This window comes from Panthera tigris, chromosome E1 (genome assembly GCF_018350195.1).
Source record: "Panthera tigris isolate Pti1 chromosome E1, P.tigris_Pti1_mat1.1, whole genome shotgun sequence".
Taxonomy (NCBI): Eukaryota; Metazoa; Chordata; class Mammalia; order Carnivora; family Felidae; genus Panthera; species Panthera tigris.
Window position 1 is genome coordinate 39133722 of NC_056673.1, and position 71768 is coordinate 39205489.

Consider the following 71768-nt stretch of genomic DNA (forward strand, 5'->3'; position numbering starts at 1 on the left):
AGCAGTACACGTAATGTGTATGTGCCATGTTGACTTTAATGACTACTTCAGAAGCTGGTAACTACTCTACCTATGGAAACTATTTCTGGATCAATACGACCCAAGCTCAGTTGCAGTCAACTCCTTAACACAACTCTTGGTATGTGACATTGATTAAAAATAAAAAAGGGTAAGTGAACAAATACATACTCATACATGATAACGTTTTCAAGAAGCTACTCTTTGTGGAAGGCTACAGGAAAGGGGACTTTCAGGAGACTGTTGACAGGGACCGGGAGGTTTAAAGCTATGGCTTTGGTAAGCACCCCAGTGAGCTATAGGAAGGCATTCGTAAGAGTCGGATTGTGCAGCATCAAAGGAGAACTCTCTAAAAGAGGTGGGTGTTTTCTCAATTAATTTAAATTCTGAGGCTTTCAGTAGTCGAGGGCTAGAAATAAGACCCAAAGAAAGGAACCATCTTCACAACGGCTTAAGAAAGGTGACTGTGCCATTCGGCTCATGATGCTAAATGGTCCAAAAGCATTTGGTGGTGTGATATGGACAAGAAAAATATTAATACACAAACCACATAACACCATTAAAACTCAAAAAACATCTTTTTTTCATTTAAAAAAGTATTTAGAACACATAAAACAAGGCAACATTTATTCTTTCTTCTCGTCTTCCGGTGTGGGGTCTGCTGGTGGTTCCTCCACGGTTGCACTGTTGCTCTCTGAGCCAGTGTTACTATCACTGGTCCCTTCCTCAGCCATACTGTCCACCCCCTCTTGCCCGCTCTCCTTGTCCTCAGGAGTAGATGTGCCTTCTTCACCATTCTGTTGGCTCTCCGTCGCTTCTTCAAGGTGTGTCTCCTCTGTAACCACACATCTGTCACTGTTAGTTCCAAGACACAAATTCATTCTTCTAATTATGCTGACAGTCTAGAGCTGTACCATCCAACATGGTAGCCGCTCACCATGAGTAATATTAAGAGCCAGCATGACTGAGGAACTGTTAGCACCCCTGAAACAATTTGGGTTTGCAAATCTACTTTTTAGCTGTAAATTTACAAAAGCTAAATACAGATCAAGTATTTCTGATGAAAATTTAGCTTCTAAATTTAGATGTGCTACAGGTATAAAATACACATCAGATTTTGAAAACTTAGTATGAAAAAGGAATGTAAAAAAGTCATACTTAAAAAAATATTGATTACATGTTAAAATCTTGTTCAAGACATACTGGGTTAAACAAATAAATATATTATTAATATTAATTCATTTGTTCTGCTTTACTTGTAAAAAGTGCCGTTAGAAAATTTACAATTACACAGCGACTTACATTTTATTTCCATTGGACAATGCTGTTCTGGAGTGCTTTGGATTTAATTAGTAAGAAAGCAGGTGTGGAAATGATAAAAGGGAGATATTTTAGGTACTTTGTTAAATGTCATGCTGGGTTGTTTTCTGTACGAAATTAAGAGCACGAAGTTTTTATTCTAATATTCTCAATTTCATCTTTTTCTTTAGCTAGAAGGATAAAATCTAAGTAAAGACTATACAGGCATGCTCTACTCATAGAACAGAGGCAAAGGACAGAGTGTTCTGTCTACTTGCAAAATAAGCAAAGAATCATACTCCATACCCTAATTCTCAAGCTCCTGCTTTAACCACAAAAATGTGCTCATGCTCCAAATTTGTTAAGATAAAAAATATGTTCAAAGCAGAAAAAGAGTCAGATAATGAAACTTAAAAATCTGACTATCTGAAATGCTAATCTGCTGAATTAGATCTTGTGGAAACATCTGGTAAAGAGATCTATATTCCATGAAATGTTTTCCTGATGTCAAATCAGAAACTGTCAGCTGAATACCAAGTATGAAGACTGTCCCTCCCCCTTCTGCAATGATGGTCCAGGGAGCCTTTAGCTGTATTTCCCATGATACTTTGAGCTCAGTCCTGTTTGCACAGGGCACGGGACAGGGTCAAAGTAGTACCTAAGGTGAGGCGATCTCAAAATTTCAAGTAATTGATTTAATCAATATTTTATGTGAGTTTGACATGTTATTTTGTGCTTTGAGAAATGCTTTTAGTAGGCTTGGTAGTAAGAACTTTTCTCAGATGGGGTCAACAAGTCTTCTCCGTAAAGGCTAGACAGTCAAGTATTTCAGGTTTTATGGGCCAGGCAGTCTCTGCAACCACTCAACTACACTGTGGTGGCCCCAAAGCATCCAGACAACATGTAAACACACAGGTAAGGCTATATTCCAAAAAAGTTTATTTATGACAATAGGCAGTGGGAAAGGATTTGGCCTGCAGGTGTCCCTTGCAGGTGTCCCTGATCCTTAAAAGCAACAACCACAAATCACATTTTAGCAATAAAGGCTAAAATACTGACTGCCAACACTACATCAAATCCAATACTAAATGATTTTATATACATTTTCTTATTTATCCTTGGGCACTCCTTCTCAGAGGCTGGCACCAGAGTACTTACACAAAGAACCTGTGATTAAATAATTTGTCCAGTCATATGCTAGCAGGTGGTGAAAGAGTTCAGACCCAGATCTGTCTGACTCCAGGGCCAGGATCCTAACCTTTGTATCATTATACTTTATATTCCCAAGCTAGAAAATGATGCCTCGATCTGGGCAAATACCTGAGACCTCAAATAGCCAGACTAAACACCAATGCCCCACTGCTGTTTTGTGTTGACACCAACATTTTAGCTGAATCTAGGACAGAGATTAAGATTTGCAGAGAAATGTGTAGATCACAAAGAGAATAATCCTGACATTCACTTTGCTGTCAACTGGCAGCTCACCTGTCTCCATTGGGACACTCTCGTCATCCTTCTTGTCCTCGGTCTTACTGGCAGCTTGCTCTTCCTCAGGAACCATGCTGCTCTGACTGCGTTCAGCTTGCTCCGCTGCCTCTTTTTCTCTTTCCTCCTGCCTTTTGCGAGCCTGTTCCTCTGCCTGTGCAATTTCAGCGGCAATTTTTTCCATATCCACTTCCACTTTCAAACCGCACAACTAACAGAAAGAGAGAAAACTCTCTTAGTTAATGTTCTTTTCTTACAATCTCTGAACCAGAGAAATTTTATTTCAAAAGGGGGCTTTCTTGGCTAGGAACTATGTACATGTATACAGGAAGGGAAAAAACATGGTTCTAGGTCTGCTCTGAAACTCTGTGTCTACAGGAAAAGAAAGCAGCCACGTAACCCTAAGGACTGCAGAACGGTTGGGGAGGCGATGCTGAAAGTACTGGGTTATATACAAGGCTTCCATTTTTTATCTCAAGCTACCTAACATTAGGTGTACTTGTTTTAATACAAAGTACACACTGTAAACTACATTTCATGAAAACATTTAATGAATAAATCTCAGTAAAATGAAAACAAACTCATGATTGCAGGAGTTTAAATTAAAACACCAGAGGGTCCAGAGTCTACGGACTTAGCACGTGTGTGTTTTTATATTTTAAACCCACTGCAATTTTGCCAGAAAATGGGAATAATTTCATAAAACAAAGATCTTACTGGTTATAGCACAGTTAATTCTATTTGAAAGTAACATTCAATAAAAACACTATTTTAGAAAAAAGAATGAGAAAAACAATAACAGACACAGTGATAAAAAGTACAGTGAACACATTAAATTGATACCCTTTTAAGTTCATTGTTAAATGAATCTGTGCTTTCCAGGAATTTCCTCTTCTTTTCCTGGTGTCTCTCCTCTATTTGAAGAAGTTCAGCTTCTAGTTTTCGCTGAAAGACACAGGATCCAGCTTTCTTATTACTGAATTACTTTCTCAAAAGCAAATGTCAAACACAGGAAATACATCTCATTTTGTAGCGGTCTATACTTTTTTAAAAAAATGTTTATTTATCTTTGAGTGAGAGAAAAAAACGGAACCAGCAGGGGAGGGGCAGAGAGAGGTGGAGACACAGAAGCTGAAGCAGGCTCCAGGCTCTGAGCCATCAGCACAGAGCCCAACGTGGGGCTCGAACTCACAAACCATGAGATCACATGACCCGAGCTAAAGTCGGACATTTAACTGACTGAGCCACCCAGGCACCCCTGTAGTAGTCTATACTTTTTAACAGTGTGACAAAGATTTTGAATTTTTTATTTAAATCATTTATTACACAATGTGTCTAGCTAAGATCTTAAAAGCAAAAAATGCAGTATAGAGGAATGATTACAATTAACAAGTAGCTGTTAAAGAATATTGTTTCAGGCTTAATTTCTTCAGAAAAAAATATTTAGTTAAGCAGTAAAGGATGATAGGATGTCTTAAAATCCTGAATGGACATACTTTCCATCACAAGCGTCTTTGTTACAGTTTTAACAACTTATTAAATCCCTGGGAAACCTCCGTTTCCTCTAGCTCTTCTCCGAATCAGGAACAGGTTACAACGAACACAGAAATACTTAACAGGCATACCGCTGCATGGTATAGAATCACGCCACTGGGGGTCTGTGACACAGGCCCAACTTATTATAACAAACAGTTTGTGACTTTACCTGATGAACCATTAAGGACTGGACCTGTCGTTTGAGGACCTGCATTCTAGCTGTTGTGACAACTGACCGAACGTCTGGCACCACACTCTCACTAAGGATTTCACTGATGAGGCGGTGGTTTCTCTGGAAACGGGCGGTGGCTGTATGCTTCATTGAAAAGCCATCATCATAATCTGGAATAAACAAGATGTTCTGGAAATGAGGTCACCAGTAACCATAAACAGGAGAGTAACAATGTTAATGCTTTATTACCAAGGAGCCATGGCCCTCACTGGTCTAACAATGGGGCCTAACAAGGGCATTGTGGGAGCACCGGGGCAGTCACGTGATAAAAGTCATACAGAGGACTTAACATGTTCACTGGCCAAGGTATTGGTTTTTCCTCACAAAATCTTTAAGTGATGATATGTGTCTAGAAGGATTTGGTTGAAACACAAATGAGATAGCCATGTGTCTTCTGGCCTGGAAATCCATCAACGGGAAGGCTGCATGTTACAGCAAAAGTGAAATGCTGCTGAATGGTTCACTTTCTTGGTAGTAATTTAAGGCATTTACACCTAATGACAACATCTGAACCGGGCAGTGTCTTTGTCTCTGTTTAATTTCAATAGTAAAATAATGAAAATGCCCACCGCGGAGAAAACATTATCTCTAGCAATACTGTTTCCCAGACCAGCATATACATTTCATTCGATTAAAAAACCATTAAAGCCCTAAAGTAATTTTATAGGAAATGAATGTTTAATACCAAATTTTACTTTTATTAATCCACATACAAATATAGTTGTTGCCAGTCTGTAAAGCTATTACTTTGTTTTCATTCACTCAAGTTCATACATATATAGTATGGATCAGGCTCATATGCTTATCTTTAATAGCTATGAAACAGTATTTCCTTCTTCTCAACCCTTGCTCTATCACCTCCATGATTTTGGACATAACTGATAATAATCTGTACTATTTTTATTTAACATATTTAAATTAACTCACTTAAAAAAAAAAGCTCCCTCTAAAGCAATACACATTAAAATAGAAGTTCCTCTCCAACCCACCTAAACTATCTTAGTGGCCCACCAAAGGTGGAGGGACCATGGTTTAGGAAACTTTGCTAGAGGCCCGAATTGTGTGGCTCTATCACAGTTCAGCACCTCCGTTATCATTTGGTAATCAAGTAGTTCCTAAAATGCCCATCATCATAATACCAGTGCTACAAACTGCTGTGCAAATTACTTTCTGTCTCCTTTCGAGTAATTTCTTTAAGACATATACTTCTAAAATTAAAACTACTGAAAGAAAGAATACTATTTAAAAAGATTGTGACCTTTTCTATTTGTTAAGGAAGTTTTCCATATTCACACTTGAGATTATACATGGTATATTCGTGCTACCTCTAAATTATATATATGTATTTGCTTTTTGATGTTTTCTTTCATTACTTGGAGCCAGTGTTGATCACTTGGAGGGGAAATCAAGTCTTAGCAATCTAGACTTGTCTTTCCTGCCACTTCTAGTTGTCTAATTTGGGTTTTTTGGGGGAAGGAGTAGGCTTATATTTTCTGGTTATTTTCTAATTTCCAGCTATTTACTTGATCTCATGAATATTCTCTGCCATTTAAAAAACCTTTCACTGCTTTGTGTGGAAACTGTGTATGCCTTCTCTGTAACAGAAGCTGGCAGCTGCTGTGCTCACAGGGACCACCCTTCTCTTGGCCTGATGCTCATCCTCACCTCCCAAACCTTCCTCTTTCTACTCAGTTCAGGGGCATAAGTCCAAGGTCTAAAGTTATTCTTATCCTGGCATCTTTATTTTCACCTTACTTTCTTACCAGCAGCTTTAAGTTCCTATCTTAAACTTACAAAACATAATGGGCCAAAGTCTGAGGAACAGAGAAGAGATCTTTTGAAGACTGTTTCTGAATGAATCTCTGCAATCCTGCTCGATGTTCATGCAGCCACCTTTCACCTAACAAAGACTGTTAACTGTTTCTACTTGTGGCTTCTGTGTACTCTTATACTGAACCCTCACCATCTTTTCAATTATTTGTAGACTGGATCTTCTTCTATTTTTTAGTTCACTATGTTTTTCTTGCATTAATCATCCAATCTGAGTAATTTTTGGTCTGTGTTTGCTAGTGTGTCCTAAGCACTGCTGACTCTGTTAAACAGAGTTTAACACTAGGCATTGTTCCTAGTCTGTATTCTACTCTATTATTATTATTTACAGTATTCTATTCTACTCTGTATTTATGTGAATATCTATCAATATCCCAGTCCATTCTTTTAAAAAACCATTGTTTTTCCTCTCCTTCTGGGTATATGTTTATTCATTGTGTTTAGGTGACATTATTGCTTCCTCCCTCAATGTTATTTTTAAAGTTCTTACAAGCTTCCTCTTTGTTACCACTATGGGATCTTAAATTATTTTCTTGATGTTTTTGTTACTTGTAGCTAGAGCTTCTGGCCTTTTCCACGTCACAGCCACACAGGGAGAAAATGTTATTTGTACAGCAGGCTTGATTTGTGGAGGAGAATGCTCATAGCTGCAGGAGGCCAACTCTGAGGCTCCTTGCAGTGTCAGACCCTGCCTGGCTGTGGAGAACCCGGGATTAATCTGTACGCCTGCAACCTAGTCACAGATTGCCCATCAGGAAGCTCTGCTATTTGTATGTGTATACATTTGTACATGTGCATAAAATTTGTATGTGTTCCCTCACGTGTCACCATGAGTTATGTTGGATTTCTGAATTAAATGGCAAACAAATTTATAATACTTCTACCCACTCAGTAACCTTCTCCCTTAAGAGCCTTTAATTCAGCAAGCTTAAGGAACCAATAAGAAAACAGGACATAAGAAGGCATTCAGCTCTTTAAAAGCAGGTAAGGCAAAATTCTGACTCAAAAACCTTTCCTGCATTCTGAGTATAAACATTCTGATAAACAATAAATAGTTTTTGCTATTTTCTGCACTAACAAAGATATCTTTTTCTTGTGGGAAATTCATACACAGATCTTAAAATAATTAATGAAAATACTGAAATGGCACTTAAGTATGCTTTGTTTTCCATTTAGGATAGGAAATAAAAACAAACTTAAAAGATTCCTTGTAATTTTACTTCTCAGAGAATGCATAAACAAAACCCCACTTTTTTTTTTTTTTACCATCTGGATCTTCAGCAGGCTGAATGCTCATGTAAGGTTCTCCTTTCTCCATGCGAGACTGTCTCTGTCGACTTTCTTCCTCTAAAGCAGCTTCTGCACGACTTTTTGCATTTATATAAGCAAGGTATGCGGGGGAATTATGATAGGCCTTCATAGATTCATTGTACTCTATCTGAAATTCAAATGTTTTTCAGTTTTATAATTCACATATTACAGGTTATATGAATACCTTTATCTCATTCGAATATCAAAAGATAAAATGATTTCCTTTTTACAGACAAGGAGTCTGAAGCGTAGAAAAATTAAGGGACTTGACCCAGGCAGACAGACAGTGCAGACTTAGCTGATTAGATCTTTTGTTTCTTTTCTATACAACAAGCAAATGTTTATGCATTTTATATTGTCTCCATCCCGCTGTGGTCCCCATTCTACCTTTTCTGCTTCGTATTCGTTTAAATATTCTTGTTTTTCTTCATCAGTGAGATCTCGCCACATGCCACCAATAATCTTGCCAATCTCCCACAACTTTAGGTCGGGGTTGGAAGCTTTTACTTGGTCCCAGACCTTAAAAAGGAAACATGAAATTTCAGTATTGATGCCTAAAAATATAGACCTTTAACAATACTTTTTGATACAGAAACTTTTTAAAAAAAAAATTTTTTTTTTTTAATGTTTATTTATTTTTGAGACGGAGAGAGACAGAGCATGAACGGGGGAGGGTCAGAGAGAGGGAGACACAGAATCTGAAACAGGCTCCAGGCTCTGAGCTGTCAGCACAGAGCCCGACGCGGGGCTCGAACTCACGGACTGCGAAATCATGACCTGAGCCGAAGTCGGCCGCTTAACCGACTGAGCCACCCAGGCACCCCAATACAGAAACTTTTAAACATGAACAAAAGCAGAGGGAATTGTATTAAACTCCTGTGTTCTGATCAGCCCGCTGCAACAATTATCAATAGCTGGCCAATCTCATTTCATCTATACTCTGCTGGATTAATACACAGCAGACCTCAGACATCTCCGATCACTGTTAACAGTTCAGATGAACTAACCCAGTAACAGTCTCTGTCTCTTTAAAGGTTCACAGAATTTAGAAGGAAAGTGGTTAATCTGCTAACACAACAGACCTTATCTTCAAATACATGTACAGTAATTATGACCCAAAATTTCTAAATAGTGGCAAATATGCTAAATGTTCTTGTCATTAATAAAGACACTGGCTGTGTTTGTCATTTTAAGAGAATATAGGTTTGTCACCAAATGGAACTAAACAGAACAAAATAAAAACATGTGGGAAAATTTAAGAAATGTAAAGAAAATAAAAATTACCATAAGCTTACACTGTTTGGAGACAACTACTGCCTTCTGGGCTTTTTTTCCTTCAAACTAACATATAGCTGTCACTGTTTTAATAAAAAATATGACACAAATAAACAGATGTAGTCCTGTATTCCTTTTTTCACTTCACACTTTTCTCACGTCACTGAATTTCTCCAAAAGACTATATATTGGCTACATAACATTACCTTCTGGATTTAAACCATTTTTATTTAATCATGTTATTCTTGCTGGATTTTAGTTCTGGAATTCTGAAATCAGAACTAAGTTCTTTAAAAACTGCAATTCCTTATCCTTCCCTCTGTGCACAGAAAAACTGGCTAAGCCATTATGAAATGTGATGGAAAGCAAACAAGCAAAGACAGCAGTCCTCACTCCCCCCTGGCTCCTGGGCACCTACCTTTCTGCTGTACCTCATGTAGGGCATCAGCGGCTTATCTGGTGGCTTTGGGGGTTTTGGAATCGTAATACCAGAGGAGGCCTACAAAAGAGTTAAATATATTCATTATTCAATCGCAAGTAGTTCACCAGCAAAATGAAAAGAGAGTCCCTTAACAAATTCTAATGCGCCTTTCTTCTACTCGTCCATGGATACAAGATTCTTATATTTTCTCCACTGAAAATAGCTATCACTGCAAATTCAGAAATGTTCACATCAAAAGAAAATAAAGAAAATGACTTTAGGCACAAAATTTTAAAATATTTTACTTAGCAGTTTATTGCTACTGCTTTGACAACCTGGCTGTAAGAACAAAGTATTACATAATAATCCATACATCAAAAATATAGAGTTACATATCACATGTCCCATGTTAGGACATTACCTAGCACCCTTTTGTTGTGCTTAATTTACCATTACACATACAGTCAACACTTGATTATCTGCCCGAGTCTGGGCTCTTTCAGCACTTACCACACTCACAGTCTGAGGGGGGCTTTGTATCTACTCGGACAGCTTCAGGAATACACTGCACCCCCACATGAATGACACCCCTACAAAAACTACCTCCTAGGTTCAAAAACAGAAAAAAACAACAACCCTTATTTCCTTTATCAGGACTAGACATTTTATTTTTCTTAAGGTTCTGTCTGTATCTAGTGGTTTGTATTGAGGGGATCCAAAAGCGTAAACTAAAGTCATGCCTTTTCTTGTCCTGAGTCGTAATAACAGTGCCGGAGTAAATAAGTTATCAGGAACAGAGAAATGGCAGACACAGGGCCCAATTAAGTTATTTCTGAGGCCTTACCTTATATCGATTTAAAAATTTTGGGGTTGGTGGGAACAAAGAAAAATGAAAACAAGAGGAAAGACAAAATATTTTTTAAAAAGGTAAAGAAAAAGGTGAGCTAGAGAAGAAAAAGTGAGTTAGAGAAAAAAAAAAACCAAAGCAGAAAAAATGAGAGATTGGTTCATTCTATGGGCTAATATCTAGGCAAGAGATACCAAAGAGCTTCTAGTGAGCACCCCAGATAACTCCAATCCAAGAGTGTTTCTTTCTGAACTTATTTTCATTTTAACATATATGACTACATTTGATGTAGGACCCAGAATAAATTAATCATGGCCAAATCATGTATTTCCCCCAGTTTCTAGGAGACAACTGATATTGATTCTCCTTGCCAGGCTTGGGGGAGGGAGAAGAGGTGCTGGCTTCACTCTAATTATCAAAAGACAGAGACTGGCAACTCCTTATAAAGAGACTTAGTGACATTTTGTTCCCTTGCCCTTCAGTTGTTATGATAAAACCCTGGACAAACGCCTCTTTTGAGTTGGGACATCAATTACAACCTTATTTTTTGTCCAAGGCTCAGAGATTAGTGTATCTGTGCCCCAATTCCACTGTTTTCAAACAATGCTTCCTCCTCCAAGGAGGGTCTTCCTCCATCCTTATATATTTTTCAGTAACTCTGCTTCTTCATACATGAAATTGTTAGAAAGCATATCACCTTTGAAGCAGGATTTCCACTCTTCTTTCCACTCCTCCTATACATTTATACAATAATTCATGCTGGTGCCCATGCAGACAGACCCTGTTTTGTTTTGTTTTAGCCAGCAGCGGGCAATGGAGGTGAGCCACAAGGGATAGAAACTGTAAACAGCAGTGATCTGAACAGCCAGTAAGAGAAGATCTGTCTCCAGGTCTGCAGCAGTTTCAACGAGGGGTGAGGGAACTCCTACAAGGCTAAACTTAAATCATGGGTTCAGAGCAAGACACACAAAGGTCTGATTTTTCATTCATAAAGTTATTAGAAAGCATCTCCAACATAAATCTTCAGAATTCCATGAAGTGGGTTACAAATAAAGTTGGAATTATGCCAATAACTGAAGTTGGTAGACCGCCACTCACAGATCTTTTTTTTAAGAGAAAGAATTCTAAAAGGTCTGTTTAAATATATCAAATTAAAACACTTTAAAAACAAGTTCTAGTAATATTTGCTCTGATTACTTTTCAGAGAACCACATTTGATAATATTAATGGATTTGCTTATTTCTCCTCCTTTCTTCCAAAGGAAGGTACCTAAATCGTCTACATACTGAGGCTGTATTTTCATTACAATGATAGTCAATTTATAAATACAAACAAAAGAAAACCCAAAACAAGAATCACAAAGTTAAATTCTAGCAGGTTTTCAGGACACTGAAGATTTATATCACTAAACATCCCTAATTTATTTGCCATCTCAGCAGACTTCTACAATGCCTTAAACATTACTCTTAAAGAAAAAACACACACACACAAAACCAGTTTGCACTTAAGACACTTTAACCTTGTTTTGAGAAGAGTCCATTAGAAACAACCCCTGCTTTCCTGTAGTCTTCTAGCTTGAGGAGTGAAAAGCTGCTGGCCCCTTTACCAAATGGCCCAGTGGTTATGCTTTTGGAGGGTTTTTTCACGTGTTTCTATCAAGAAAGCTACCTCTAACCGCAACTGTCCACCTTTACATTTTCTAACTGGCAATGAGTTGGGGAAAGTAACTGTGTGACTATGCTTGTCACAACTGTGCTCACATGAGAGTAATTCCTGGGAATCACCATAATTTTATGAAATTTATTTTGGCCACTCAAGAGATTTTATTGTTGTTTCTTCCAATTCCCTGCTTTCTCTGGCAGGGTCTCATTTAAGGGTTTCCTTCTAGGATGGAATTTCCATTGCAGTACAGAAATAAGCTGTGTTTAACATCTTGTCTCTACCTGGTTTCACACCTGTACTTAAGAGCATGCTAATCACCTTCGGGAAGAAGGACTGACTAGGAATGGATTCCATCTCACAGCTGTCACTGGTGCTCCAAGAGGTTTCAACACACTGCATATAGTCTCAAAACCATTCAAGTGCATGAGAGTCACCAGGGAAACCAGATGTTCTGTAGAGCCTAAAGGAAGCTACTTGATGGGGTTTCACAGAATCATTCCTTCAAATCACTGACTTAAGACTATTTGCAAACAATAATACCAACTAAGAGCCAAAAAGGGGAGAAAAAAAAAAAGGTAACACATAATTGGGGTCATTTGAAAATAAAACACTTATCATGGTCAAAATCAGATCTATTAAGTCATAACAAAGCTTAAGTTAGATATACAAAAAAGGTGTATGAAACTTCAGGCATAACTAATTTTCTTAGACAGCAATTCAGTGACCTAAAGGAGAGAAGACTAAAAGTTGAAGGGGCTGGGGTTAACACAGGCTGAAACCCTTCAGTTTCTAGGCCCTTCAGGTTAAGTCTAGCAAGCAGTTTGATTACACTTCAATCTGGTGTTGAGAGGACAATGATACCAAGAAAACCACCACAAAGAAGCAAAATACTAAATTTTCTATGCCCAACAACCCTCCTGCACTAATCGACCCGGAAACTAGTGCCCAATGCAAATGCTGGGTTCTAACATCTCCAAGAGGGAATGAGAAACAGATCATTGACTCACAGGCCCTGAGACAGCGAGTGACCTTTCCTTTTCCTACTGAATGATCTCTCTTTATTAACAGAGAATTCCCGCAGATACATCCGAGTTAGGAACAAAATGCTTATACAAACTGAAATACAAATGATTCTAATATTACACTTATCACCATTTCTATGCCATTAACATAGATAATCAAGAGCTGACTGTATAGAGCTATTAAAATGTAATCATTCTCTTGTTCACTCTCCATGAATAATTTTCTGCATTAACATGAATGATCCAAAATTGATTCTGCTCCTTGTTTAAATTAAATGTTCTTTATCATTGGATAACCTTGCCACCCATTATACCTGTGAAACACATTTAGGCCAGGGAAAAACACGTACCGATGCACATAAAAACTGTATGCATTGTGAAATGCATACATACACACACTTGTCAAAATTCTTTCCAGATACCATGAAATATGCATGGCACATAAAACTTGATATGCTTATGAAGTACAAATTATGCAGAAACAATGAAAAATTTAGACAAACAAAACTATCAAGTTAAGCAATATGCTTACCAAGATAGACATACAGTTTGATAGTTACAAGCTTTCTGCTCTAGCTTGACTACAGGGTGAGAGGGCTCTTTTGAAGTCACATTAATTCAATTATTTATGAATACAGCAAACAAAAACCAAGTATTAAAAATTTTACAGCCATTATGGGTTGGAAAAATTCTCACCAATGCCACATTCCAATGTATGTAGGTATTTGGCTTTTGGATTTATTTTTATTTACTTTTGGTAAATCATTTTCACATTTATCTTTCTTTGGTACTTAAGCTTCTTTGACTGTAGTTTAAGATGATTCTAAAATGAAAATGTGAAGTACATTACCCAATTTGGGTGTCTTAAGTTGATCATTTAAATGAAACATCGTCAGTTACAGAAATCATACCCTTGTCCTATGGATTATAAATGCACTTCAAAATGGTCTGGCACATTCAACTTGCATTCTGCAATTCTTTGAAGTGATATGAAAATGTTTTTCTCTTTTTAACTGGAGAGAAATGAATCTCAGAAAGTCAGCTCTTAAATCCAAAAGACAAACAATTATGTGTAGCAGTTCAAACTGGTGGGCCACCGAAAAAAGCTCAGGTCCGTAAGCCCGGCTTTTATTAAGAAACTGAGTCCTTGAGCTTGACGCCAATGACCTTAAATGAAAGATACTCTTTATCTCAAAAAGGGTATTTTAGCTGTAATAAATTCTAGGTTTGTCTACATATAGTATAAGCAGTGCCCAGGGCTTTATCTCTACCAACCACCAAACAGAATGGATTCTTCTTTTCTTCTATATACATATCCAGATCTCACTACTTTTTTTCCCAGTGTACAATCGTACAACGAATGTTTAAAATACTGAAAAAGCCAGGTTAAAAAAATTGTTTTAGATGGCTGTGCTGATGACTCAAAAGGACCTAACTCTGGAGGCATTTCTGGTCAAATCCAGTTGTTTGCCGGATGCTGTAATAGTTGATTCTCCTACCGTGACCCGGCTGTTGGTGCCCGGGTTCCCTCCCAGCCTGTAGTTGTTGTAGGCGAGATGACTGTATGGATTGTATCCCACAAACCCTGGTGTGCTGGGCATTTGCTGATGGAAACAAATGAGACAAAAACACGAATGAGAAATGAGCTCAAACGAGGAAAACACAGAAATGAAAAATGATCTGCATATGGCATGCAAAAGCAACCTGAATTTAAACAAGCAATGATGTGTTGTAATTGTTCTTTTTCTTTCATTGAGAAACCAGTCTGCAAGTGTTTTTTCTTTCTTTCTTTCTTTCTTCCTTCCCTTTTTTCCTCTTTGCGGGGGGGCCAGTGGTGTTTGTTGTGAGTGAGAATGTGTGTGATTTTTCTGAAATAAGCAACACACTGAGGTGTGTCAAACACTCAGGATTACTTTATGGTCAATAACATAACAACTTAGCAATACATGTCTGAGATAGGAAGGCTTGAAGTGTGATAAACTAGAAGTCTGAAAACACTTTACATGCAAAACAAAATGTGATTTATTTGACAGTTATGTAGATGCTGCCAATGTATTTATCTATTAAAAACAAATAAAAACAAGAAATGGATTGTTTTCAAAGACAGTTTTAAATCATTCTATATAATGTGAGAAATGAAAAGATACTCAAATCAGGAAGCCAGAGTTGTCAATAGAAAAGAACATATGTGGGATTCAATGGATGTCACATACATGATTTCAAAACAAAGACTTGTAAGAAATGCATGGATTTAATTCTGGGGTGCTATCTCATCTTTTCAACCCAGTCTTTCTTTTTTAGACTTTCTCTTCCATCTCTTCTTTGATCCATCACCCAGAGGTCAATCATGAACACTTTCTGCATTTAGTTTTAATGCAAACTACTTTTCTAGTCGACAGACTTGAACTCTCCTTTTTCATCTAGTTTCTTGATAGCTCTGACCCTTTCAAAACACAGCTGCTCACTGCAGCAATGGAATTTTTCTTTTTGAATTGTATGTTGATGTAATCACAAACGGGCTCTTAGACAGTAGTGCCCTCATGGTTAAAACAATGACATCCGATGTTCATGAGAATCAAGGTAGAATGCATAAAAAGGATGTAGCAAAGAGAAACCAAAAGTAGGGTATTTAACCTAATGAAACTCAATCAAAACAACTAATTTAATTTTAACATGCAATTAACAATATTAGTCTTCACGTGTAGAATGTAAAATACACTTAACACACCCCAACTAAGCTGAAGCTGTTATAAACACAATTTTCTAAAACATGCCGCTACACATATCCTAAGTGTCCAAAAGAAAGATATTCAAGCAGATATTACATTTGCAACTCTTTAGGAGAACAACTGAGCAATTCTAGTCTGTATAGGTATAAAAGACGCAAATTAAGCATATTTAAGTAGGCAAAACACAGATGAAGTATCAAAGGCACAAAAGAAGTGTATGTTACTTGGAGTGGTACATTTGGGTGGTGGTGGTATTGGTGGTGGTATTGGTGGTGGTGGTGGTGGTGATGGTAAATAGGTAATGGAAAAAAAAGAAAAGGAAGGAGGATAATTCATTTCATATCCATTCTGTTGGATGTCCTAATCCCTAGTCTTCTGTATTTTATGTGTCAATGTGAAATTACAATGGTACAGAAATAGGACTAAAGAAAGGCCAAAAAAAAAAAAAAAAAAAAAATCCCTTTCTACATTTGAGAAGTCATAAGGGGACACTTGGTTTTCGAGCTATTTTTGTTATCTCAAAAAATCAAGTTTTTGTCTTCAAGAGATTATACAGTGTCAGAGGCAATATTTACGTCAAAATGACATCTTCAAAGGTTGCATAAAGAATGAGAATCACAATGTAAGAAAATTAAGTAAGGGAATTAAAAAAAATCAAAACTAAAACATTACAATTATACCAGTTCCAAAATTGAAGTACATGGTTAGCTCTTTGAGGTCAGGAATCTCAACTGTTCAACTCCACCTGTATAACCACTAGCAGAGTGCCAAGGAGATGGTCATAAGAAATGTTCTTTGATTTAAGAAAGAAAACAAACCAAACACAGGACTTTAAGAGTACTGGAAGTAACTTCTGAAATTGTATGTTACATAAATGGAAATGAGAACATGAGATACGGTATCTCTTTTAAGAAGTATCTTAGGAAAAACAAATTGTTGATAAACATAACTAAAGCATACATCTGAGGGTTAGTAAGAAGAGTCATGGAGTGGAGAAAAAAATTACACAAGGACCTAATTAGTAGTCTAGCCTGAAATTTTGGGGCTAAGGGGTAAGGAAGGAGGGCTGACAGCTGTTAAAGAATTGCTTTTGTAGGCTATGGTCAATGTTAACAGTGTTTTGTTTTGTTTTTTAAGACAAAAACAAACAAACAAAAAAACCCAACAAGGAATCCATTTCAGCAAGGCCTGAACAGTTCCTGTTATATCTGTTTTGTGGATTGGATGATTATTTTACATGCTGTCCAAGCTGGGCCAGAACTTGTTGGGTGAAAAACCTAGTTCACAAGTATTTAGAAACTTTGAAACATTCAATAGGCAGGATCTGACCCACGGATAATGAAATCCTTACTTAAACAGCTTGAAAAATAAACATTTACAATGAGTGTTATTATAGAACTGGAAGCTTCACTATTTGATTTAATATGAAAATTATATATAAACAAGGAGAGAAAAATGTAACCACTTGAAGGTTAGGTTTAAAAATAGTAACAAATGGCAGAGTGAGCATTCACTCAATATTAACTTTTAAGAGTCTTGACAGATTAACTAGAAAGAGGTGTTAAACTTATCATTTATTTCCCATTAAAAAAAAGAACTGAGCATAGGAGGTTGGAATTTCAGCAGTATGTTTCTTTAAATGTTGGGGTTGGTTCAAGGTAAGATGCAAGTTATTTTATTTAGTAGGAAGTGCTGTTTTTTGGCTGAATTTTTCATCCTGTTGCTGTGATGACTGAGTGACTGTCACTGGAAGACATCTGGGTTTTTGTATCAAGGCCAGACTTGGCTATTACATTAACAAGAAAATTAAAACTTACTGTTGCAGGAGCTGGGGTGGGAGGTGGGGCATAAGATGGTCTTTCTGTTTGAAAGAAAATAAATAACTTCTTGTAAACAACTGAGATATAATACTATGCAACAAAACTACCAATGGTCCTGTTTTGAAGAAAAAAAATGAGAGTATTTTGGAATTCCCATTTGCTAGGGCATTAGTCTCTTATTAATAGATTGATAAATATAAAAAATGAAACTTACTTGACATTTTGGAAGGTTAAGTTCTCAGTTCCTTAAGAATGAATCTGAGACACTAAAATAAAAAAAGAAAAAAAAAAAAAAAAAAAAAAAAAAAAAGAGAATCAAAACTCAGCAAGCATAAGAGATGTTTCCCTAAAGAATAGGGTAGTTTAAATTGGTACTTCTTAGTAAAATTACACTATCTTCTAATAATCCAATTTTCTGCATATTTAACTAGTTCTTATAGGTCATTTGGCTCATCAGAATTAAACAACTAAAACAAATTACTGGGGATATTAGCATTAATATTAGACATAGACTTCCAAGTTTCTTCTTATGATATTGGGCCACCTCTTGCATGGAAAACATATTGCTAATGCCATGTGAACATTTAATTAAACTGATAAAAATACAATGACAATAAAATGTGATGTATTATCAGGGCCCACCCCAACAAGGCCTACCAGATACTGACAGATCACTGATGAACAGCAGCTTTACCTTCCTCTTAGAATAACAACTTCTATTAAAACAAGGCAGCATTTTATTCCTGGAGGCAACGCAAAAGGTAACTGGCATGATCATGAGCTTTACGCTCTCTAATGGTGGCAAATAACTTTCTCTCTCCTGGGAATAACTTTGAGAGTCTACCTGAGAAACTCTTATTAACCCTTCACAGCCCATTTCAAAATATTATCTCCACAGTGGAACTTTCATGATAAATTACCCGGGAAGAATGAATTGCTTCCTCATCTGTACTCCTATCCAATTTACAGATCTATAATATTGTTCATTACATTGTATCATACCTGTTAATATGGCTAGATTGTGGAATAGAGACCATCTAACTCATTATTGCAGTCCCAGCACCTAGCTCAATTCTTAATGCATTTTGTCCTAATATTACCAGCTCAGAACAAGACCATACACGCGTGAGCTTGTTCCTCACATCAAAATACATCACACACGATGTGTACAAAGAGACAAGCATTCATTTTTAAAAAAGAAGCAAATAACTTCTATGACTACTGGAATACTTTCATGGAACATTACGTGAAAACAAGCATGATGCTTTTGCTTCTATTCTACATTTTAAGGGAATTCCCTGGAGCATAAGGAATAAGAGGACTGTGTGGAAAGAAATTTTTCAATGGCCCAACCTGGGTCTCTCCCTCTTAAGGAAGGGGCAGAATCCATGGACTCCGGTGCAGATAGATTTCCTTCCGCTCACATTAGGGAGTGGGTGGGGTGTGGGTGGAGGGACTGTCAACATCCAGAAGGCCTTGCTGCGGGGATCCCTGACAATAATTGGCAAAGCTCCCTGGTACATCACACTTTATTGTTAATATTTTTAAATTATTGCTCTCGTCTGCTACTATAAATTCTAAGCGTGAGCTTGTACATTTGTCTGCCACTGGATCCATCCCCCGTGCCTGGCATAAAATACTAGCTATTTGTTGAACACTTTATACGGGGCAGGCTTATCACTTATTTCGGTTCATGGTCACAACCACCCTACGAGGTATGTATTGATAACCTACTTTACACCGGAATAATGGGAGTCTCGGCGAGTTTAAGTAACTTGTCTAAAGCCACACAGCCAGGAAGTGCCAGAGCCGGGTTTCAAACCCAGGCCAAACTGTTTCAGAGCTCTCGCTCTCCACTCTAAGCCACAAGTTCCTCGGTCGTTGCCGAAACAAGGGGAAACCACCTTCCTGGGGGGGAGGGACCAAGGGCTTGGCTTGCCCCAGGGCTTCCCCTGAGGTCGTTTCCTTTAGGTTGTTGTAGAGAAGGCACTTCACCAGCAACTCCACTAAAGAAGGGAATGCATGGGTGCCTTGACCAGTTTGGCGGGGCTAGTGGCAGGGGCAAATCTTGCCGCCGAGGAGGGGCCCGAGATAGACCTCCCTCCCGGCTCCGGCTCCGCTAGGCCTCAAGGAGGCCGCAACCGGCCCCCAGCTCCGGCCCCGCGGCCCAGCCTGAACCTCAGCAACCCCCGGGAACTCGAGGTCCAGCCAAGCAGGGACACCGCGACTCGCCACCCTCCCGACCCCATCGGGCCCAGTCGGAAACACTCACCCGCGGGCAGAAAAAGCGCCCGTAGCTCCGGCCTCGTTTTCCTTTGTCCCGCGCACGCCCCGCCCCTCGCGTCCGGAGCGTCCGCACTCGCACTTTCCACACTCTTCTTAATTGCTTTCCAGCCCTCACCCGACTCTTTTGCAAAAGGAAACCTCCAGGTGAGGACGCGGTGGTGTTTGGTCCAGTCAGGGATTTTTTTTCAGGCCACAAACGTTCCTCAAACCCCCCGAATGTGGGCACTCTTCAGGCCTGGCGCCGATTCGTCACGGCGAAGTGGGCGGAGGGGCCCGGCGGCGGCCGAGGCCCGGTCGGCGACCGCGCGGAGCCCGAACGGCGGCAGGTGGCGTGGCGGGAAGCGTGGGCCTCGGCTTCCACGAGCGGGGCCGAAAGACGGCGGGGCTCGCGCCGAGAAGAAAGGCCCAGAACCACTACGGCCGCGCGGGCCTGGCCCCCACCGCGCTCGCGGCGGTGGGGGGAGTAGTGGTTGTTTTTTCCGGGTTCTTCCTTGCTCTTTCTCTCGGAACAAGAGTATATACTTCAGCGAGCCGAGGGGTGGAGGCGAGGACGACTCGGTTCGCGGAGTTTCGGTCCCCACGGGCGCCTCGCAGGGCTTCCTGCTTTAACGGCTGGGCATTAACCCTTGACCAAAAGCAACACGGACCTTTTCAGTTTTTCCAAGCGCGAGTGGAGTCGAATTGCCAGGTTTCCGAGCCGGGGCCCAGAGATGTAAATCCCCTCGCTCGAGGTTGTGCGCCCTTGCGGCGCCGGGATGCCACCCGTCTCTGCCCAGTGCTGCCTTGCCTTATCCCCACTCAGCTTAAACACCTCTGTCCTTCCGGATCCTGCTCAGATTCTCATTGTGGTGCCCTCCTGGAACTTTCCCCCAATAGTCCTTCCTCTGAATTCCCACGGTAGTTGGGTAACTTTATGATACTGTGTACCCACTCTCTTGTATCAGACTGTGTTTTCTATCTCGAGCGTATTGTGGGCCTTGAGAGCAAAGGTTCAGTCATCTTGCGTTGATCATCTTTCTATTTCCAGTGCTTACTTAGGGCTTGGCTCATTGTTAGATGCTCAATAAATGTGCACTGAGGCAGCTTTCTGGTGTAGTCCAGGGCTCTTTCCACCAAACCATGAGTACGTTGGTTTACCGGGTAGTACCCCATTCCTTGGGTATATAAACACCTGACCCATGCTGTGAGCCGCTGTGAAGGGAGAAGAATCTGTAATTACTTGAAAACACTGTTGACATTTGACTGATTGAATTTTTGGGTTGCTCTTAGCCACCATCCTGGGCATGCCAGCAGAGATGAGGACATTTCTAGAAGTCTGCAAAGCCAGGCATAAGTGACATTTTGTCTAATTCTTCCGCTCTCAATATTTTCATAGTCATAAATGGAGATAAGTGAAATTGAAGGGGACGACTAAAAGAGAGGTCATCAAAGGATGACAGGTAGTCTGAGTGGTGTTTGAGATAATGTACAGCTGACTTTGAAGGAGGGAGATTAGGGGGATGGGTTAGAGATGCCCTCCTCCCCCCCCCCCCCAGTAGAAAATCCAGCTGTAACTTTTGATTCCCCCCAAACTTACCTATTAATAGCCTACTTCTGATTGGAAGCCTTACTGATAACATGAATAGTTGATTAACACATATTTTATGCCTTGTATTATACACTATATTCTTTTAAAAAAATTTTAATGTTTATTTTATTTTTATTTTTGAGACAGACACAGAGCATGAGCGGGGGAGGGGCAGAGAGAGGAGACAGAATCCAAAACAGGCTCGGGGCTCTGAGCTGCCAGCACACTACCCGTCCTGGGGCTCGAACTCGTCAACCTGGAGATCATGACCTGAGCCGAAGTTGGACGCTAAACCGATTGAGCCACCGGGTGCCCCAATACATACTATATTCTTAACAGTAATACCTAACTTTGTCTTTTTTTTTTTTTTTTTGGCATTTCTAGGCTATGCAGTTCCTCTGCAAGTTTTTTCAAATAGTTGCAAATCTCCAAAAATTTTACCAATATATTTATTGAAAAAAAGTCCACGTGTAAGTGGACGTGTGCAGTTCAAACCCATGTTGTTCAAGGGTCAATTGTACTTGAAACCACCTTTTTAATATAAAAGCATCTAAGACTTATAAAAGATTAATGTAAGATACATGAAAGCCTCAGCAAGAATCTCAGTACCTTCTTTCTCTGGTTTTGTCCAGCACCTCCAGCCTGGTTTCTTCCCTGCACTTGGGGTTATGGTGGGGGGATTGGGCAAGTGTGGTGCTGGGGCAGGTGTTCCTCTGTGTCATTTCCAGGCAGTCCTGCAGGTGCCGGATGTTACACTGTAGTGGGAAAGAGGTGGCACAAAAATGGCGGAAAAAGAAAAGGGGATCTGAGTGGAGTAGTGACATTGATACACTTTCCCACCTCCTGGTCTTTGCTTAAATGTCATCTTCTCAGTGGGTCTTTTCAGACCTATTTAAAATTGCAACTCATTTCCCAATCTCTATCCATGGTCTGTGCTTTGCTTTGTTTTGTTTTTCTATAGCTCTTATCACCACCTGGCATACTATGTATTTATTTTGTTGCCTTTTTCTTCCCATCAGATTGAAAGCTCTTTCAGCGTGGGGACTTTTCATATCCGGAACAGTGTATGGTACATCCACGTGCTCAATGTTTGTGGAGTGAATAAATAGTTACCTCCTTTTCTCTGCTTGGCTCTTTTTCCATTCCCAAAGATTTGCAAAATTAAGAAAGGAAGAATACAGACAAAATATAATGGCCAAAAAAAATCTATTCCCTAGTCCTGAAGAAATTAAGACTGAAGAGTGAAATATTCACCAAGATTGACTCTACTTACACTGTGTTGTGTCTCTTCCCCCCCCCCCCCCCCCAAGGCAAACTCAGGTATGATCTTGTATGTACTAGGGTGTTTATTGGAACAACAGGACAGGCTTTTGGAATCGTGACTATTCCTGGAAAATATGAGATGCATCATTAATATGACTATTGAAACTATTGTAACTATAAAGGGTGTTGGGAACCCTTACAGAAACCTAGTGGTAAACCCCAGAGATAGTCTTAGGCCCAAGTAGTTTAATTTTCTTTCTGGCAGCAAGATCCAGGAACTTGGTCTGCTTTCCTCTCTGACACGTACCCATACTTTCTCAAACAGGGAAGCCAAAACTAGTAAGTGATTAAGCTGGATTTAAGCCCAGGTCTCTTTGATTTCTTTGCACAGTGCTGTAGGAAGAAGCTGGGGAAGGAGACAGAATGAGGGGTAGGAAGAGAGCCGTGGCTGGGAAGAAAGAAGGAAAAGGAGAAAATGGGAGAACAAGGGAAAATCTACAGTCCTTAGATACTTAGGTAGTCCAAGAATAGGCCCTAATGAGGTCTATCAACCCTTTAAAATTATGTGCAATTTTTTGTACTTTTTTTTTTCCCAGGTAGAGTGTTAGTAGTTCAACGGATTCTCAAAGAGATCTGTGACTCCAGAAAGATTTTGAACCAATCGTTGAACCATGCAGTTTGTAGTATTTTCTAATGAAGCTATTTTAAATGGTTGTTTTCTTTTTCTTTTTTAAAGTTTTCTTTTTCTTTTAAGAGAGACAGAGACTGTGAGTGGGGGGGGGGGGCAGAGAGAGGGAGAGAGTGAGAATCCCAAAGGGCTCTGTGCAAAGCCTGAGCCGAAACCAAGAGTCGGACACTTAGTAGACTGAGCCACCCAGGAACCCCTGGAATTTTTTTTTCTTAAAATAGGGAAAGAGAAGACAGAGTTCTCCCAGGCCAAATAGCTTATAAAAGTCTGGTGATAGGCAAAATGGTGAAATAGGTTAATTTTCTCAGCTGTGTCTGTGAAAGCAGAAGTTATGGGTATTCAGTTTCTATCACTAGAAATAGTTGTGAAATCTTGAAGCCCGGTAGATTCCAGGACAGAGTAATTTCACAGCGTGTTGTAGAATTTGACAAAGTATGGTTTGTTTTTACAAGCTTCTGCATTGCCTACAAGATACCTTGAGGATTTGGGACATGAGCTTTGACACATGGTATGGAAAAGGATGAAAATAGGATGGTCGTGGAGAATCTGAAGGTATGGTCTGGCATCCATAGACCTTGTTTGAGGATCTGGGGAAGATACCAGCAAAGGACTACTGCAGGCCCAATCTGAGCTGCCCCCTGTTTTTGTAGTTTATTAGGACACAACCATGCCCATTTGTTTCCATATTATTTATAGTTGCTTTCAGCTACAAAAGCAGAATGGTGTAGTTCCTACAGGGATCATATGGCCTGGAAAGCCTAAAATATTAGCTACCTGGGCTTTTACTGAGAAAGTTGGCCAACCTTGGCCTAGGGTCTAAGTGTGTAAAGGAAACCAGAAGAGGCTTGTACTGATTTGCACACATACCTTCCTTCAAAATCTGTAGTATGTCCATTAATATTAGCAGTCGGTGTGTCCATGCTGATCATCATTTATAGCCACAGAAGCAGATTCTGCCCTGTGTACAAACTTTCCTTTGGTTTTATGTGTTGATCATTTGAATGATGTGTCTATACATTTAACTAAAGTTTCATTTTGGCCCGTGTCCCATAATACATTTCTTTTTTTCTTTTTTTTTTCTTTTCTTTTTAAAATTTACATCCAAGTTAGTTAGCATATAGTGCAACAATTATTTCAGGGGTAGATTCCTTAATGCCCCTTACCCATTTAGTCCATGCCCCCTCCCACAACCCCTCCAGTAACCCTTTGCTTGTTCTCCATACTTGAGTCTCTTATATTTTGTCCCCCTCTCTGTTTTTATATTATTTTTGCTTCCCTTCCCTTGTGTTCATCTGTTCTGTGTCTTAAAGTCCTCATATGAGTGAAGTCATATATTTGTCTTTCTCTAATTTTGCTTAGCATAATACCCTCTAGTTCCATCCACGTAGTTGCAGATGGCAAGATTCCATTTTTTATTGCCGAGTAATACTCCACTGTATATATATGCACCATATCTTCTTTATCCATTTATCCATCCATGAACATTTGGCCTCTTTCCATATTTTGGCTATTGTTGACAGTGCTGCTATAAACATTGGGGTGCATGTGCCCCTTCAAAACAGCATACCTGTCTCCCTTGGATAAATCCCTAGTAGTGCAATTGCTGGGTCATAGGGCAGTTCTATTTTTAACTTTTTGAGGAACCTCCATACTGTTTTCCAGAGTGGCCGCACCGGTTTGCATTCTCACCAGCAGTGCAAAAGAGATCCTCTTTCTCCACATCCTTGCCAACATCTGTTGTTGCCTGAGTTGTTAATGTTAGGCATTCTGGCAGGTGTGAGGTGGTATCTTATTGTGGTTTTGATTTGTATTTCCCGGATGATGAGTGATGTTGAACGTTTGTTCATGTGTTGGTTGGCCATCTGGATGTATTCTTTGGAGAAGTGTCTATTCATGTCATTTGCCCATTTCTTCACTGGATTATTTGTGTTTTGGGTGTTGAGTTTGATAAGTTCTTTATAGATTTTGGATACTAACCCTTTATCTGATATGTTGTTTGCAAACATCTTCTCCCGTTACATCAGTGGCCTTTTAGTTTTGCTGATTGTTTCCTTTGCTGTTCAGAGCTTTTTATTTTGATGAGGTCCCAATAGTTCATTTTTGCTTTTGTTTCCCTTGCCTCTGGAGACATGTTGAGTAAGAAGTTGCTGCTGCCAAGATCAAAGAGGTTTTTGCCTGCTTTCTCCTCGAGGATTTTTATGGCTTCCTGTCTTACATTTAGATCTTTCATCCATTTTGAGTTTATTTTTGTGTATGGTGTAAGAAATATACCACATGCAGGTTCATTTTTCTGCATGTTGCTCTCCAGTTTTCCCAGCACCACTTGCTGAAGAGACTGTCTTTATTCCATTGGATATTCTTTCCTGCTTTCTCAAAGATTAGTTGGCCATAAGTTTGTGGGTCCATTTCTGGGTTCTCTGTTCTGTTCAATTGATCTGAGCATCTGTTTTGTGTCAGTACCATACTGTCTTGATGATTACAGCTTTGTAATATAGCTTGAAGTCCAGGATTGTGATGCCTCCTGCTTTGGTTTTCTTTTTCAAGATTTCTTTGGCTATTTGGGGTCTTTTCTGGTTCCATATAAATTTTAGGATCATTTGTTCTAGCTCTGTGAAGAATGCTGGTGTTATTTTGATAGGGATTGCATTGAATATGCAGATTGCTTTGGGTAGTATTAACCTTTTAACAATATTTGTTCTTCCTATTCAGGAGCATGGAATCTTTTTCCATTTTTTTGTGTCTTCTTCCATTTCTTTCATAAGCTCTCTATGGTTTTCAGTGTATAGATTTTTCACCTTTTTGGTCAGATTTATTCCTAGGTATTTTATGGTTTTGGTGCAATTGTAAATGGGATCGATTCCTTGATTTCTCTTTCTCTTGCTTCTTTGTTGGTGTATAGGAATGCAACCGATTTCTGTGCATTGATTTTATATCTTGCAACCTTGCTGAATTCATGAATCAGTTCTAGCAGTTTTTTTGTGGAATCTTTTGGGTTTTCCATATAGAGTATCATGTCATCTGCAAAGAGTGAAAGTTTGACCTCCTCCTGGCCAATTTGGATGCCTTTTATTTCTTTGTGTTGTCTGATTGCTGAGGCTAAGACTTCCAATACTGTGTTGAATAACAATGGTGAGAGTGGTCATCCCTGTCCTGTTCCTGACCTTAGGGGGAAAGCTCTCAGTTTTTCCCCATTGAGGATGTTAGTGTTGGGTCTTTCATATATGGCTTTTATGATCTCGAGGTATGATCCTTTTATCCCTACTTTCTGAGGGTTTTTATCAAGAAAGGATGCTGTATTTTGTCAAACGCTTTCTCTGCATCTATTGAGAGGATCATATGGTTCTTGAACTTTCTTTTGTTGATGTGATGAATCACATTGATTGTTTTGTGGATATTGAAACAGACCTGCATCCCGGGAATAAATCTCACTTGGTTGTGGTGGATAATTTTTTTAATGTATTGTTGGATCTGGTTGACTAATATCTTGTTGAGGATTTTTGCATCCATGTTCATCAGGGAAATTGGTCTATAGTTTGCCTTTTTAGTTGCATCTTTGTCTGGTTTTGGAATCAAGGTAATGCTGGCTTCATAGAGTTTGGAAGTTTTCCTTCCATTTCTATTTTTTTGGAACAGCTTCAAGAGAATAGGTGTTAACTCTTCCTTAAATGTTTGGTAGAATTCCCCTAGAAAGCCATTTGGCCCTGGACTCTTGTTTTTTGGGAGATTTTTGATTATTAATTTGATTTCTTTACTGGTTATGGGTCTGTTCAAATTTTCTATTTCTTCCTGTTTCAGTTTTGGTAGTATATATATGTTTCTAGTAATTTGTCAATTTCTTCCAGATTGCCCATTTTATTGGCATATAATTGCTCATAATATTCTCTTATTATTGTTTTTATTTCTGCTGTGTTGGTTGTGATCTCTCCTCTTTCATTCTTGATTTTATTTATTTGGGTTCTTTCCTTTTTCTTTTTGATCAAACTGGCTAGTAAACCACTAGCCAGTCAATTTTGTTAATTCTTTCAAAGAACCAGCTTCTGGTTTCATTGATCTGTTCTGGTTTTTTTTTGTTTTTTGTTTTTTTTTTTGGATTTGATAGCGTTAATTTCTGCTCTAATCTTTATTATTTCCTGTCTTCTGCTGGTTTGTGGTTTTATTTGCTGTTCTTTTTCCAGTTCTGTAAGGTTTCAGGTTAGGTTGTGTATCTGAGACCTTTCTTCCTTCTTTAGGAAGGCCTGGATTGCTATATACTTCCTTCTTACGACCACGTTTGCTGCGTCCCAGTGGTTTTGGGTTGTGGTGTTATCATTTTCATTGGCTTCCATGTACTTTTTAATTTCCTCTTTAACTTCTTGGTTAGCCCATTCATTCTTTGGTCGCCAAGTATTTGTTACGTTTCCAAATTTTTCCTTGTGTTTGATTTTGAGTTTCATAACGTTGTGGTCTGAAAATTTGCATGGTATGATCTCGATCTTTTTGTACTTGCTGATTTGTGTCCCAGTATGTGGTCTATTCTGGAGAACGTTCCATGTGTACTGGAGAAGAATGTATATCCTGCTGCTTTAGGATGAAATGTTCTGAATATATCTGTTAAGTCCATCTGGTCCAGTGTGTCATTCAAAGCCATTGTTTCCTTGTTGGTTTTCTGATTAGATGATCTGTCCATTGCTCTGAGTGGGGTGTTGAAGTCCCCTACTATTATGGTATTATTATCAACGAGTTTCTTTATGTTTGTGATTGATTTATATATTTGGGTGCTCTCACATTTGTAGCATAAATGTTTACAATTGTTAGGTCTTATTGGTGGATAGACCCCTTGATTATCATATAATGCCCTTCTTCATCTTTTGTTACAGTCTTTATTTTAATGTCTAGATAGTCTGATGTAAGTATGGCTACTCTGGCTTTCTTTTGTTGACCAATATCATGGTAGATGGTTCTCCATCCCCTTACTTTCAATCTGAAGGTGTCTTTAGGTCTAAAGTGGGTCTCTTGTGAATAGCATATAGATGGATCTTGTTTTCTTATCCATTCTATTACCTTATGTCTTTTGATTGGAGCATTGAGTCCATTGATGTTTAGAGTGAGTACTGAAAGATATGAATTCATTGCCATTATGATGCTTGTAGAGTTGGAATTTCTGGTGGTGTTCTCTGGTCCTTTCTAGTCTTTGTTGCTTTTGGTATGTATGTATGTATGTATGTATGTATTTCATCTTTTCTCCCCTCAGAGAGTCCCCCTTAAAATTTCTTGCAGGGCTGGTTTAGTGGTCTCAAACTCCTTTAATTTTTGTTTGTCTGGGAAACTTTTATTAGTCTTTCCTATTTTGAATGACCGCCTTGCTGGATAAAGATTTCTTGGCTGCATATTTTTCTGATTCAGCATATTGAATATATCCTGCCACTCTTTTCTGGCCTGCCAAGTTTCTGTGGATAGGTCTGCTGCAAACTTGATCTGTCTTCCCTTGTAGGTTAAGGACTTCTTTTCCCTTGCTGCTTTCATGATTCTTTCCTTGCCTGAGTATTTTGTGAATTTGACTATGATATGACTTGTTAGTGGTTGTTTTTTTTGTTGACTCTAACGTGAGTCCTCTGTGCTTCCTGGATTTTGATGTCTGTATCTTTCCCCAGGTTAGGAAAGTTTTCTGCTATGATTTGCTCACATAACCCTTCTATCCCTATTTCTCTCTCTTCCTCTTCTGGGACCCCTATGATTCTGATGTTGTTCTTTTCAAATGAGTCACTGATTTCTCTATTTCTTAAATCGTGCTCTTTTGCCTTAGTCTCCCTCTTTTTTTCTGCTTCATTATTTTCCATAAGTTTTTCCTCTATATCGCTGATTCTCTGCTCTGCCTCATCTATCCTTGCTGCCGTTGGCATCTATTTGAGATTGCAGCTCAGTTATAGCATTTTTTATCTCATCCTGACTAGCTTTTACTTCTTTTATCTCTGCAGAAAAGGATTCTAATCTATTTTCGACTCCAGCGAGTTTTCTTATTATCGTGATTCTAAATTCTGGTTCAGACCTCTTGCTTGTATCTGTGTTAGTTAAGTCCCTGGCTTTTGTTTCTTCCTGCTCTTTCTTTTGGGGTGAATTCCTTCATTTCTTCATTTTGAAGGGAGAAAAAGAATTAATGAGGTAAAAAATTTAAAAATTAAAAAAAGTTAAAATTAAAAAATTAAACACACACACACACACACAAAATCTAATAAATGATGCTAGATCCTAGGTGTGTTTTGGTCTGGGTGTTGACAAGGGCTTGACAGATTAGAGAAAAAAGGGGAAAGAAAAAAAAAAGGGAATCATTTGAAAATTTGAAAAAATGAATACACTGAAATAAAATGAAATGATGGAAGTAAAATAGGATTTGAAAAAATTTACACAAAAGTAAAAAGTATAGTAGAAAAAAATTAAAAATCTTTTTAATAAAAATTGAAAATAAAAATAAATTGTTTCTGTATTCAAGAAAAAGAAAAGAAACGAAAAAAAGAAAAAAAAAGAAAATTGAATAGATGGACCAGCAAACAGATTGAAATACAATTGAAATTACTTCATTTTCCCCTAGAAGTCAAACTATGAAGTGCTTTATAGTCCATAAACTAAGCAGGCGGAGAACACTCTTCTGTGTTCCTGAAGAGTGAGATTGGCCCCGTTGGGCGGGGCTTAATGTAGTGGCTCTGTTCTCCACTAGATGGCGCTGCTTGGCTTACTGGGGTGGATTGTTGTTACGCATGCAGGTGTGTATGGGCATGCGCGGGAGCAGTGAAAATGGTGTCACCCAGCTACCCAGTCTCTAGTATTGGAACTCTGCTCTCCCTGACCAGCAACCCTGCACCTGTCCTTTGTCTTCGGCTTCTATCCACTCCCCGCTTTTACGCTATCCGTGACCAAGCCCCAGGCAGCACCTCCCTCCTGAGTTTTATCTCCGATGCGGCTGTGTTTCCCGACCCCTTTCTTCTGAGGGACTGCGGCTTTGACCCGTTCTGCCCCTCTGCCGAGGGTCTCACCGAGCAATGGCCGGGTGCCAGCTGCACCCAGGAACATTCACGGGACCGTGCTGCTGCCAATGCTCAGAGATTGCGGCAGGGTGCCAGCCCGCCCCAGAAAAAGTTCACACACGATCGTGTAGCAGCAGCATTTCAGGGATTATGGCAAATCACAAAGTGCATCTGGCACCGGGCTTCACCCCCAGCAACTTTGTTCCAGCACCAGCGAATGTGGTTGTTCTCCCGGGTCCACTGGGTCCTTCCCTTTGGGGGACCCACACAGCCTCTACCAGGTGTCCGCCCAGCAGGGGAACCGCCGCTCCCTGTGTGGCTCGAAGACCCTCCAGACTTCATTCTGCTCCTGGGGATTCGCCTTTCTCACCAGAGCACCACCAGGTATCGAGCTGTGGCGTTTCAGACTCTATAGAGTCTTAATAGAATTTCAACCCTCTCCTTTCTCCTTTCTCCCTTTTTAGTTCAGTCCCTGAGGCTGTTTCCACTTTTCCACTTTCTCTCCAGCTGCTTTTGGGGGGTGCTTTTCCTGTATCCCCCCGTCTCCATCCTCTCTTTACATGAAAAAGCGGCTCCTTGCCCTCCATGGCTTCTCTCTCCCCCAGTTCACCTCTCTGCATCCGTACCTGCTGAGTTCTGGGGTTTAGGTTGTGCAGATTGTTATGTTAATCCTCAAATCAGTTTTCTAGGTGTGCAGGATGGCTTAGCATTGATCTGGCTGTATTTCATGGACGCGAGACACACAAAAAACCTTCCATGCTGTTCTGCCATCTTGGCTCCTCCTCTCCATAATACATTTCCACTTGACACTTTCAAATTAATTTAAGCATTTTTTTTTTTTTTTTTTACTTTAGAGAACACTTTTGTAATTTGAAAACTATCATGGTGGAACAGTTCAAATTAGGTAACTCACTGGGAAAGAATAATTTAGCAGCAGTTGAAGAATTTGGAAAATTTCTTCACCGTTTGTGTTTTGAACTATTACTTAATCACCATCAGCTATAACTGTCCTCACAAATTCCCAATGACAATTTTCATCCAAATGGCATTGTATATTTGAGTAGTGCTTTGTCAAATATTTTCACACGTATATTATTTCAAACAACTCTGTGCTGTAATCAAGGTAGGAATATTGCCAAGCATCACCTTTCCTTTGTTTTCAAGTGTGAACACTGAGGCTTAGGGGACTCAAGTAATTCCTTTCTGGTCACATGGGGAATTAGTGATGGTGCCTGGGCTAGGATCCTATAATCGTTAGTAATTGGAATCATTCTTTACTTTTGTATTTGTATTTTGACATATACAAAAGTCAGAGACTCCAGAATATTAAGTTCTATTCACCGTAAAATGAGGATAAAATCTTGTAGGACTGCTGTAAAATTTGGAGATTATGTACAACTTTGCTGAGTACAGTGCCAAGGGCAGAGTAAACATTTTGCAAATTATAGCTACTGTTACACTTTTCCCAGGATGGTGGGATTATTTTGATTCTCTTAATTAGAATATACCATTTATTCGACTATACCATTCTTAACTTCTCTTTTGCCAAAAAAAGTATAAAAACTGTTCTGTCTCCACCATGCTTGCACATTTCTTCATTCCCCAAGTGAGCTAATAATATCAGAACAATTAAACTTAATACAATGTATCACACTCAAATAAAATGCAACTTTCAAGTTCATGTTTCAGGTTTTTTTTTTATTGTAGTGGTATCATTTACTCTGGTAAATTCATATCCCAATTTAAAATACCCCAAAGCAAATAAAACTTTTTTATAAAGTCAAGTACTGTATTTTAAAATGTACATGTTATACACACAAGAGCTGCATAGTGGAATTACTATAACAAGCAGTTACATTCATGACGCCCAGTACTGTTTTTAACACTGCATATAGATTACGCTGGATACATTGTTTTATTATGCTTACTGTTGCTTAGTATAGTAACTTTAATACAATAGCTTATACGATTGCATTTTTCCAAAGCATTGATAAAGTTTGTAGCATAGCATGTAACTAATATTGAATGAAAACACTTATGTACAGGATGTATTTTATGTCAGACGCTTGCACAAGAATAAGCATTTAACGTGCCGTTGTATCCTTGACAAAACAAAATCATCCCTTCTGCTAAATAGGATAAGACAGGCTAAAAGGAATCTAAAGTAATTGAAAAAGAAAATTTAAAATTTTATATCCCTGTATTATGTTAAAGATTATTTAACACAATTTTCTCCTGGTTAAAATATACATTTTGTTCTGTTTGAAATAATAGAGACAGAGAGAGAGGGAGATTACAGAGGCTATACTAAAAATGCTAAATGAGCTGTAGCCCTTATATGACACTTTAGCTGGGAAAAAGTATGGTGAGTTGTACTCAACATTTTTTCTGCTTAGAAAAAAAGTGATAGCCTATAAATTTCTAATGTTTTAAAACAGGTATTATTATTTAAGGTCTTAAAATAAATAAATATGCCTGTATTAAACAAATTAGGTTGTTTAAAAAACTTTGCAACAATACTTGACTTATTCACAAATATATTTTCTGTCCATATTTATTACAGTTTGAACAATTTAAAAACATAAATCCTGCAAATAGCTTAGATAACAGTACTGTTATCATAGTTCACATAAATGATTGCAAGAAATATTTATAATACTTTTTATAGTATCTTATCTAATGCTCACACTGAATATCCAAATTAGTCACATTGAGCTTGACAGATGGAAAAGTTGGGATGGTGAGATTGGAGAACTATTCTAGTAACCATAGCAACGAGATTTTCATCTTTTGTTTGTGCCGCTGGCCTTCTGATTTTTTTGTGGGGGAGGACACAACCTTCAAGTTCTTTGAATAAAGTTACTCTTCTGGAAATCAGATAATGGTTACAAAAAGCTTTTGTATGAAGATTAACTTAATTTTATTTAATCATCAAATTAGCGAGGGGTGTGTTCTATAGCTTGCTCAGAACTGCTCATGGAAAGTAACTGTTTTTTTTCTAAGTGTGCAAATAATTGTCTCAAAAAAAGTTTTTTTTAGTTATGTGAATAGTGAGCCCTCTTTAAAAGTTTGTTTATAATTGTTTTCCTTTCTAAGTAGAAAAATCTTTTTAGATATAACCAGTCATGGAATAATGATGCATAAGTTGGTAGGATTCTTAATGTGATACAATCATACTTAAACAAACTGTTCTTTTTCCCTAGAATTTTTGGCCAGTTGAGTGAAATTTCAAAGATTTAAGCCAGCTTAACACTTACAGTCTCCGATAACATTTCAAGGAAAAAAGAGAAGACTATGTGGAGCAAATAAAATAGAAACCATACTGAATTTCTGATTTTATTTTTAAGCTCCCCCTCTTCAAAGAGTACATCCATAATTAGATTCAGAGAAATTTTGTTCCTTACTGTTTGTTTTCTGAAGAGAATTGCACATTGATCATAACATACATACTTAATAATTGGGACAGAGGGTGATCAGTATGGCCTACCCTATGGCCTACCCTTGGTCCACCCTAATGTCATTTTCAAATCAAGTCAAATATTGTCTTTGGATTAATTAGCTCCGGATGGAGGTTTGATAGAGGGGATACTACATGATCTTCTCATGATAAGCCTGACTTCTATATCTGGTAGATTATCCTGCTTAGTCTGTAAACACCCTTCATCAGTGGCTGCTAAATGAAGGTCAAAACGAAGAGAAACAGATTTTTTCCTTAATCGAGGGTTGTCTTTAAAGAAGGAGCCTTCCCATTCCTTAATAACTTCATCCACTTTCTCTGTCCTGAAATGATAAAATAAACCTTTCCATATAAAGAAGGATGGATCTATTAAAAATACCTAATATATATTCCATATGAAAAAGAAATCAAGAAATTTGCATAGTTCATAACTGACACATTTTGAATTATAACTCACAATTGACATAGTGAAATTTATAATTTACATACTTTAAAAATCAAATGAATATAATTTCCAAGGAATTCTATGCAATTCACATGTTTTGGTTATAATTTTAGAAAAATGGTGAATTAAGGGTTGAGTACTCCTTCCTCTGGGTTTTTGTTTATATATATCTAGTCATGTCGGATTTAAAAAAATCACAGCATATTAAAATTATGTTTGGAAACATGCAAAGATCACCGAGATTACACAAGTGAAGTTAATTTCTTTGCATGTGTGTATTATTGTTTCTTAGTCAAAATTATTTTACTTACTGAATTGTGCCACGAGCCTCTGTGCTTTCCTTCACAACATTTCCATTCAGTATTGCTTGTTTGGTCACTGTTTCCACTTTTTCGTTCTCATACTTTTGTGGGAGTTTGGTTGAGAAAGATATTTCATTTATAATGGCTGTGTAAACATTAACATGAAACATTCAATCACAATGTTGTAATAATAGTCACAGTCAATTTCTGTGTCGAAGTTTACTCAAACATTGCTTGTTTTTGCTACTGTACAGTATTTATTTATAATCCCTATAAATGACGTTTTACTTTTCAAGTCATTTACTTATATCAGAAACTCACCTGAAGGTAAAACAAAACCAACTCTACTTGTCGTAGGTTTTTGTTCTTTTTTCTCACCTTGGATACAACCATAGTATCTGAAATTGGAAAGAATTATATTATAGAAGCAAGACCATATTAGCCTTTAATTGAAACAAATGCTCGCCAGTAAGAGAATGGATAAATTGTAGTATATTCATACAATGGAAATACTACTTAGCAGTGAAAATAAATGAGCTAAAGATACACTGTATCGTTTTTAAAATTTTTAAAAATGTTTATTTATTTTTGAGAGAAAGCAGAGACGGAGAGACAGAGCGTGATGGGGAAGGGGCAGAGAGAGGGAGACACAGAATCTGAAGCAGGCTCCAGGCTCTGAGCTGTCAGCACAGAGCCCAATGTACACCGTGAACTCGGGAATGGCAAGCTCATGACCTAGGCCCAAGTTGGACGCTTAACCAACTGAGCCACCAAGGCGCCCCAGGGTACACTGTACCTTTATGGATGAATCTCCCAAGTATAACATTGAGTGGGGGTGGGGGGAGGTAATTTGTAGGTAATTTTATAAAGGTTAAAATAACACACGGGGCACCTGGGTAGCTCAGTTGGTTAAGTGTCTGACTTCGGCCCAGGTCATGATCTCACAGTTTGTGAGTTTGAGCCCTGTGTCAGGTTCTGTGCTGACAGTTCAGAGCCTGGAACCTGTTTCAGATCTTGTGTCCCTCTCTCTCTGCCCCTTCCCCACTTGCATTCTCTCTCTCTCTCAAAGAAATAAACATTAAAAAGATAATAATAATAAAATAACATGCAAAATATCTTCACTTTTTGCTTAGGGATACATATCTACATATTAGTATAAAGGAATGTGTGAGACTGAGAAGCATCAAATTCAGGATCCAGGTTAGACTGAGGGAGAAGGAGAAGGTGGGGGGATGTGCTTTAGGTGTCTAGGGTCAGGGTGGAGCGATCGCAACAATACTGTATACGTTTCATTTCTTGAGCTGGGGGAAGTGTGTACGTGAGGCTTGTGAGATTCTTCTTGATGCTTTCTCATGTATCTTAAATATAGCATAACGAAAATGTTTTAAGTTGTATTAAAGGAATACAGGTTTAAAGACCACTTTATCATCATCTTGAATGATTAGGCATTTAATAAAATCCACCACCACTTATTTTATTTAATAACAAATTATATGTGTGTATATGTTTATATAGCACTCTTTTAAGCACTATACAAACATTAATCTATTTAATCCACAAGGGAACCCTATGAGGTAGGTAATATTATTCCCATTTTATGGATGAAAAAACCCTGAGGCACAGAGAGGTTCAGTAACTTGCCTCGTGTGCCTCAGTTAGTAAGCGGTAGATTTGGAATTCACTTTGTGTTTTCCAAAACTTTAATAAATGTCAAGACACTTAATAAACGTCAAGACTTATAGGTTAAAGTAGTTTCCTCTAATTTTGTAGAGGACTAGGAATTCTGAAGCAAGCAAGAATGAAAGTTTCTTAACACGGGAACACGGAAAATTGGAGGTTGTGCTGTGTTCAGAGCCATGTGACCTTATACGTGATTACAGATTATGAAACTGTAAATTAGTAAGAATTTCTCTTGTGATATTTTGATACCTTTTGTTATCAGGACATCTGGAAGACTTTCAAAACATGTGCTCAGAACTAAACTTTTTATGGTTGTAATATAATCATGTTTTATTATTATTATTAATTATTATTATTGTCATTATTAATTTTGGCTTTTGATGTGTGATGGGAGTGGGCCTTGGGTGGGGAGATGTGGTCATAGGTGAATTTTCCAAGCTTTCTTTGTGGGTGGTCCATGGAAGACAGTGACTAATTCTAAAAGAGATGAATGGCAAGGAAAATGAGGAAGTTAAGAAAGGTCATTTTTGTAGCAACTGAGAATTATTTACAGTTTGTTCTAGGCTTGACACGCTCCTTGTTGTAGCTAATGTACCCGACTTTGGCCATTCTGTTCATAATTTTGGGAGGCTGAAAATAGTTCTCTGCCTACTTAATCCTATTTTGTTTAGGAACTCAGTGAGCATGCTGTGGTGATGTTGGTTTTTTTTTTTTTAATGAACTTAAAAAAATATTTATTTATTTTTGAGAGAGAGAGGGAGCAGGGGAAGGGCAGAGAGAGAGAGGGAGAGACAGAATCTCAAGCAGGCTCCACACTGTCAGTGCAGAGCCTGATGCAGGGCATGATCTAAGCCAAAATCAAGAGTCCCACCTTAACCAACTGAGCCATGCAGGTGCCCTGAATGTTGGGGTTTTAGATGTGATTTCTAACTACCTCAACAAAGATGTAAGTGACTCTGTATTTCTGGCCACTTGTCATTAAGTACTGTATATGGAATTAGGTACCTGATTTCTTCCTTTTCTAGGAGGCGGCGATAAGTGGCGATTTCTTGTTCTAGCCTCATCTTTGTGTTGAGAAGCATCTCGTGCTCCTGCAGCTGCTTTTCGATGCCGCGCCTTACTTCCTGTAGCTCTTTTTCTAGTCCTTCGATCACAGCTTCTAGGTCTTGCAGCTGCATCTGGTAATGCTGCTCGCTGGCATGTAGGGAGTTTTCAAGGCCCCTTTCCTGTTTTATACAGATTGTCATCAGTGAATCAGTGCAACAAAATGTGTTTCTGAATCTGATGTGTAATGCCTTCATTCGATTATGTTCTTTCTTAAAGGTTTGCAATCGTAGTATATCACTTATGCAAGAGATGTTTCCTGACAAATTTGTGTATGACTCAAATGACAAAAATCATAGCTAGAGAGCGTACTATTTCAAAGGAATCCTGTGATAATTCTTACAACAACAACAAAAAATCTACAACGTAACTGACTTATCACTCTGATTTTTTGATTTTTAAAAATTGAAAATGTAGCATATCATATGTCAAAGCAGAGCAGGCTGCTTTTAAAGGCATGTTAGGAAAGCGTTTAAATATTTTTTTACTATTACAAGTCACAGGGGTGTAGATAGAAGACTCCCCACAGTCACAACTTTGGATAACGAAAAAGGCTAGGTTCTCCCATGCCAGAAATTAGAGAACCCCAGGATGATAAGCAAGGATTACTTCCTTTTTTATAGGCGTGAACTAAACCTCGAGTGAATTGCTAATAGCCGTGGCCACGATGGACGGAGCAGGGTAGTCGAACTAGCACCAGGGATAGATTTCAGTGGCCTTGATTTTCAGTTTCTCACTGGAAGTTAATAGGCATTATTCCTTTCTGTCTCTTAATCAGCAAATGCCTGGGGACTGAGTGGGCCAGTCACTTTTAAGATCAAGATGATTCTCACCACCGCCTGGAGAGATTCAATTTCCACTTGCAGGTGGTGCCACTGGCGTCGAGCTTCCTTGAGTTCTGCTTGAGCTGCTTTTAGAGCCTCTTCGTCTTTGTCCATTTTTTTGCTCATATCTTCTTCTAGCTTTAAGAAAGCCACCACCACCAAGAACAACAGACACAAAGAGCACTCTTGAAAATGAGACCTTTAAAAGTAAATCCTAAAAACATAATATAGGTGTCTCATTTTTTCTTTAACCTGTTAAATTTCAAATGTGTGTTCCAGTGCTTAGTTACTAATTAATCAGGTATGGGAGTGAGTGGATTGCATGCTGAGCTTTAGTTTTCTCAGGTATAAGATGAACCTTAGAAGTCTCTTCCTACTATGACAGTCTAGGAAATGCAGAGAAAAATACATCTATTTTAATGAAAAGTAACAGCTTGCAGGATCTAAGCTTGAGACCTCTGATTCTGACCGTTCTATTATTTATGGCATTATTCAGGAAGAAGGATTGAAACTCAGCTATTATTTCCCCCCATATTTTCTTGTAGGCTGCTTTGTAAAAGCAGATAAACAGCCATATAGTCTAAACCAATCAATTCTGGGACTGGGTATATGGACGGGGATTAAACACTGCTGGAAAGTATATTATGAGTAATTTAGAGAATTAAGTTATCATAGGCATTAGAAGCTCTAAAATAGACTTCCGTATAAAGAGAACCCACTGGTGATTTACCTTTTTCAAATGATCTTTTTGGAAAGCATGTTAATCTTGGGTATCTAGGGAAGTAGTAAAAATTACATCTTTAAAGATTGTTTTCTAAATGTCGACATATTAAATAATAAATGGAATATGTTATATTTGGCTTTAAATGCTCTTATGCTGATGTTCAAATCAAATGAAAGTATCTTTTGACAGAATTCTCAACATTTGGCCCCAAAAGCAGCAGGAGCAATGGAAGGAATTGATTGTGTATAATTTTTAAAGCAAAAATAACTTTTTAATGTTTTTATCAAAATGCATTTTGAAATAAAAAATTTTAATTTGATGACACAATAGCTATTTTTTAAAGCAAACATTGTAGTAAATGAACGTTTACAAACTTCAGGGCAAGGCATTAACAAAATTCATACATTTCTTTAGGTTTGTTGTATCACTTGCTCTTAGCGCTATGTTGGCAAAGTCAAGCAGCAATACATACCAGAGCAATTACAAAACAGAATGTCAAGAACTTAGAAATAGGAGAGCATAACAATGCTCGTGTCTGCCGGTCGTTTGGATTGTGTATGAAACTGGCAGCTATGTTCGCGTGGCAGCTGGAGTCCCAAGATGGCCTCCACTGAACCACACCTCCCCCAAATTCATGTCCTCGTGTGGTCCCCTTCCAAACTGAATCTGGGCAGACCTGTGTCTTGCTTTAGCCAGTAGAATGTGGCAGAAGTGCCCATTCTAGCCCTAAACCTTAGGAAGCCCTGAAAACTTGCACTCCTGTGCTTTTGGGAGTTCTGGGCCAGCACGTTAAGAAGTCTGGATACGCTGCTGGAGAGATCACACACAGGCCAGATGGAGAGAGAGAAACAAACCCAATGGTCTCAGCTGAGCCGGCCTTCCCCAAACACCCTGCCGAGGTTCCGGACACATGAGTGAGCCACCTTGGATGTCCTAGCCCAGTTGTGCCCCACGATGATTATAGTCTCAGCCAACGTCACATGTAGCAGAAGAATCACCCCCACTGAACCCAGTCAACCCACAGAATCATGAGAGACAATGCCATCGTTTTAATCCATTGAATTTTGGGGTAGTTTATTCTACAACAATGAATCACCAAAAGCTTATGTTTCTTTATTTTGTAATAATTAATCAGGCTTCTCTGAATTTCTGAGTTCCTTGAAAGAAATCCCCTAAAGTAGACTGACGTTAAGAAGACTCGAAACAAGTTACTGCAACTTTTCCCTTTTACTTTAATTTACTCATTTTGGCATCATGACTTACAAACTAGATAACTTGTATTGGTACCATTGCAAAATAGTTTCTTTGATCTATAATTTTCAGAAATTGTCATCTATTAATTTTTTCCCTTCTCTTTGCAAAAGGTGAGTGAACTATTCCAGTACTTAAATATTCCAGTGACTTTGCTTGATTTAGGATACTGATCATTCTTTGTGAAGACTGAGAATATTACCCTGAGGTGCAATTTATATTGTTACCAAAAATGAACTGCTAATGAAATAAAGCCCTATGATTTCCTGGAAATATTTTTTCCCTTTCAGTGAGGTTCTTAAGTTCACTCTTTGCCATATTTCGGTGCCTGGACTAGAACTTGAACTCAGATATGATAGGTAAACGAAATGAACAAACAAACAAAATCCCCCAAATCCTGAATTTGTAAATTTTTGTTTCTAAATTATTTATTTGTGCATTTATTTAAACATTTGAGGTATTCATGAGTTGCTAAATGTGATTGTCACTTTAAAGCAAAGTGAGTCTATGAAATTGAGAGTCAGCCCTTATTTAACTTGGCTTTCTCTTTTTTTCAGTGCTTAAATAGTTCATGGCTTGTCCAATAACTTGGACAATGTTATTGGAAATCAACATTTCTCATCTTGTAGTACACAAGCAAAACTGTATAAGTGGGGAGTCATTATCAATGTGGGGAATTTTGATTTGTCCCAATTTATACCACTGCTTCCGAATGCCATGTTCACATATTTAGGTAATTTCTATTTATAACAATCTGGTATAAAACTGAGCTCATTAAAACGATGATGGAAACCTTTCAGAAATATTTTACTTAGTTTTATTTCTACAAAGTATGCAAGCTAATAAATCTTACTAGAAAGCTTGCCATATTAAAAGATGTTATTTAAACAATCTCTATAAATAACTCCGTAATATCTTCAAAGGGTATTTGAAATACTTCCTTGCTGAAGGATGTCTAAAAGAGGTTAGAGTGCCCCATTTTATTGTATGTTGGCCCCATGTTTCGTTAATGATAGTAACCTCCTAATTGATACAAAAATCAAATGCATCAATTGACATTCATTGAATGGTCACTTAATAGTCTAATTAGAGCGTCTCCCCCTGTAGTCCAGTCACATTGCAGTAAAACCTAAATTCCTTCCCCAGTAGACGCTGCATTGAAAAGGAAATACTGTACCTCAGAGAGGCCGGGACAGGAATTGGATAGACATGGATTGTCTCCTTATCCTGGAAGGTGCCTGTCTGTATGAAATCATTACCTGGATCCTTGTTGAGAGCACGGTCTCTATCTGATTTCTCGTGAGGAGCTTTTCATAGTTTGCCCTGATCTCATTGAGTAGCTGGGACAGCTCCATTCTTTTCCCATCCTCCACCTTGGCTAAGTGAACCTTATCGATAGGATGAGTCGCTGCGGCAGAGCTGGTCTGTCTGCGTCGAGCAGAGAGCGAGAGCTCCGCGGAGCCTTAAAGACGCAGAGCTCCTTTTTCACAACCGCGGAAATTCCTGTGTCTCTAATCAATTGTGCAAATACTTGGCAAACCCTTTTCTCCTACTGTCGGTTTGGTAGATGTGTCAGACTCTCCATAAAGGAACAGAAAAAGGAAAACATCCGCAGTATTCTGAAATTGGTTCTCTGTAAAGTTGAGCCCTTGGCGGGGGGTGGGGGTGTGTGTGTGGGTCAACTTACCTTGTGGAAAAGGACATGGGGAACAAGATGAAGGAAATTGTATTTTGTTTTTCCCAAGATAGTGCATGGAAATTAATCCGGGCTGCAAACATGATAGCTAAAATTTTCTTTTATAGTTTTTCTTGCCATTTGGATTATTTAAACAGAAATGCTGTGGTAGGGCATTATTAGAACATGTTGTAAGTCTGGAGTATTCTGACAGGTGTTGGAAAAGGCTACCATCAGATTAAGTTGGCCATTGTCCTTAGCCACAGGACTGATTGTATTTCTCTCAAATGCATACTGTGTGGTTCATGGCAGGCTGCTGGCCTGATGGCAGGGTTTGATGTATTGAGGCAGATTCCTGAAGGCATATTCTGATGAGGGCTATAGCCGCAGGTAAGGGCTAATAGATTGTGAGAGCTGAGAGTTAACATTTCCAATGTTTTAACAAGGTTGAAGAAATACAACCAGATGGTCTGCCTACAGGGGGTATTCACTGGGTAAGATTTATTGTGGGGTTACTCCTTCATTAGGAAACGTATAGTTCACAGACAACTCATACCTGTAAATATAACATTTGTGCACTCTTTTACCTTCAAAAAGCATCATTACATCTATCATTCCATCTAACCTTCTTAATCCCTGTCACTTTGTACCCTGAAAAGGTGACAAACCGGAAACAGAAGGGGTTAAGCCACTTCTTAATCCCTGTCACTTTGTACCCTGAAAAGGTGACAAACCGGAAGCAGAAGGGGTTAAGATGTCTTGCCTTATGGCGATGTGATGGTATCTTTGGGATTGGAACTATGATTGCTTGGTTTTCTTCCATATATTGCCTCATCTGCCTCTGTATTCTCTCCCTCGTCACCTAAATTTATTGTTTACTCTGGCCAGCTCGCTGTTATGACTGAAATGTGGGTGACTGAAATATTTTTGAGAATGGATCTATCGTCTTTGTTATTTGTAGAGTGGCTTGGCTGGAATTGTGTCCAAATGGTAGTTCAGGAAATAATCAATCCTTGGCTCTAGTGCTTACAGGGCCTTTGAATATGCAACGTGTTCTTTTAATTTCTGAATTAACGCACTGCTGGCCAGGCCAGTCTGTGCTGGGCATTCCTACAGTCCTGTGTAAACCAAGCTGAGAGGAGAGGTTCCAGGTCATTCCTGTCCTCTGATTAACCTGACCCTTGCCTCCTCCACCCTCCCCACCAACCACAACTGATTGGCCTAGAGACGGACACTTGACTGAAGTGTGGACAGACAGTCCATAGGTCAGAGACCTATGAGTTAGCTTGATACAAAAGCTCTGATTACAAAGGGTCAGTTATGAATATCTAAACCAGACTCTTCCTGTTTCTTGGTAATTGCAACGGAGACATACGAAGAGAATCAGGTGGTTGGTAGTGGGAAAAACAGCAAGAAAGTAAAGAAGTACAGTCATTACTTTATGTAGCTCCTGCTAATCTCTGCTGAAAAATACAGAGAGTTGAACTGGATTCCATAGAGGACTGGTCCTGGCAATCTGCATTTTAAATAGGACTCCCAGATGTGTCTTAAGTACCCTACAGCAGTGCTTTCCAATAGGAATATAAGACGAGCCACACATGTAAACCACATGCATATTTTTAAACTTTCTAGTAGCCAAATTGAGAGAGAGAAACAGAAACAAGTGAAATGAATTTTAATATTATATTTTATTTAACCTGATAAAGCCAAGGTATAATTATTTCACCATGTAATCAATATAAAATATTAAGATATTTTATGTTCTTTATATTTGATACTGTCTTTCAAAGCCAACGTATATTGGTATAGCCCATTGCAATTTAGACAAGTCACATTTCAAATGCTCAATTGCCACATGGCTAGTGACTACTGTGTTGAACAGTGCAGCTCTAGAATTTGGCCCCCACTGCCTCACACAAATGAGAGTTCCACGCCTGTGCCCCTCCACATGAATCTTAGATTAAAGGAAATAGTGCTAGATTTTTTTTTTGAGGTGGGGGGAGAAGGGAAGGAGTAGTATTTGGGGCACCTGGGTGACTCAGTTGGTTAAGCTTCGGATTCTGTGTCTCCCTCTCTCTCTGCCCCTCCCTCACTCGTGCTCTGTCTCTCTATCTCTCAAAAATAAATAAACATTAAAAAAATTTCTTTAAAAAGGTATTCTGCAAGCATGTGAACAATGAAGTTAACTATTTCAAAAATCTCAAATATCATTTTTCAAGGAAAAAATATTGCTAATTTACTTTTCAAAAACACTGCCTGGGTGGCTCAGTCAGGTAAGTATCTAACTTTGGCTCAGGTCATCATCTCGTAGTTCGTGAGTTCGAGCCCCGCATCGGGCTCTGTGCTGACAGCTTGGAGCCTGGAACCTGCTTCAGGTTCTGTGTCTCCCTCTCTCTCTGCCCCTCCCCTGCTCACACTCTGTCTCTGTCTCTCTCTCTCTCAAAAATAAAACATTAAAACATTTTTTTAAAAACCCACTGCCCTTCATTTAAAAATATCAGTAACAATAGCTCATTAAACACTGTGGCATATATAAAATTGCACGTTTCATGCAATTTTCAGTGCACTAACTCTATTACACCCTGTTCTCTTATGCTTCAAAAATCGTAACATTGCAAATAAGCAAGGGTGTCATAGGGACAATCCTGAATCCACTCTGGTTATCAGAAGGAAATCATTTGAAAATGTTGTACTTTATTAATAGGAACTCATTAGTTATAACACACTTCACAACAGCCAAAATGCTGTGGTTGAGGACACTGGCTCTAGGGACATTCCTGAGAGTGGGCCCCAGATCCTTGGGGCTTAGTATTCAAGACTGAAGCCATTCATTCAGTCATTTGGTTATTGGATGGCTACTGTTTGCAAGAAGTGTGTTGGGTGCAGGGGAGTTCTGAAGAGGAGAGGTGACCTCCTGGGGCACGTGGTGGGGAGAAAAGATGGAGAAGGCATTACAGGGAAACCAGTTAAAAAAAAAAAGTGGTCATGGGACACTTGGGTGGTTCAGTCGGTTGAGTGTCCTACTTTGGCTCAGGTCATGATCTTACAGTTTGTGAGTTAGAGCCTCGAGTAGGGCTCTGTGCTGACAGTGCAGAGCCTGCTTCGGATTCTGTGTCTCCCTCTCTCCCTGCCTGTCCCCTGCTCCTGCGCGCGCGCCTGCGCGCGTGTGTGTGTGTGTGTGTGTGTGTGTGTGTGTGCGCGTGCGCTCTCTATCAAAAATAAATAAACATTAAAAAATATTTAAAAACAAAAGTGGTCAGGGCCAGATCATGGAAAAGCAGGTGATGAAGGCTGGGTTTTATTTGGCGAATAATGGAGAATCGTTGCTGATTTATGAAAGGGGAAGTCCCATGGTTGGATTAATTTGGATTAATTAATTAATTGCAAAAGATTTCAGTGTAGGGATGCCGATTGGAGAAGCAGTGCTAATGAAAAAGAACAAAGCTATTTCCACCAAAGTTCAGGGTGAGAGACCCTAGAAAGCTGAATTTGAGTAACACTGTGGGAATAGAGCAGGGGGAGCAGGTATGACCTCTGGAGCTTCAGCTAGGCACAGCTGTTTACTAAAGGGAAGGGGAGTGGAGTCAGAGGTGACTCAGGAAAGCACTCTCCGACCAGAACATCGGTGGTCACGTGATCAGAAACAGTGAAGACAGGAGGATAATGGGCTAATTTCAATCCAGACCCTTAAAGCTGCAGGATATAGTGGGAAAAGACTGGGGGTCAAACCTCTGTCTGCCAATTACTAGCAAGGTGAGCTTGGGTAAAGTACTGATACTCTTTGAATTTCAACGTCCTCATCTGTGAATTAAGATTAATGATACATTTCTCATACTACTACTATGGTTGCTAACATTGGTAGACGCTGTTGTCATCCTTGGTTTACAGATAAAGACACTGAAGTGCAATCAAGTGCAGAGCCAAGATTCAAAGCCAGGCAGTCTGACTCCAGAGCCTACCCCTTTACAGCACAACTTCTAATTTCCTGGTAATCAGAAGTAAAACACTGGCATGTAATAGAGGTCTTTACCTCCTTGCTACTTAGAGTGGGAGCAGGTTAGAAATGTAGGCTCTCAGGCTGCACCCCAACCTCCTAGATCAGAATCTGCATTTAATCAAGATCTCTAGCTAATCTGTGTGCACACTGGTACCACTTTGAAATCACTGGTTCTCCGGGCGCCTGGGTGGCTCAGTTGGTTAAGCTTCCAGTTTCAGTTCAGATCATGATCTCGTTTACGAGTTTGAGCCCCACATCGGGCTCTGTGTGGACAGCTCAGAGCCTGGAGCCTGCTTCAGATTTTGTGTCTCCCTCTCTCTCTCTCTGCCCCTCCCCCACTAGTGCTCTGTCTGTCTGTCTCTCTCAAAAATAAATAAAAAATTTAAAAACAAAATCACTGGTCCCAAACTTGCTGCACAGTGAGCCCACCTGGGGAACTTTAAGGAATAGGGACACTGCATCCCCTCCCAGGGATTCTGATTTATTAGCTCAGGATGTTTTGCCTGGGCATCTGCATTTTTAAAAACTCCCCAGGTGAGTCCAATACATGGCAAAGTTTGACAATTATAGCTGTACATGTTATGAATGTTTCCTTCTACTCATCCCTCTCCCACTTCACCCAAAGGAAATGGGTTGTTAGTACAAGTGTCTTAAGTAAGACTCTAGGAGCTAAACATTGGCAAATCCCAGTATTCGTGTGGTAGCTGTTGTTGATCTGAGTCAGGTAGATAAGACATAAGAATTATTTACTTTTCTACAACAAATTAATCTTTCCTTTGAGCTCCCATTCTGTAGAGGATGTGTAATGAAATCTCATCAATTGGGTTTCCTGCTTTTTCTCCAAAACCTTGCATCTAAGTTTTGGGGAACTTCAGTAGCTGGGATTAGGAGGTCAGTATTGTCCTTGAGGTCATTTTGTCCAAGTCTGGGTTCACTAGGTCAGTCCATTGTTCTTTCCATTTGTCCCGTTCAAGATGTTGGGGAAACGATTACAAACAATATCCCCCAACCCAGAAATCTTCTATAGTAGAGAAAGAAAACACTTTCGTTATTGTATACACGTTAAACCAAATGTGATACACAGCACAAGTAATCCACTAAGAGGTTGCAAAGACAGAAAGAAATCTCACCCTCTTATGTAGCCAAGCAGATACAACCCATACATCCCTGTTCTCAAGATAAACAATAACTAGTCCCCAAGTAAGAGGACTTGCCAGCACCATTTGTCACACTAGCTCATCTGGTAATTTGGTGACTTTACCTAGTAATTGAGGTGACCATCTGGGCTCACTAAGAGGCTTCATACAAGGAAAAATTTACTTCTTTATAACAGGATGTAGATTTGAGAGAATCTCCTACCTCCCCACAGAAACTGGGAGGCAGGGCCGCTATGTGCCTTATGCTTGCAGTACAAAGATATGGTTCCCAGGTCCTTGAGAAAGACATTTCTAGGTCAGAAAGCTGGCTAAGGGCTTGTTTAGCTTTTAAAAAGATTTACTTACATTTCAAAGAGACAGAAAGAATTTACAATGACAAGGTTTCTAAAGCAAACGCTCTAAGAAAGTGGAGTGGGAGTGTGTGTCTCTCCCCTTATTTTCAACAGAGAGAATTAAACCTCTTATTTTTAATTTGTGTTTGCCCTCACGACATCCAGCTGCTCTCTTCCATACACCCTTCCATGCCTGAGGGCTTGGGAGCCATTCTGCTGCGTCAGTGTGCCTATGGCAGGGAAGTAGCAGGTAGATTGTGGCTCCATCTGCCCAGACACACTGCTCAACCAAAACCTATTTGGCCCTTGTCCCTTTCCTGGGGACACAATCCAAGAAGCAGGACACAGTGCTCCTAAGCAGTCAGGTCCCCAACTTACCTCCCGTTTTGCTGCTTTGACTCCGAAGAGGGGTCTGGGCATCCCTTTCCCTCAGGGACCTACTGCTGCCCATCTCCTTTCTACCCTCTCCCTTTGGTCCAGAGAAGCTCTTCTATTCTTGAGGGTTCTAGTCTAGAATGTAAGTTCCAAGACCTGTCTGTCTGGTCATGAATCTGTCTAGCTCTGTGCCTAGCACTGAGATGGCAGAACAAAAAAAAAAAAAAAGTGTGTAGAATGAATGTTTCTTCTGTATCTTCTGTCTGGTCCCTGAGACCTCTTCAATCTAGGAGGAAGGGCTTTGTTCACTCTCCCCAGAGGCTACTTATTTGCTCAAAGGAGGTAAGAACAGAGCTGCTGATGAACTACCAGGGATCAGGTAAGAAGTTCAAGAACATTACCCTCTCTACGTGTGTAGATCCAAGTGAGTCAGGGATGCACCATCTTGGTGGGTTTTTACTGAGTCATATGATGAGAATTTTCATTAACCTTTGGGGGAAATAACATCTCTTCTAACCTGTTTCGACTTAAGATTGGATTTTTGCTTTAAGGAGGAAAAAAATATTGAAAATAAAATAATGAACTAATTTATTTTTATGCATTGCACTTGGACACATATGTATGCACTTTTTATGTAATGCACTTGAACCTCCTTTAAGGTACCTAAGTTTGTTGAATACAAGGGTCACAAATCTTAGTCCATTTAATGTTTGGTCCTACACATAAATGTGATCAGGTTTTATTCCAACAAGCATAGCAGATAGAACTGAAGGCAACATAAGTTTATATTAAATGGATTTCTACTCCAGGCAGTTGTAAACATGAATCTCTTTTCCTTAGAGCTATCAGTCCAACTGATCTTTTAATTTGGCAGATAATCCCATAGAGCTGGGGTAATATTTTATTTATTAAGTGTCATTTCTTCAGCAGCTAAAGACATTGTGTTTCTTTTTTTACTCAGTCATGCACTTTAATAAGATTATAGATGCATAATTAGTCAGAAAATAAAGATGTGTTTTTCTTGTACTTGTAAAAAATTGTTTTAAGTGACAGGCTTTTACTTTACCGGTTTGTCCCCTTTTTGTTATATTGGTGATTTTTCTATTCATAGGAACATGCCTCCGCCTAATATGGCTTAGTCTTGTTCCAAGTATCAGTTAAGAATGTAAGTAGACAAAGATTTGTGTTGGAACATATTTGCCAGCATTTTTAGCATGTTTCAAGTTGCATGTGCAATGTCTGTACACGTATCATGCCCTGCACATACATTTCACTTGGAGTGGTTAAGCAGGCTGTACATGCACAGGCTTGCTCTTGGCAGGTACTGAATTCATTCTTTGCTCCTGGAACCCACAAGTAAAAAGCAGAGCCATTTCTCTAATCACGGACTCTGCCTTTGGGTCTTGTTTTCTCTGGTACCTTCTGACAGTGCCTGTTCCTACTTTGTTCACTGCAGCCTGACACACAGGCATTTCATGCTCAAAAATGAGCATCACTGTCACTCAGGGGTGAGGGCAATTTCGGATAGTGGTTATACACAGTTTCCATGTATTGCAGATACAACTCCTATGTCGCTATGTCGTTAGCTTTGCAGATTATAAGCACTAAGCAAACAATTCAGGAAATTCCATGTTCTTTTCCCCATCCCCTTTTCCTCTGGAGGTGCCTTCATGAAGCCCCAACCTTTGAAGGTTTAGTTCTTCAGCTGAAACTGTGACCCCGTTCACTGCTCCCACTTGAGCTACAATATTTGTCTTTCTTTTCTGGTCCCTGGAGTACAGGTCTTTGTTGGGCCCTGAGTACAACTTTCTCAACAATTTGACAGGTGTTCCCTTAGCTCCCCACCCCCCTTTTAAAAAAATTTATTTTAGAGGGGGATTGCAGGAGTGGGGGAGGAGCAGAGGGGGAGAGAGAGAGGATCTTAAGCAGGTGTCGCACTCAGTGCGGAGCCCGATTTGGGGCTCAATCCCACAACCCTGTGATCATAACCTGAACGAAATCAAGAGTTGGATGCTCAACCTACTGAGCCACCCAGGTGCCCCTGTATTTCTTTTTATTGTATTCTGTGACTGATGTTTGATGTTAATAACACACATGTGTTTATTTATTCAAGGGCCTTTTTATTATTTTTTTTCCAAAAAAAATTTTTTTTTTTGAGAGAGAGCAAGCACAGGAGGGGCAGAGGGAGAGGGAGAGATAATCTTTCTTTTTTTTTTTTAATTTTTAAAGTTTATTTAATTATTTTGACAGTGTGAGCAGGGGAGGGGCAGAGAGAGAGAGGGAGAGAATCCCAAGCAGGCTCTGCACCATCAGCGCAGAGCCTGATGTGGAGTTCGAACTCACAAACCGTAAGATCAGAACCTGAGCCAAAATCAAGAGGCCGACACTTAACTGACTGAGCCACCCAGGTGCCCCTAGGGCGCTTTTATTTATTTTTTTTAAACTCTCCATTTTGAGGTAATTGTAGATTCAGTTGGAAGAAATAGTATAGGGAAATCCCACATACCCAGTTTCCCCAGTGATAATGTCTTAGAAAACCATAGGACAATATTGCAACCAGGACGTAGATGTTATACAGTCAAGAATCACAAGATTGCCATTGCCACAAAGTTTCCTCCTGTTGTCTGCATCCTTTCCCGATTGGTGGCTCTGTGTGGTATGCTGGGCACTGCAAGGGATGAAGAAAGGCACCAGATATGGATCCTGTTGACATTGTTTCCATTCAAGGTGGAAAGTGGAAGGCGCCACAGAAAAGGCACCTCCCGAGGAGAGAGTAATTACTTTTTGCTGATGGGATCAGAGGAGGCTTGTAAGGGCAAATACAAATTAAAAATAAGGAGCTTAATTCTCCCTGTTGAAAATAAGGGAAGACACACACACTCACACTCCCTTTTCTCAGAGCGTTTAGAAACCTCGTTAAGTTAGAAACCTTGTTTCTTAGAGCTTTAGAAACCTTGTTAAGTGTACATTCTTTGTCTCTTTGAAATGTAAGTAAATCTTTTAAAAAACTAAATAAATCTTTGGCCCTCTTTAGGACCCTGGAATGTCTTTCTCAAGGACTTGGGAACCAGATCTTTGGGTGGTAAACATCCAAGGAACATAGCAGCCCCATCTCCCAGTCTCTGTAGGAGGCTAGGAGCTTAACTTTGGTGGATGCCTTGCTCCACAACCACCTCCTGCCCTAAAGATAAGAGGAACTTATTTTTCCTTTATATAAAGTCTAATAGCTAACACAGATGGTGACCCCAATTGCCAGGTAAAGTTAGGATGAGCTACATGTGACAGATGATGCTGACAAGTCCTTTTACTCAAGGACCTGTTATTATTTATCTTGAGAACATGTCTGTAATGGGTTCTGTCTGCTCAGAATGAGACTCTTCTCTGTCTTTGTGATCTCTTAGTGACTACCTGTAATGGGAATTGCATTCGGGTTTGATGCTTATTCAATAATACAAGTGTTTTCTTTCTCTATACTTTGTGGAGAAGATTTCTAGATGCAGAGAAGATTTTGTTTTTAGTTCTATTTCCCCAACAGGTTTCATGGGGGAGATAGTGTCCAACCTTGGCTTTGAAGGATGGCTTACAGGCAATGTTACAGGCAATCTATTTAAAAATATATAACACTCTCTATTTGTGGTTTAACCTACATTTTAGGCAGGTGATGGTGGAGACTTTGCTTTGAAATTAAAAGAAAATTTTAATGGAGATGACATTTACAAAACATAAAATTTAAAAAAATGTATAGTTCATTGGTATTTAGTACATTCACAATGTTGTATAACCAACATATCTATCTAGTTCCAAGCCTATTAAACAGTCACTTCCCATTTCCCTCTTCCCCCAGCCTATGTAATGGATGTGGAGAATAATGACAAAAGGAAAAAAAATGAAACTTCCTTATAACTTATAGCCCATTGACAAGTCCTTGAGACAAGCATAGCGACTTTCCTCAAGGAGCTCAGCTGCCTCAGTGTTAATACTTTGCTAAAGGCAAAAGGCAACCTTAGCTCAACATTAGCCCGACCTCCAGGATCCTACCAAAAATCCCTTTAGAAACTTCCTATGTCTCTACCCCCCAAGATATATGTTAACAATCATCCTCCAAGCATATGGCCCCCGATATACATCTGAAGGGTCTCATGACTAAGGTTTTACTAGTAGTAAATGACATTTTCCTAACAACAGCTAGCCCCTCAGGTCCTGGAAAACTTGCTTCCAAGTTCCTTAGAGACTTAGGCTATCCCTAACCCCCCTCCCAGCTTGAAGGTATATAATCAGTCACTCCTCACAGCCCCAGTGCAACTCTTTCTGTCCACAGGTCCTGTCCTCCTGCTTTACTAATACCACTCTTTTTTGCACAGAAGGCATTTCCAAAATTCTTTCTTTCTTTTTTTTAAAATTTTAAATGTTTATTTTATTTTTGAGGGAGAGAGACAAAATGTGAATGGGGGAGGGGCAGAGAGAGAGAGGGAGACACAGAATCTGAAGCAAGCTATAGGCTCTGAGCTGACAGCACAGAGCCTGACATGGGGATTGAACTCACAGCCCATGAGATCATGACCTGAGCTTAACTGACTGAACCACCCAGGCACCCCCCAAAATTCTTTCTTGACCATTCACTCCCAAACGCCAACAATTTCACATCATTACCATCGATTTGCTGTGTCTTCACGGATAGCAGCATTGATCATAATACTCAAATGGTGGAAATAACCCAGGTGTCCATCAGCAAATGAATGGATACACTAATTGTGGTATTTCTGTACAATGGAATTTTCTTCATCCATAATAAGGGATGACATACTGATGTATGGAAGAGCCTGCAAACCTTATACAAAGTGGAAGAAGCCAGACACCAAAGGGCACATACTGTATGCTTCTATTTATATGAAATGTCCAGAATTGGTTAACAAAAAAATTGTTGAGGGAACATTTTAGCACACGCAGGAAGATACTATATGCTAGATGCATTATATGCATTATATAGCATTAGATGCTAAATGCATTATATGCATTATATCAGAGATGATTAGGTCATTGTGTGGAGTTTTTTGTTTTTGTTTTTTTTTTCTGGTAAATAGAAGTAGTAAAGTGGAAGAGATGGTAAGTGGAAAATCGGAGGGTGGCTGATGATGGCAGAAGCAAGACTTCACAGAAATTCCTCTGCTTGGCTTTCAACATCCACCCTACCTGAGCCAGCTGGTGCCTCAGTATGAACCTTCTCTGATCATAGGCCGGTCAATTCCTGGTCCTGGATATACGCCCTGTGCAACTCTTGTAGTTGTGATAGTCCAGTCCCCAGAATCGAGCATTTATGTGTTTCAAATGCCCTGAATGCAGGACCCCGCTGTGGTTGTCCTCTCCAATAGCCTCCCCATGACAGATTGTGTGAGCAGCATGAGACGTGCGTGGATCGCATTCAAAGGTATGACGTAGTTCTTATCTATAACCCAAGTTCATATATTTTTGGATATTATTTTTGCTTATTGGTCTGCACATAATGACTGGAATTACTAAGTTCTATTTTCAGGTTTAAATGTTCTTCCACTGCCCAAAGTGGCCCAGAGCGTTCCAGAAACGCCTCTCCATATCCCGTGGCCCTTTTTGCTTTATTTCTCCATGATGTCCATTGTCTCCTTAATTTCTTGCTGCCAGTGCTGAGCCCTCCAACTTTCCCTGGGCCGGACTCTGCTCCCTGCCAACTGCTGTCAAATGCATCGGTTTCTATCTCCCCATCTTTCTCTTCTTTTCTTGCTTCTACCTTCCTGGTTAGTGTGTAAGTATCTGAGTGCCTTCCAGCTGCTCAGATAGGTTATATAGCTTTGGAGGACACAGGAAGCATAGTAGTACATTCATACTTGTATATACCCATGGATCCCTTTCTAACTAAGCTTGATGTATAAAAACTGGAGTCCCAGCAGTGGTACCTTGAGGCTTTTTATAAAGACACATTTTACAAAAGAAATTTTAGCTGTACAAAAAAATTTTTTTTAATTTATTTCCCCACTGGCTTGGAGGAGGTAGTATCTGACCTTAGCTATTAAATGAATGGCATTTAAAAGTACATAGATTAATAAAAATTTTACTTCTCCACAACCTTTTAGTGGCGTTCAAAATGCTTGGTAATTATTTCCTCCTTCACTAAATTGAGAACTTCTCCAGGGCACAGAGTATGTGTTTTATATTTCTTTGGAACCTGCCCCAACTCCCGGCTTTAATGGGTTTTGCCATGACTCCTTTAGACTTAATGTTCATTTAATGCTTTCGAACAAATGGATGAATATCAGAGTAGATCATCTTTTACTGACTTTATATCATGTCTTGAAAGTGAATTGATTATTGTTAAACTTCTGTCAAAAATATGTTTTGGATTCTGGAAATGTTCATTGCAAGGTTCAGGTTTGTTTTGACATTCTCGTTGTATAACCAGGAGAAGAGTTGCTCTCTTAGGGATTGGTGTTGTATACTCAAGATAGAATGATAATCTTTTCCTCTTGGGTGTGGGGCTGTGTTCAGATTAAAGACACTAATCCAGCATACCCAGCAATTATTCGGTTTAATGCAACATAATTACATCTACAGATCATATCACTTTATGTGAAAATAGTACTTCTACTTCTGTGAATAATTTTACATGTTTGGAGAAAATGCTGGAATCAGTAGTTTGACCTTCAAAAATCATCTTCAGAACGTCTCCAAGCAGCCACAAAACTAGCCATGTGTGCTTTCAATGATAGGATCGTTGAAGTCAGCGTTGTTTGAGAATTAGGGAAACATTTTCTGTTCTCTTTGATAAATTCTCAGTGTTAATCTTAGAGATTGAGTAAATCAGAACCCATTCTTTTCAACTATAGGATTCTGTACGATACCTTTCATAGTTTAGTTATGTTACCTTTTTACTTCTAATCATAACTTCATATAGTTAGCAGTCAATAAATTTTGAGCTGTTAAAAATAATCTGGCATTTGGGCGCCTGGGTGGCTCAGTTGGTTAAACATCTGACTCTTGGGGTGTCTGGGTGGCTCAGTTGGTTAGGCGTCTGACTTCGGCTCAGGTCATGATCTCACAGTTTGTGGGTTCGAGCCCCGCATCAGGCTCTGTGCTGACAGCTTGGAGCCTGGAGCCTGCTTTAGATTCTGTGTATCCCTCTCTCTCTGCCCCTCTCCTGCTTGCACTCTGTCTCTCTTTCTCAAAAATAAATAAACATTAAAAAAATTAAAAAAAAAAACATCTGACTCTTGATCTCAGCTCAGGTCTTGATCTCAGGGTTGTGAGTTCAAGCCCCGTGTTGGGCTCCATGCTGTGCATGAAGCCTGCTTAAAAAAAAGAGTTAAAAAAAATAATCTGGTATTAAGATAAAAGTGTGCTGATTGATTTGCTGATTTAGCACTTAACACAGTTGCTGATTTCTTGAAGACTAGTCTTCAGCAATACTATGTTCATTGGTGGTACAAAGTGTTCCGAAATCAGTGAACGTTTTTTGTTTCCTTTTAATTTTTTGGCCCCTCAGTTTGGCTTCTGTTTCTCTTTGGCTTCTTACACCACTGGTCCATTCAGAAAAAAAAAAAAAATTAAGTTTAATACCTTTTAAAATGTCTTTTGGCTTAAATCTTAAGCAATTACATTTGGAAATTAACACATTTCCTGAAATTTAGTCCAGTCTATATGAAAAACAAACTGTTGGTAGGGGTAGAATAGTTGCCCTTTAGCAACTCCACGTTCTGCCACACCTTTTATGAATATTTTCAGTGTTGCCTTCAGAAAAATTCATTATACTAATCCATTAAGCTTCAACTCCTTCGTAATTGCTTTTTTTTTTTTTTTTCAAATATCTCAGCTCACCAGTGGCTCAGTACATCTATCCTTGCTGACTCCTGACATGAAACTTGGTGATATGTTGACACGCAGGTACTACAAGCTCAGTTACCCTCACAAATCATTACCTTTGAAACTTCTCCAAGTAGCCAGAAAACTAGTGACTCATACTTTGGAAGAGATGGTCATTGAAGTCAGCATTGTTTGAGACTTAGGGAAACATTTTCAACTTTCTTTGAGAAATCCTAAGTGTTAATCTTTTAGGATTCACTTTGGTCTTTTTTCAACTATGATACTTTTGATGGTTTAGCTATATTACTTTTTAGCTACATCATATTATATTCTATATTCTATTATTTGATAGTTTAGCTGTATTACCTTACAACTGTACCTGCATATTGTAAGCAATAAATGGTTTGTGAGTTAAGTACCTATGAGGCTGGCTTTGCATGATTCCTTTCTGAATATGGAATTGGGTATTTTTGTGTGTGACTCATTTCTGAAAGGGACCTCTCTGCTGTGGTTCTTTTTCTATTAAAAAATTTTTTAGTTTGTTTATTTTGAGAGAGAGGGAGAGAGAGCGAGCATGTGAGCCCGAGAGGGGCTGAGAGAGAGAGGGAGAGAGAGAATCCCAAGCAGGCTCTGTGCTGCCAGTGCAGAGCCAGACACAGGGCTCAATCTCACAAACCATGAGATCATGACCTAAACTGAAATCAAGAGTCAGATGCGTAACTGACTGAGCCACCCAAACACCCCTCTGCTATGGTTCTTGATAATTCATACTTCAAAATACAGTTAGTTCTGAATTTTTAGAGTTTTGTTAGCCATAACATGGTTTTTAAAATGCACTTAAAAGGTTTGAATGTTTACCTGTTGGTTAGGATTTTTGTTGTGTATAATCAATTTTACATGACAGTTAAGACTATTGTGTTTTTCATGCTATAAATATCTATCTTAGTGCAATTTGTAGACATTATCCATTTGTATCTCTGGTTTTCTGTTGGATATTTCTAGGTGGATGTTCCATTGTTACATCAAGCTCAATATATGCATGGCCTGTTGTATCTTCTTCCCTTCTGATTTTGCTCTCTCTCCCCACTTTCCAGTTTTTATTTCACCTTGCAATTTTAGAATTTTTGTTTACCATCTTAGCTCTATAATTTATGGTTAAAAACTTTTTTAATCTTTATTTTTTTATTTATTTTATTTATTTATTTTTTAACATTTATTTATTTTTGAGACAGAGAGAGACAGAGCATGAACAGGGGAGGGGCAGAGAGAGAGGGAGACACAGAATCCGAAACAGGCTCCAGGCTCTGAGCGGTCAGCACCGAGCCCGACATGGGGCCCGAACTCACGGACCGTGAGATCATGACCTGAGCCGAAGTCGGCCGCTTAACTGACTGAGCCACCCAGGCACCCCAATTCTTTATAGTTTAATAATTAACCAAATCCTGTCTCTCAGATTCTTTACTTCCCCCAGGAGTATCTAGGTCCAGAAAAATTTCAATTTATCCTTAATTTGTCACAGTAACCTATTTACCTTATCTCTAGTCTCCATCCCCACTGCCCCAATCCATCTTGCATACAGAGGTTATATTAATTTCCTTTTTCAACCCTTGATAGGTTACTCCTAAGCCCAAGGTTTTCAAGAGTTCCCTGTGGAATTTCAGATTAGTCTATACTCCTCAAAGAAGCTCTTAAGACTCTCCGTGATTTGACCATATTCCATATTTAGTCTTATCCCTGTCGTTATCCAAGATGAATTCTTCACTCTGCCAGATTCCACTTCATGATTCCATGTATATCATGGTCAACCCTATCCCTTTCCTTCACTTGTATTGGCTTCATGTCTGCCTATTCAAATCCTTCCTTCAAAAGACAACACTTAGCACTTTACTGAACTTAAAAAACATAATTGAGTAGATGCAAAAGAATTTTTATAAAATATGTACAAGGTAGTAAGAAAACAATGCAACAAATACCCATGAACCATACCTACTTTAGAAATAAAACGTTGGGGCGCCTGGGTGGCTCAGTCGGTTAAGCGTCCGATTTCAGCTCAGGTCATGATCTCACGGTCCGTGAGTTCGAGCCCTGCATCAGGCTCTGTGCTGACAGCTCAGAGCCTGGAGCCCGTTTCAGATTCTGTGTCTCCCTCTCTCTCTGCCCCTCCCTTGTTCATGCTCTGTCTCTCTCTGTCTCAAAAATAAATAAACGTTAAAAAAAGTTTAAAAAAAAGCATTAAAAAAAAGAAATAAAACATTGACATTACCAGTGAGTCACTTGTGCGCCCCTACCCACTTCCTTGCCCCCTTCATATTCTGTTTATATTTCACTTGCTTTTCTTTTCAGTGTGCCCTCATTTGTTTGCATCACTAAACCATACATTATTTAATAGTGGTACATGTTTTTGTAATTTTATATAAATGGAATAATACTATATATATTCTTCTGCAATTTGCTTTTTAAAAATATGTTCCTGAAATTCATCCTTGTTGTATGTTCTAGTTTATTAATTTTCCCTGGTTTATTGAATTCTGTTCTTATGAAGAAATTCACAATTTATCAATCCACAGGCCTGTTTTCAAAAATACTTTTTTGGCCATTATAATCAGTGCTTCTGGTAACATTTCTGAACATGATTTCTGGTGTATCTATGCATACATTTTGCTTTAGTGGGGACCCAGGGTAGTTTAGACTGGAAAGTTGTGCTTACAACAGTGCATGGTATATGGGAGGAGTTCAATTATTGTTGAATGAATGAATGAGAGGTATTTCTGGTTCATAGTGTGTCTTCTTCAACTGTAGTAGATAACAGCATTTTCCAAAGTGGTTGCACTGATTTGTACCCCCATTAGTAGTAGGTGTGAGTTCCAGTTGCTTCATATCCTAGTCAACACTTGATACTGTCTTTTAAATTTTTGCTCACTGCTGAGTACGAACTATTATATTAGTGTAGCTTTACTTTAGAGCTTCATGAGATCTTCATTGGCCTCTCTGGACCATATTGAACTCTCATCTGTGAATTCTCTTGGCATTTACCATCTGTACTACTAATTTTGGTGCTATGTGATATTCTGATGCCACTGAACTTTTTCACGTATTTCTTACGTTCCAGCTAGATGTTAGCTTCTCGAAGGAAAATATTACCTCTTATTGTTTGCTATCTAGAGTGTTTAGCCAGGCACTTGAGCCAAGTTGATTGCTTCAGACCAGAACTGAAAACCTCAAAATTAGACCTCCTAAATCAGAGGTGTACTCATTTTTAGTAAATTCAGAAAGATTAAAATAACTTCAAAATGAAGATGGATCTGTTCCTATGACTTCATTGCAGATAAGCAAAAAAAAAAAAAAAAAAAAAAATCCAACTATCTTGCTGACATTTCTTTTTCCCATTGTTAAAAGATCAGTATTGTTTGGATGTATCCCATGGTCTTCACATCTTTTTCAGTTTGATTCTCTAAACATTGGATGGCTTATCTTATATATACGACTAAGATTAAATGGTCCTTGATTTGTCTTAGTTTTTGTGAGCTGATTTGTGTGATGTTCCTTAAGCTGGTCTTTGGTAGATATCTTTTTTTGTGTGTGATGAGACAATGCAATCAACAAGTTCTTCAACAATTGTCTTGTACTGGATTATTTTTGTTGGTTCTGTGAAAAGAAAATAGGGAAAATGAAAAGTCAATTTTATGTTGATGGAAATGAAGTAAACTGATAAAGCATTCCACTTTAATCAAAAGTAAGGCAGCTGTCAGGGCGCCTGGGTAGCACACTCTGTTGAGCTTCCGGCTCTTGGTTTTGACTCAGGTCATGATCTCACGGTTCATGAGTTTGAGCCCCACATTGGGGTCTGCACTGATGGTGTGGAGCCTGCTTGGGATTCTCTCTCTTGCCCTCTCTCTCTGCCTCTCCCTTGCTCATGTGCTCTTTCTCTCAAAAATAAAAAAATAAACATTAAAAAATATATAAAAAGAAAGTAAGACAGCTGTATTAAAAAGTTTTTTTTAATGTTTATTTTTGAGAGACAGAGACAGCATGAGTGAAGGAGAGGGAGAGAGATAGAAAGAGACAGAATCCGAAGCAGGCTCCCAGGCTCTGAGCTATCAACACAGAGCCTGACACAGCGCTCAAACTCACGAACCGTGAGATCATGACCTAAGTCGAAGTTGGACACCCAACCAACTGAGCCACCCAGGCGCCCCAAGACAGCTGTCTTATTGGGCACTTTTTAACTTCTCTACCTACTAAATAGTCAGAAAGATAAGCATATAAATCTTGTTGATTTCAATCTTTACTCTTTAGAGCTTCACTAATGCAGAGTGATTTTTCTTAAAGTCCAGTCAGAATTATGGTTAGTGCTTTATTATTTATATATTTACATATATTTTTTCTCTTTCTAGACTGTCGATTCATCCAGAGAAGAACCTGTGTCAGAAACTTGGAAAGTAACTTATCGACTCCCTTGGTCAATTTATTTAACTTGCTCTGTGTTACATCTGTGTTACAGATGTGTTCCCTCATCTGTAAAATGGGGTTACTAATAGTCTGCCTCACAGGATCATAATGAGAACTGAATTCGTTGACACACATACAGTGCTTGGAACAGTGCCTGAACTATGTGATCCAGATTTAGGAGATGGCTCTAGCAGCAGTGTGGACGATGAACTGATAGAGGTAGAGGCAGGTTGCAAAAAACCCCTCAAAACCCAAAAAAACACAGTAGTTTTCCAATTTCTTCCATAAGAAGAAATGCATTTTATGCTGTGACATCAGCGTACACACACACACATACCCAGAAACACACACTTATAATTAAAACATTTGTAAAATAATATTTACCACTCATAGATAATATGTACTTTGCTGTTTTCTCTTACATTCTGCTTAAAAATGCTGACTGTGACCCAATATTTTTAAAGAGCTATTAACGGGTCAAAGCATACAGTTTGAAAAACGGTGTTAAACTAACCTATCAGCATAAATCTTGTTATTTTGACCTTTCAAAAGAAATGTTCATTAAAATGTCTCCCCACATATTGAGTTGAACAATGTTGGAAGGAAAACATTTAAATGTGGTGTGATAAAAGCTTCTAGGACATTTATTATTACTTCATATAGGCATACATTTCAAAGAAAAAAATTACAGTGCTATTTTGACAAATATGTCAGTTGAAACTATTCCATAATTAAGCGTTGGATTAATATGCCTTCAATTGCTGGGGCACCTGAGTGGCTCAGTTGGTTGAGCATTCAACTTCGGCTCAGGCCATGATCTCATGGTTCATGGGTTCGAGCCCCACATCGGGCTTTGTGCTGACAGCTCAGAGCCTGGAGTCTGCTTCAGATTCTGTGTCTCCCTCCTCTCTCTGCCCCTCCCTTGCTTGTGCTCTGTCTGTCTGTCTGTCTCTCTCTCGAAAATAAATAAATGTTAAAATTTTTTTAAAAATATGCTTTTAATTGCATAATATAAATGATAAATTCATATAAAAACACAATTCTCTTGGGCCTGGAATATATTGTTCCTCCAAAGAAAATGAAATAAGACAATCTTTCTTATAGAACTTACCCTCAATTTATTTCCTCCTTTGGATCCAGTTTTAAACTCATGACTGAAAAGAAAAATAGAACATCTTATACTCTGTTTTAATCGTTTGAGGTATTCATAAATATCGTAATACCCAGGACTGTTTTTAAAGACTGTGAGTTGAAGGCATTGCATTTTAACTTGGTGTATTTTTATTCATTCTGTTTTTGAATTACATGGCCCCAAATGACTATTAAGCATATAACAGGTTGGATATAATGTGCTTGTTTTCTGAGCAGGGGAAATAGGGCCACGGCGCTGCCCTAAACTTCAGTTCAGTTGGGCAAACATTCGTGGAGTGTCTTGTGTGGGATGGTAATGCGTGGGACTGGGTGGGGGGTGCGTTCATAAATCAAGGCCTCAGTCGCTGCCTTTATAGAGCCGGCACTTACAGGATGGGTCTTGTGGAAGTTTGTTCAGCCCTTGTAGTATAATACTGTTGCATTTAGTTAAGAACGTGCATAGAAGCAACTGGACACCTATACTTTCCCCCAGCCCCACCTGCTCCCCTTCTTCACAGAATACAGCTTCCCAAGTACCAGCCCTGTCCCTGGAGCAGGCAGTGGGAGGTCTCGGTTTGGTTCTCCAGGTACACCATGATGCCCAGGAGCTGCTGGTAGCCTGTGTTCTGGCTTTCTATCTCCTTGCAAACATGAGCACCTGGATCTCCAGGGTCAGCATCTGTACTCGGGTCTGTGAAAGCTGAGTCTGGTAGTTGGCCTCGGGTTCTGTCAGCCTGGCTTGCAGGGATGTTTACTGAGGATATAGTGAAGTTTGAAGTTTGCACCAGAGAAAAGATGAAACAAAGAGTTATTTAGGCAGATAAGTATCAGAAAGGGTTCCTATTTGTGCTGTGAGAAAGAAGACAGGACTCATAGGCGTGTTCTTTCCTCTATTCCAGCCCTTTCTCTTTCAAGTGAAACAGAGATAACCCTTTCTGCTTGGACACCATGTTTTAAAGGGGTGAAGATTTGAGATTTGAGGGAAGGAGGGTACTTCATCCTGTGTGTTTTGTACCAGGCTGAGCATTTCATACCGTGATGAGCACTCGCTTTTGTGGAGTATGAAAATGCTCTTTGCATGTGAAGAGCAGTGATTCTCAAAAGGAGTCACTTTGCTCCTCTTGAGGGCATATGGCAACATTTGGAGACATTTTGGCTGTCAAAATGGGTGATAGGAGATGCTGTTGGCATCTAGTGGGTAAAACCCATGGATGCTGCTACAACGCATAGGTTGTACGGGACAGCTACCCCCTCCCCAAAGAATTATCCAACCTCAAATGTCTAGAGTTGCAGGGTTGATAAACCCTACCTTAGAACCTGACATTGGATGTATTAAAAAGATATAACAAACTCCTTGAATTAGAGTAAATCTGGCCTAATTTTAATTCACTATAATATTCATTTCACCCACCTTGATATTTTTTGATGGTTTTAAAAATTTGGTTGCATAGGGTCATAGACTGTAGAATAAGAAGGTATCATAGGGATTGCCAACTCCCCTGTTGTATAGATAATGGAAAAATGAGGTCTAGAGATGGATACTTTTGGAAAAGTGACTTATCTAAGGTCACACTCTGAGTTTAGAGACAGCCTGGGACTGGGGCTCGGGTCTACTGGGCTGATGCAAAATATAGGAACTGGCTAATGCATTATTAGGTTAGTAAACGTTTCCCTATGGTGGAAATGTGCTTCCCAGAAGACAGACATGCCACCACTATCCTGTTTCCTATGTCACAGCTGTTGAAACATCAGATACTTAATAAATGCTTATCACAAATCATCTCATCTTTTGGGAATATAAGTGAAGATTGACTTAAAAAGGAAAACATTGTTATTCAAGTTTAAATGTATGAAATCTTCATAATTAAAACACAACATTCAACATCACTCCTTGATATTGAAAGAAATCCTAGCTGGATATTCCTGAAGACATTTTACCGACACTAATTGTCTTAAGCTTTTAGACAGGAGTCTTGCCTTACCACCTACCCGGAAATAGAAACAAGTGATCTCATTCCGAAAATGAGCCAGCCCAGTGTTTCCCTCACAGCGAGCTCATGTTGATATTTGCAGTGTCTTAGCTGATTCAGGGGCTGTGGTATTTTCAAAATAGGGGCTGGTATGTGCAGTTCATTTTGCTTCTACATATTTTTCATGCATTAAGTGAACACTTTACTGTCTAAGCTAATAATTAAGAAGCCAAAGATCTTAAGATTTTAAGAGCTTTAAAAAATAGAGCCCATTTGGGAATATAATATTTTGGAACCATATTGCTGAGGTGAAATCAGGAAATTATCTGTGGGGACAAATTGGTCTTTGGCATAGTCCCCCAGGAGGAGATCGTGACATAGCAGGGCTCCTGCAGACTAGTTCTAGCTCCATGGCCTGAATAGTCTGCTTCAGCTCATTCATCTGAACCTTAGCAGAATTGGCGGCTTCCGCGGCGGAAGCTATCTGCTGAAGTAGCACTCTGCTCTGGAATACCATTATAAAACAGAGTCATTTATCAGCAAAGGGAAGTCGTCCTAATTCTCCGACCTTGACTGTGTTTTTAGTTTGCCTTGTTGTTGAACCTAATTTTAGCATCCTGGTGATTCTGCTCGGTGAGGGCCCCATGGTGAGTTCTGCCATTGAGGAGCCGGGATAGCTGAGCTCCAGGTATGACGACCGTCTCCACATGCCTGCCATATCTGGTGGGCCTTTAATTTCCTGAGTGGGAAACAACCATCAAGGAATTCAACCACAATGGCAGTAGCATTCACTTCATTTATTAGAATTTTCCTTAACCTCTGGGATGCCTGCATAGCTCAGTTGGTTAAGTGTCTGACTCTTGGTTTCAGCTCAGGTCATGATCTCACGGCTGGTGAGTTCAAGCCCCTGGTCAGGCTCTGGGCTGATGGCGCTGACCCTGCTTGGGATTCTCTCTCTGCCTCTCTCTGCCCCTTTCCCACTCACTCTGTCTCTGTCTCTGTCAAAATAAATAAATAAACTTAAAAAAATTTTTTTTCTTTAACCTCATCATTAGATTGGAATCAAAGACAAAAAATAAGAAAGGGGAAAGTTAGGGACACCTGGGTGGCCCAATCCCTTAAACGTCTGACTTTGACTTCACCTCAGGTCATGATCTTGTGGTCTTGTGAGTTCCAGCCTCTGGTCAGGCTCTGTGTCAACAGCCTGGAGTCTGCTTCAGATTCTGTGTCTCCCTCTCTCTCTCTGCCCCTCCCCTACTCATGCTTTGTCCCTCTTTGTCTCTGAAAAATGGATAAACCTAAAAAAAAATTTTTTTTTAAAAGAAAAGGGCAAGTTACACTTCACCCTACAGACACACACATCTTCATGGTTCTTCCTGAGATCAGCTAGCTCCTCTGCCAGGGTTTCGACCTGCATTTCCAGGTCAGTGTTGGACAGTCAGGTCATCCAGGACTGGGCTCAGGCTGTGGTTGTCAGCCTCCATACTCTGCCACAGGGCCAGTTCAGACCCACACCTAAAAAAAGTTTCAAGTGCTTTCAGTGGTTATTAGTTTTGTGTTAATACTGTATTCTAAACAATCTTTTTAAGGACTGTTCCAGAAATGCTTCAGTTTATATTTGATGCAAATATAATTTGCTATTTGCATTTCACATTTTGGGGAGGGTGGGAGTACCATGGCACTGCATATAAAACACTGAAAGCTTTGAGGAAGAACTCTCTAGCATTTTTCTTTCTTTGGACACAGTTGCCATACTTTATTTTCCTCTTGTTCATGAGGGCCTTGTACATACATGTCAAGAAAGGAGTTAAAGAATCATCAGACACACATAATGGTACCTCACTTAAAATATACCTAATTCATAAAAGTTCTTACTTATAAATTTTTTTTAATGTTTATTTATTTTTGAGACAGAGAGAGATAGAGCATGAATGGGGGAAGGGCCAGAGAGAGGGAGACACAGAATCTGAAGCAGGCTCCAGGCTCCGAGCTGTCAGCCCAGAGCCCGACGCGGGGCTCGAACTCAGGGACTGTGAGATCATGACCTGAGCCAAAGTCAGATGCTTAACCAACTGAGCCACCCAGGTGACCCTAAAAGTTCTTACTTATAAACTGGGTACGCACCTGGGTGGCTCAGTCCATTAAGCGTCCAACTTCAGCTCAGGTCATGATCTCACAGCTCGTGAGTTTGAGCCCCGCGTTGGGGTCTGTGCTGACAGCTCAGAGCCTGGAGCCTACTCAGATTCTGTGTCTTCTTCTCTCTCTGCCTTCTCCTGCTCTCTGTCTGTCTTTCTCTCTCTCAAAAATAAATAAACTTAAAAAAATTTTTTACTTATAAACTAGGCGATGATTCTTTGAACACAGAATCGCCATAATGTTCTTGTAAATAATGGCCTTCTGTAGTGTATTCAGCTAAAGCATCTTTCCATTTTTAGGATTTCATTTATTTCTAAAAAGAACAATCCTCTTTTTGTAACTTGTGATTCCAGTATAAAAATAAGCACAGCTTCACCCACAGCTTCTCTCCATAGCTTATATGTTCCATTGTGCCATTGAAGGTAACCACGTCTTACTTCTGTCTGAAGTCTTCAGCTGCTAATTTTACACTATCAGTCTGGAGCGTGAAGCTGGTGTTATTAATGGTTGTGTTTAATATCTGGAAAAGCAGGACACACATAGAAGCTGTGTTTGTTATGCTCATATTCTGAACTTTCATACACTGGTATTTAGCAATGCCTGTTTCAGGGTCTTCACAGAAATTTTTTATGTATATCGTTCTTAATGACAAATACATTAAATAGTTGTATAAGTATATCTATAGCATTTATCTCTTCTTTTGAGGATAGAGTGACTATAGGCAATGTACTTAGTTTAATTTTGTTTAAGTATTTTGGAAACATTTCTATAATTCTTTCCAGAAAATGAACTATATAAAAGTAAGCAAATTAGAAAAATAAAAATGGAACATAGCTAAGAAGTACATTCTGTTGCTTGTTAAATTCCTTAATCTGGTTGAATTGAGGGAAGTACAGATATGGTGTAAGATGGTCTCAATCTTTTCATATTTTGTCACTTTGTCATATTTTGTCCAGCAGTAGCAAAATTTCTTACCTTGTTTTTAAGTTCCTCAATTATCTGGTGATACTTTTTTTTTTTAAATGCTTATTTATTTTTGAGAGAGAGAGTGCAAGTGGGGGAGGGGCAGAGAAAGAGGGAGACACAGAATCTGAAGCAGGTTCCAGACTCTGAGCTGTCAGCACAGAGCCTGATGTGGGGCTCGAACCCACAAACTGTGAGATTGTGACCTGAGCCAAAGTCAGATGCTTAACTGACTGAGCCACCCAGGTGCCCCTCAGATGATGATACTTCTTTAGTCCTGTTTTACTTTTTGACCATTGCCTCAGGTCCAAATTTCTTTGATTTTATCTTCAAGTGAACTTGAAGTTTACTTGATGGTGCTCCAGAGCGCCATCTTGTCCAGGTAGACTGGGAGAGGGTCATTGAGGTTTTGCATCATATCCTTCTCATTATCAGAGAGCAACCTGCTCACACCTCCTCCCTGGTTAGCACCCCCAAAGTTGGTAGGAAAATCTCCCCCTGAGGAGCCGCTTGAGCCACTTTCTCCCCTATGATTCTTCCTTTCCCATGATCAGAATCTAATAGACTAGACTTTTGGGCAAAATGGGACATGATGGAAGGGTTTCAACCCTGCAAAACCAATCCTCCAAGAGAATGTTAGGGAGTTATCAATTAGTACCTCCTTTTCTAGTTGATAAAGTGGGTGTTTCGTTTTTGGTACAATTACCTAAAGGATTTTCAGTGACATCTGTAGTACTAAATTCTTGTTTTGTTAACTGTTTGTTAAACCCCATAGGCTGTCTTATTTATTTTAAAGCACAGAAAATGCCTTCAGATATTTGTTATCTCCCACTGGAGAAATGAAGCAGATATCAGCCTACTTAAGCTTGTATTTTCACTTATGGAATTTCTGCCCTCATGCATTTTGATGACTGTGCTTGTACCAACTTATTTTCCTTTGGAATTGTGTGATGAATATGCCATCTTTTCAGATGAAGCTATTTGAAATCAATTTCAGGGATTTCCGGTGAAGTTATAGTAAATGGCAGATCCTTACCTTATGTATCCTGTCTTAAATAAGAATAAAATGTAGGAAGAGAGAATGGTCAGATTCCTTTTAATATTCTTCTTTCTTGATTTTGTCAATTGTAAGAAAATAATATTTTAAGTTTTAAATTTTTCTCAAAGCCTGCCTTGGGCTTTCAAAGTGGTTAATAATATCTAGCTGTATATTCTTGTTTTATGGAAGTGTAGGACCCCCAAGAAAGTTAAAGAGAAAAGGAGGAACTGATAACGCTATAATGTTTTGATTTAGTATTAAATAACAAACTTGTAAGTTTCTCCAGGTTCTTGTAAACCTCTGCTGTGGCCACCCCTGGCTCCTTCTGCAGGTGAATCAACATATGCAGATTTTGAATTGCAGCAGGTGATCTAAACTTGGAGACAATAACCATGACACATCCTACTTCCTCTCTCCAGATGCCTTTTTCTAATGGGAAGCCCCCCCCCCATGATTTCCATATTACAAAACACATTTTTCTTCATTATGTATATTGTCAGAGGCAGTGAAATAAATCTGTCATCTATCTATCTATCTGTGTATCTATCTATCTTTAACTAAAAGCTGTCACACTAGAAAGACAATGTTTTTGGTAAATAAACTCCGTGTCACTTGATGTGCTTTTCATGCATGACCTTTGCTTCCTTTTTCTAAAGGGTAACTATTCCTATGAGCCTATTCCTATGTCTTTATACAACCTGCTGGCCCAGTAAATAAGCATTTCTTAAAACTTTTATTAACATTGAAACAATTTAACGTGGAATAAAATATTCAAATGGCTTATTCAGGAAACATACATGTCAAGCTGATAGTTACTGGCAGGTGGGGGGCTTTGGTGTAATACTGGTTGCATTTTAAGGTTTGTTGCATTTTTTCTAAATAATACCTATTTAGTATGTTGAGTGAGAGAATAAAAAATGTATTTTAAACACTTTTTAGGGCGAAATGATGACCCCAAATTAGTGGTAAGATTCTATAAAGTAAATAGAATTAAAAAAAGGAAGTTCCATGAGTTAGAAGAAAAAGAGAGAATAAAACATCCGGTGAAGGATAAAGTTTCTCTGTAAAAGTCCCAGCTCAATGGTCGTGAATATGCTATGGCCGTTGAAGTTAGACTCTATCAAAAGATTTACAAGTTTAGGAGTCATCCTCCCACTGCGCTTGATCCTTGTGTTCAATTCTGGGTGCCATAGTTTAAGAAGACTATTTAATTGTGAATATGTCCATTATATCCAAAACATGTGGTCTAGGTAATCAAGAGTATGGAAACAATGTCAGATGAGGCATGGCTAAAGAAATTGAGATTTTTGTTTAGAAAAAAGAAGACACGTGACCATTTAAAAATAGTTCCAAACGGGACATCTGGGTGGCTCAGTGGGTTGAGTGTCCGACCTCAGCTCAGGTCATGATCTCCAGGTTCCTGAGTTCAAGCCCCATGGCAGGCTGGCTGCTGTCGGCACAGAGCCCACTTCAGAACCTCTGTTCCTCTTTCTCTCTGCCCCTCCCTGCTTACACTCTCTCAAAAACAAATATAACATTAAAAAGAATGTTTGAATGCTGGAAGACAAGATAAAGGATTCTTCCCTTGAGCTTTCAGAAGGAACACAGCTCTGTCAACATCTTGATTTAAAAAACCAAAAAAAGCTCCAAAGGCCTGAACCAGGATCAGATTGCTGGAAGTTACACAGAGACAGATCTGGCTCCATATAAGGAAACCATTTCTAACTTTACACCTGTTCTTAAATGGAATGATCTCCCTTACCAAGTCATGAACTTTGCAAGGTCTGGGCACCTTCAAGCAGGGACTAGAGGCCTAGAATAATCTTCCAGGAAGAATTTCTATCCTGGGTGTTTGGGATAGAAATTGAGGGTTTGGAATAAAAGTCGCCATCCAACTCTTTAAAACTCTGTGATTTTTATGTTATTATTGTGATAGAAATCGCAAGCATTAATACTGGATCTTCATGGAAACTTTTGAGTGTGGCACCCCCGGAGGGGAAAGTACAATTGCCTTATCTTGAAATGGTGCCACAAAGCCTTTGTTTACGTGACAACCATCATGGAGATTTAAAAACCTGACTTCTTGGTCTTAGGCAAACTAATAAAAAGTCATTTGAAGTAATTTATTTTGTAGCTAGCTGCCAGCAATGAATAAAGCTAAAAGCAGTACGTGTTTCTAAAGATCAGGGTGTTAGGGATGAGCTAGTGGAGGTGGTGGTGTTGGGAAACACTTCCCAGATCTACGGGGCCATTAAGAAGCAAGCTGGAGTCCGCGTGATATAGTCCTCCTGCAGTGTTGTAACCGTAGGCTTTCGTGTTCCTTGCGGTTTGGTCAATGAAATAAACATATCCCCCCCCGCCCCCACCCCAGGAATCTATGCACTTGATACATGATAGATCTGTGATAGATATGTTCTGGGCTTGTCTTCTATACACCATTTAAATACTAACATTAAGGGCATCTGGATGGCCCAGTTGGTTGAGCAGCGATTCTCAATTTCAGCTCAGGTCATGATCGCAGGATTGATGAGGTGGAGCCCTGCATCGGGCTCCCTGCTGGGTGTGGAGCCTCCTTAAGATTCTCTCTTTCCCTCTGCCTCTGCCCCTCCCCCACCTCTTAAAAAAATAAAGATAAATGCTAAACATTAAAAAAAATTAGTTGAAATGTTATCTCAGTGTTTGCGCCTTTCCACCTTATCATTTCATATTGCCAGTGATATTACAAATGAGAAAATTTTTTTTCTTTCTTTTTAAATGTTTATTTATTTATTTTGAGAGAGAGAGAGAGAGAGAGAGACAGAGACAGTGCATGGGAGCCGGGAAAGGGCAGAGAGAAAGGGAGAGAGATAATCCTAAGCAGGCTCCGCATTGTCAGCAAAGAACTCTACACAGGGCTGGATCTCACAAACTGTGAGATCATGACCTGAGCTGAGATCCAGTCAGATGCTTAATCAACTGAGCCACCCAGGTGCCCCCAGAAAATTGTTTTTAAAAGAGCTTGACCGATATTTCCCGTTTTTTTTCAAGTGTCCCATTTGAGCCACTGATAATTTTTTAAAATGTTGTATTACATGTAGTATTTTGCTAGTTGAGGAGGTTATTGGGAAAATATTACTTGAGCTACATTCTGGGTGATTTATATTCATCACTGTCTTCTCTTATAGGTCATTTGAACAGGGTCTAATTCCATGAAGTCATTAAGCAAATTTAGGCTACTTTCCATAGGGTCTCAAATCCTTTGGCTGTTTCCTCTTCCCTGCTTCCTACAAACCTCGTTTCTTGCTTCTAATCTTTGTGAGGACAGATACCATGTCCAGCACCCTCACCATTCTTGCCCATTGTCCCTTGAGGTCGGAATGACAAGAACGACCGTATGAATCTCTGGATCAAAAGTCAACCGATGAAAATTCATACCACGTAGGCACTGGCTCTTCCTTCTTAAGAGTAAGTCCGCACTCATTGAAAAGTTGGTGGATTGCTGAACTATAGAGTTCCAGAATAAAACATATGCAGTTTTATGTCATGTGGTTTTGAAGAGATTTCAGGACAGGTCATAGTGTGCAAACACCCTATCCTTAACATTTTGTTCAGTACTCTAAGGAAATTTCATGATCCCAAATGGCTCAGTAATTCCCGTTTTAAAAATTGAAATGCGGGTTGCCTGGGTGGCTCAGTTGGTTGAGTGTCCGACTTTGGCTCAGGTCATGATCTCAGGGTTCAGTCATTTGGTTGTTGGATGGCTACTGTTTGTAAGAAGTGTTCTGGGTGCAGAGGAGTTCTGAAGAGGAGAGGTGACCTCCTGGGGCACGTGGTGGGGAGAAAAGATGGAGCAGGCATTATAGAGGAACCAGCTAAAAAAAAAAGTGGTCATGGGGCACCTGAGTGGTTTAGTCGGTTGAGTGTCCTTTTTGGCTTAGTTCATGATCTCACAGTTCATGAGTTCGATCCCTGAGTCAGGCTCTGTGCTGACAGCTCAGAGTACAGCCGGCTTCAGATTCTGTGTCTCCCTCTCTCTCTGCCCCTCCCCTGCTCACACTCTGTCTGTGTCTCTCTCTCTCAAAAATAAATAAACATTAAAAATTTTTTTTAATTGAAATGCTAGAGACGTATTTTACTGCATCTCAGCATGTTCTGGCCTTTTCTGTATCTGTAAATGGTCATTTAGTACAAATGTGGCCTCTTAACACATGTCAGGGAAACACAGGATGAGGGTTTTCACCTAAAGATGATTTTCAGAGTGGCCATATACTATTGCTTTGACATGCAGATAATACCAGGCATAAACGTAGGTGCCAGGTGGTACAGGACTACAAGCGTGCATCTGGGAAGACTCACAGAAAGAGGCTTCCCCAGTGTGGCCGTGATGACCCGAGGGACCAGAGGCTGCACACAACTGGTTTCCATTTGTGTCTTTCCACTATTAATCCACATTGGATCAGCTGGTTCATATTTCTGAAATTTTCACTAGAGGAAAAACATCCAAGGTTTAAGTTACTGTAATGGCTTGATGGGAAACATATGTTTGAAGACAGTGTTGCTCTTTTTGAGTAGTGGTTTGTGCTTGTAGCTATTATATATATAATATATATATATATATATATATATATATATATATATATATATATTACTATATATATATTA

The 71768-nt window shown here is 39.2% G+C and overlaps 2 protein-coding genes and 2 long non-coding RNA genes across 4 annotated transcripts; 2 read left to right on the forward strand and 2 right to left on the reverse strand.

Annotated features, from left to right (window-relative positions):
* Positions 1-584: 584 nt before the first annotated feature.
* Positions 585-20205, reverse strand: SMARCE1 (SWI/SNF related, matrix associated, actin dependent regulator of chromatin, subfamily e, member 1). The gene is made up of 11 exons (XM_007085816.3): positions 19760-20205; positions 17702-17753; positions 17485-17528; positions 14438-14542; positions 9405-9485; positions 8099-8230; positions 7667-7838; positions 4508-4680; positions 3646-3747; positions 2803-3013; positions 585-853 (listed from the first exon to the last, which is right to left on the reverse strand). The coding sequence occupies exons 2-11, from the start codon at positions 17706-17708 to the stop codon at positions 645-647; spliced, it is 1236 nt and encodes a 411-aa protein (XP_007085878.1). The 5' UTR covers positions 17709-17753; positions 19760-20205; the 3' UTR covers positions 585-644.
* Positions 20206-20388: 183 nt separating this feature from the next.
* LOC122233502 lies at positions 20389-21524 on the forward strand. Its single transcript, XR_006211051.1, has 3 exons — positions 20389-20461; positions 21149-21212; positions 21488-21524. It is a non-coding gene; the product is annotated as an uncharacterized LOC122233502 (long non-coding RNA).
* A 66-nt stretch (positions 21525-21590) lies between these two features.
* Positions 21591-22462, forward strand: LOC122233709. Its single transcript, XR_006211380.1, has 2 exons — positions 21591-21678; positions 22360-22462. It is a non-coding gene; the product is annotated as an uncharacterized LOC122233709 (long non-coding RNA).
* An 11378-nt stretch (positions 22463-33840) lies between these two features.
* KRT222 (keratin 222) lies at positions 33841-41526 on the reverse strand. The gene is made up of 6 exons (XM_007085817.3): positions 41336-41526; positions 38111-38239; positions 37179-37399; positions 34815-34891; positions 34503-34638; positions 33841-34069 (listed from the first exon to the last, which is right to left on the reverse strand). Exons 1-6 carry the CDS (start codon positions 41429-41431, stop codon positions 33841-33843), a joined length of 888 nt encoding a protein of 295 aa, XP_007085879.1. The 5' UTR covers positions 41432-41526.
* Positions 41527-71768: the final 30242 nt, after the last annotated feature.

What these genes read in the sequence shown, in the direction of transcription:
- KRT222 (XM_007085817.3), bottom strand. Translation starts at nt 41,431, where the DNA reads ATGGAGCTGTCCCAGCTACTCAATGAGATCAGGGCAAACTATGAAAAG. An exon ending in TTGAATCTCTCCAGGCGGTG is followed by an intron (nt 37,400 to 38,110) that starts GTGAGAATCATC and finishes TGTATAAAACAG; the next exon opens with GAAAGGGGCCTTGAAAACTC. An exon ending in GAGGCTCGTGGCACAATTCA is followed by an intron (nt 34,070 to 34,502) that starts GTAAGTAAAATA and finishes TTATCATTTCAG; the next exon opens with GACAGAGAAAGTGGATGAAG.
- SMARCE1 (XM_007085816.3), bottom strand. An exon ending in CCACCCCAGCTCCTGCAACA is followed by an intron (nt 14,543 to 17,484) that starts GTAAGTTTTAAT and finishes TGTTTCCATCAG; the next exon opens with CAAATGCCCAGCACACCAGG. An exon ending in ACGAATACGAAGCAGAAAAG is followed by an intron (nt 7,839 to 8,098) that starts GTAGAATGGGGA and finishes TTTGAATTTCAG; the next exon opens with ATAGAGTACAATGAATCTAT.